At 36.1% G+C, this 61,694-nt stretch overlaps 1 protein-coding gene across 1 annotated transcript; it reads left to right on the top strand.

Annotated features, from left to right (window-relative positions):
- Positions 1 to 5,450: 5,450 nt before the first annotated feature.
- Positions 5,451 to 58,032, top strand: ZC3H6 (zinc finger CCCH-type containing 6). The gene is made up of 12 exons (XM_061210753.1): positions 5,451 to 5,888; positions 24,689 to 24,869; positions 32,706 to 32,828; positions 38,525 to 38,801; positions 41,293 to 41,426; positions 46,435 to 46,551; positions 47,208 to 47,319; positions 49,589 to 49,698; positions 50,704 to 50,957; positions 52,591 to 53,102; positions 53,424 to 53,657; positions 56,499 to 58,032. The coding sequence occupies exons 1-12, from the start codon at positions 5,857 to 5,859 to the stop codon at positions 57,968 to 57,970; spliced, it is 3,558 nt and encodes a 1,185-aa protein (XP_061066736.1). The 5' UTR covers positions 5,451 to 5,856; the 3' UTR covers positions 57,971 to 58,032.
- Positions 58,033 to 61,694: the final 3,662 nt, after the last annotated feature.

The raw sequence follows: 61,694 nt of genomic DNA, 5'->3' as shown, positions 1-61,694 counted from the left end.
CCAGGCAACCAAAGGAAATTAAAGTGATACGTTTAAAAAAAAAAAAAAGCACAGCAAAATCAGCAAGCAAGAAAAACTGACCTGCAAAGGCATCAGATACTAGCCTTTTCAGATAAAGACTATAAAAAGCTATACATATGTTTGTGGTAGATTGATTCCCAAATGGCCACTAGCAAAAATGATTGTGGTTATGAATATTTCATCCTCAATTTGATATAAATGTGTATGTGTACACATACATGTGTGTGAAATGTAAATATGTATATTTTATATAATATATGAAATCTTCCCCTCTCCCATTCTCCTACTAACACATGATATATTAATAGCAGTTAACTTTATATCTCATTACTCAAGTTATTTGATATGAAAGGAGTGTGACTGAGCTAAAGGAAAAACTAGAAGAATAAACATCACCCAAAGATGGAAAAGAGACTTTTTATCCTTTTTAGGGGAAAGGGTTAACATGTTTTTGGCTGAACATTGTGTAGCTGCATCATAATAGGCAAAGGCATGACTTTGCTATTGTTTCTATTCTGCATGGAAGTTAAGTATGAGTTAAAGTGGTACATATGGGTGCCTAATTGAAAAGTGTGTACTTGGTGGTTTTCTGGTGTGTCATCTCGGCTGGGCTGCTCTACGTTTTGCAGGATTCCTGTCCTTGCATGTTTCCAGTTAGAATGGGCTAGCAGAGAGATTTTTGCACAAAATTTGGAAGGTGGAAGTGTAACAGCAGTCATATTGTTTTTATACTCAGGAAGTTACTGCAGGGGTGACAGATGCTGGTGTAACACATGCACATTTTCATTTATCTGCTAGTTCACCTTGCTGAAATGGGGCAACAGTCAGACCTTCAGCTGACACACCTTCCCACAGATCTTCCTTCAGCTTCTCCAAATTCTGGGCAAGGTATGTTTAGCTCTATGATGAAAGGCACAAGATTCTGCTTCAAAGCACCCACATCATAAAAGTTGGATGTGGTGAGAAACTAATACAGGTTCTAGTTTGTCCTTAAGGATTCCAGTTCATTTCTACTCTCCTTCTTTACATCCAACTTCCCTTCCTGAACCCTTGCCTTGAAGATCTTAAGTTCTAGACTCAGACAAAAACTTTACAGAGATTATTTTAAACAATTCCCACAATTGCATAAGACCAACTGCCTGTAAATCTATCTATCTCTTAGTGATTCTGCTTCTCTGACTGAACCTTGATTAATAAGACAGTCTTTAAGAGAAAACTAGACAGGGTGGAAGAGGAAATTAGTGAACTGGAAGACAAGTCAGAAGAAACTATCCAGAGAGACCCCCCCCCATGTTTAAAAAAAGAATCTACAAAAGAGGCTATTAGAAATAGCAATAATAAATCAAAATGTCTAAATATAATTAACTTTAATCACAAGAAGATAAAGAGAACAAGGCGGAGGAAATGTTTGAAGAGAAAAGGCTAAGATTTTCCAGAATTGATGAAACATACCAATCCACACATCAAGACACTCAACAAATACCAAGCAAAATAATTAAATGAAATTCACGCCTAGACACATCATAGTGAAACTGCAGAAAAGCAGAGAAAAATTTTAAATCAGCCACAGAAAAAACAAGTGTGTCAAAAAATTAGATGGATTGATGGATGGATAGAGGGAAATATAGATAACCAGTAGTACACTAAAGCAAATAGAGGTGGCTTCCCTGGTGGCACAGTGGTTGAGAATCTGCCTGCCAATGCAGGGGACACGGGTTTGAGCCCTGGTCTGGGAAGATCCCACATGCCGCGGAGCAACTAAGCCTGTGAGCCACAACTACTGAGCCTGCGCGTCTGGAGCTTGAGCTCCGCAACAAGAGAGGCCGCGACAGTGAGAGGCCCGCGCACCGCGATGAAGAGTGGCCCCCGCTCGCAGCAACTAGAGAAAGCCCTCGCACAGAAATGAAGACCCAACACAGCCATAAATAAATAAATAAATAAAATTAAAAAAAAAAAAAGATGACCTAAAGCAAATAGAGTAAAATATTAACAAAGTAACAAGAAACAGAAAATTGTAAGAAACCACTGGGGATCCAAGGGTAATGGTGGAGTTTGCGGGAGGAGGTGCTACTTTTAAATGTTGTCCATGGTGGGTGTCTTGGGCTTGGTCTGGGGGCAGCTTGGGAGGTTCGTGGGAGGAGAAAATAAAAAATAAACTTTTTCAAAACAGAATCACAGACATTTGAGAGAATTTATATTTTCTTAAGCATGCATGGAATATTTATAAAAATTAATCATGTACATAAAGCATCAATACATTTTAAAGAATAGATATTATATAGACCATGCCCTAGAACACATGATAGTTGAGCTAGAAGTTAAGAATGAAAGCTTTGGGCTATGAATTTCAGAGCAAGAAGCCAACAGGAGCCTGTGTTTATAATGACTTCTGTGAGCACTTGCATCAGTCTTGGTCTCCTACCTCCAGATATCCTGTTATTAAAGAAACTTAAAACCTGTTTTTAGTTAAGCCATATAGCTGAGTTTTCATTATATGCAGTCAAGTTCAATTTTAACTGAGTAAGCACCCTTGACCCCAATTAGTATTTTGATAAATGCAAACTTCACAAGTGCAAATTATTAGACTCTAAGCTCCATGAGAACAGACATCCCAAGTAGTTTATCCACAACTCTGTGCTCAGAAAATAGCACAATATGTAAATCATAGTGACATGATCAATAAATCCTTGCTGAATAAACAAATCAGTGAATCAATTCCCCTAAGATTAAAAGGTGGGGGTCAGGGATATATAGAGCTCAGCACATACCTTTCCTACTAATGGAAAAAACAAACAAACAAACAAACCCACATTTCTACTGCAGGTGTACATAAGTGATATCCTAAAATAAAGACTTTTTTTTTGTTTTTTGTTTTTTGCATCAGAAAATGCTTTCACAACTGCTGAGAGCTGCCTCTGAGTTCATTATCTTTGGGGAAGAATAATAAAGAATTTGGAGGAAAGTATTTAAGAAACAGGCTTAAGGAAGTTCTGATTACTTTTTTTTTTTGGCCGCACTGTGAAGCTTGGGGATCTTAGTCCCCCGACCAGGGATCGAACCCTCGCTCTTAGCAGTGAAAGCTGAGAGTCCTAACCACTGGATGGCCAGGGAATTCCCCTGATATGACTTACTGACCTCTGAGTTCTACGTTTGAGACAGACACCTGAAGTGTACTATGGACCAATCCTGACCTTTTCCATCTGAGGCTATCAGAGAGCATGAACTAGAGAAGAGATCACCGCCGTCTTTCCTGGAGATGGAGCCTGCCATCTGTGTCAGTATCTTAATCTCATTTGGAGGCAACATTTTGAAAGCACTTTTGCAAAGCCTGGGCTAATATCCAGGTGCTTGTTTTTCTTTGGAAAATTTCCAAAGAATGTGATTAAAACAGGTATTTATTTGTAAAGCACCTACCCCCCCCCCCAAAGACTGGGAGACAGGGGCTTATCTTCCTGATGATTACATTTCAAAGGAATGGCTTTTAGGTCCTTGAGAAAGACACTCCTGAATTGTAGGAGAAACAAAGGTACAGGGGGGTCAGGGGCCTGTGTCAGGTGTTGGCTAGAACAAACAGTAATGCTCCTGGCAGCACTGAGCTTTCTCAGACGGGCATTTTAATGGGAGGTGGGAGTCCTCCTAAGGGTCTGGTCTTATGCTGCTAGAAGTCATGCTAGAATATAGCTGTCTCTTGGGGCAGAGGTTTCCCTGGAGTTGTTATGTGCAGAGAGTTCTGCAGTTCTTATGGTCCATCTTTCAATGTTAGGTAACATTTACGAGGTTGAAAACTAATGATCTCGTTTAATCTCTGTGATGAATGCATGCCTTCTTAATTTAGGCAGTTAAAGAAAAGGTGAGGAATGCTGAGCTTGGATTAGCCCTCAAGTTAAATATATTTTATCTAACATCTCTGAGCACTTTTAGATTCGAAGCACATAGCTTCAAAGGAACACCACCTCCTGCCCTCCATACCACCCACATTGTCACTCACTTTCAGTTACCCAAGGGAAAAGACCAGGGCCTGACGCCCTATTAAGTGGTGTGCATCAAGGGTTAGGAAGGAGGCTTTTCATCTAGTGAGAACTGTATTCATTGTTCCACACCACGGCAAACCGGAGACCCTAAAGTAAGTTCGAAAGAGATCCTGATGCCCCCAGATATAGGGGAGAGGAAAAACTGAAGTGCAAAGAAGGAACAGCAACTGTTTACCTCAAAAGTCCTCGGAAAACTGGAAAGAAATCTCTCCTAATTAGCTACAGTAAGATCTAAGTAACATAGCTACAATAGAGACAAAGTAGAGATTCTAATGTAACTCCAAACGCTCATATAGCTGCCTTTGAAAGTTTCCTAGAAATGTATTATGTCCAAACGTGGCAAGTGCCTCCAGAATTATCCATCAGTGTACATCTCCTGTCAACGGCTGCATTCAACTTAAAAAAAAAGAAAAATGTGCGATTTTTTTTTCAATACACATATCCACATTTTTTAATTGAAAATTTAATCTAATTGCAATTGCTTCTAAATGCACTGCACTTATGCATCAGCAAAACACATTTACTCAAAGGAAGTCAGATATTTGAGAGGATTAATCAATCCATCATGTTAATAAAAAACAAGGACCTTCCTTCAAAACTAAGTAGCACACTAAACAGGCCAAAAGGTTGTCATTAAAAATTCTTTTTCTAAAGATCACGTTCATAAGTGTAAAGAAATGTAATAGCTAGTTGTTTTTATTTATAAAATATTCGTATGTATTTGGCATATAAAATATCAACGTTTTTATGAAATAATTCAAAACCTATATGATTCTTTTAACGATTTTTCTGTCATTATTAATAACCGGGTAGGTAAATTTATTATTAAATATCAGAAAAAGTTACATGCCAAGTTTTCCTCACAACGTGATTCTGAGTATTAAACATTACAAAAAGAGACATTCGCTACAACCTTGAACGAGAAAGTACATTGCCCCATTATTTAAGCAACCAAGGTTTTTGTTTTTTTTTTAATGACGACTCAAAAAAAAGAATAAATGACGACTCAGCAGTCGCGAGTTATTACCCCACCCGGGCTCACACCCGCTCATGGCTTTCAGGGCCCGTTTGTTAGGGCACGTCTGAAACTCCCCATCACTGGGAGGCGGTGTCTTGCAGGGAAAACCGCGGACCGCCGCGGACCAGCCCTGGAGGCGCGGAAGGACTGCAGGTTCCGCGGTACGCCACCCCCTCCCTGAACTACTCCAGGCTCCGCCCGGCACCGCCATCAGAGACTGCCTCCTCCGCTGCTTCGCAGGGAAAGCGTGAGAGCTCGCCCCCGGAGGTGATTGACGGGGCGTCTCCTCCAATGGGCGGCGCGCTCGGCCCCGGCGGGCTGGGCAAGGGCCGCGGCACGCGGAGGAATCTCTCCTGCCCTTTAGTCCCGGGCTAGGTGTTGCGGCAGGCGCCATTTTACCGAGTCGCCTGTCGCGGGTGCCGCCATGTTGGTGAGGAGAAATCACCGTTACGGCCACTGTCCAAATCCCCGCGTCGCTGCGCGCCGCCCGCCCGCTCCCAAGCCTCAGCCACCGGCGGCGAATAGAGACTAAAGCGGCAGCGCCGGCAGCGCGGGGCCGTGGCCCAGTGTTTGCAGTTAGAGCCCCACCTCTGTGGCGTGGTTGTTAATAGACTGGAAAGTCTGTGTCTGTGTCGCTCACTAGTAACCGTGAGTTTTTACCACTTCGTCACCTCCCGGCGGCGGCCGGGAGCAGGTACCCGCAGGCGGCGCAGGGATCCTCCCCGCGCCCCGCCGCCGCTGGCCTCGCAGACCTGCCCTCCAGCCCCGCCCCGTTCTTGACCAAACATGACAGACTCTGAACATGCAGGGCACGACAGGTCGGGAACCCTTCTTGTCTGTCTTTCTGTCGGCTGAGAGGAGGGGTCTGGGGCGGCGGGAGCGGGCCGGGGCCGCGCGCCTCCTGCATGACTTAGACGTCTCTGTGTGGCTCCATCCGTCCCATGACGTGCGCCCGGATGGAGAGCCCGGGGCCCGCGGCCGCGGGGAGGCCGGCCCGGCCGCGCCCGCCTCCCCGCGCGGGGTCCTTCCCGGCCGGCCCCGCCCCCGGCCGCACGTGCGAGCCCCCCGCCCCCGGGCGGGCTCGGCGGCGCCGGGCGGCTCCCGCGCGCCGGCTCGGGGCTGCGGTCCAGCCCGCGCTCGGAGGAGGCGGTTCCCGGTGCGGGGCCCGGCGTCCCCGTCCGACGAGGACCCGCCAAGAATTGTCAATAACTGGTGATTTATTTGACTACTACCCTAGTACACTCCTAAAAATAAACATGTGTGGTTTTTTGGTCTTTTTCTAGGAAAATTTTAAGCAGCTCCTAAAGGCCGTGTATCTGTACAGGCTTACCCCTCGCAATTTGAAATGGCAAGTTTCAAATGTTAACACAAAATAGTTAGACTTTGCAAACCTGAGTGTAGCACAGATCTCTCCTAGAGTAAAAACTCCATGGATCGTCCAGTCTAGCCCGATTTTCTAAATACTGTGATGTGTCATTTGAACATTTAACTGAGATTCTGATTTTTTATCTTTACTATGGCTTAAGAGGCCCATTCTTCGTTCCGTTTAACGGTTTGTGGGTATTTACTATTTTAAATAGCGCAAGTAGCATCCTTAAGTTAAGGTTAGGTTTTGAATTCGTATTGATATCCATCTTAACCGTTAAAAAAGAAAGGGTGGGCTTTCATTCATTAAAATTGCTGGAACAAAATCCATTGCATCTGATTCTTATTTAGAAAATTTAAAAGATCCAGAACCCGGCAGTTACTCCCTTGTGAATAGCATTAATCAAAAGTATACATTGTACTCTAGGCTGTATACAAATTGCTGAAGTTTTACCTGTGGAGTAATGTGACCTGTTTTGGTAAAGTATACCAAACACTTCTTTTTTTTTTTTTAAATCCAAAAGCAGAAATCACAAACATTACTGAAATTTGAAATATCTGGCAACTTTGAGAGGGATAAAAATGTTATTTTAACAATCTTGGTACCGTAATAATGCAGACGGCCAGAAGGCAAGTTAATTAAACGTGTCGTAATTTTTAGAAAGTCAAAAATGCTCTTAAAAAAAATTATGGGTAGGTAAGCTTGCACTTGACACATTTTTCATGATTATTTTACATTATCCTGTTATTAAAATGAGAAAATTCTTGGAATGGGTTAACTAATAACCTGCGAAGTTTCCCACTCTATCTGTAGACTAACCAATGATGGGGTTTTGCTAATGCAGCCTAAAATTCATTCTTTTGTGTGAAAGGAAATCTGTTCTCCTCTGTTAGTTCACAGAGCAACGTCAATATGTAGAATTATGTATTCTACATAAGGAAGCAACCATGTTGCCAAATTCAGATATCGAATTAATTTTCTAGGAAGGAACTGTGATGCCAAACTTTAAGAAGAATTTGAAATTTTAAAACACTGAATTAGAAATTAAAAATAAAAATTTAAATAATTCTTTGTAAGATATATAACCAGCTTGGTGGTAGGAAGTAGGGATTAAGCAGTAGTGTATTTAGTCTTTTTTTGTTTTATATTAGGATTAAGAAAACAATATTTTCTAGTGATTTCTGAAGCAAAAAGATTAGCTCTGTTTTAATTTATCCATTTGTTAAGTGGCAGTATTATTCTGAGGCAAGAAGGTTTATCTTTTTCACACCTTTTTTAGTCAACCTACATGAAAAACAAAACAACTATATCTAAAAACAAAGTGAACTAGGATTCAGGAGAAGTGGTTCTAGCTCCAACTTTGCTACCACTTAGCTTTGTGAACTTGAGCAGGCTTAGTTTCTTAATTGTTAAGAGGGTTGTATAAGAATTTTTCGAGTTCTACAGGATCAGTGGTTCTCAACCTTCTCTGGGGAGCTTTTTAAAAAATGTTGAAATTGTTTCCATTGGTCTGAGCTTTAAGATTTTTTAAAACTCCTCAGGTAATTCTAACATGTATCAAATTGAGAACCACTATACTAGACCAATATTAGCTAATCATCAGAATCACTTAGAGGAATAAAGATTTTTGTCCTGTCCAGAGCAACTGAATCAAAATCTCTAGGGGGGGGAAAAAAAAAAACTCTAGGGGAGGATTGTGGTAATCTGTATTTTTAATGGGCTCCCTGGGTAATTCTTAAGAAATTTGGGGAAAAATGGACTAATCTGTGGAATCCCAAAATATTCTGTGCTTTCATATTATAGTTATTTTATACTGTAATAAAAGTTTCCGTGAATTAGATGGAGAAGATATATGAATTCTGGTATTTGGAGCTTGGCATTGTCTCAAGGATATTCTTTTTTCGTCATTTTTGAAAATTAAGATATTGCGTGAGTGCAGGAAAAAAGTTAAATCTATGATTTTTATTTACAACTGGTATAATTATACAAATTAAAATATTACTATGATGGTTTACATGAGAATTAGATTCTACATGTAAATGGAAATTCACAGAATGCACAATTTTTTCTTTTAAAAAATTGTTTTCTTGTACATGTTTTATATGGTGAACATTTTGCATAAGATTTGTTTGCCAAATGAGTTAACTTTAAAAAAAAATACCCATTTGTACTTTCCTTTAAATATTTTCATGCCTGGAGTGAAAACATTGTATTTTTATAAAGTGTTATTAATATAAAAATACCTATAAATGAACTTGTGACTATGTAGACTGTTAGAAGAGGACTTCTGCATAGATCTTTAGAATTAATTAATAGAGGTGGAGAAGGAGTTGGAGCAAGTCAAAGGGAGATAAAGTTCTTGTCTCTCTTTGCATTCAGTTCTTCCCTTTCATCCAGTTCTCTTAGGCACAGCTCCAGCCACCTAGCTTTATATTTCAGCTGGATGTTGACCTAATTAAAACAACTCACAGATAACTCTTAAAGGCTAAATACTATGAGGCCCTGTTCTGGACACATCTACAGTTGAGAAGGAAAGATAAATATATGCCCAAGTAATTGTTACATTTTTTGAAATATGCTAAAGGTAAAAAGTTTCAAGGGCCTACACTGGGGAAAAGGATAATTTTAACATGATCAGTATGAGAGCTTGTGATTCTCAGAGTCTAATTGAGAGGAGGTATGGGTAATACTTTCCTTTGGGAGGAAGTTATTCTTTGCCCATGATGAACAACCTTCCCACCTTCTTTCCCCCCTCTCCCTGCTTTCCTTCCTCATGTAAACCGAGATCACCAAAACTCCAGCTAGTCAGAATTGTAGTAGTTTATATTTCCCCTTCCTTTCCCTCCCCCACATAGCGATTGAAACCTTACACCGGAGAGTATGAAGAGGTGAGGGTGAAGAAGATGATTACACTTTCCATTTGTAACAGGGCTTTCCTTTTGCTCGCACATTAATCCCATGAGGTAATATAGTGTTGCAATGTTCAGTAATTTCTCTGAGATCCCACAGATAGAGCCTAGGTAAGAATCCAGAATGCAAACTCCTACCTGCAGTGTTATTTTTAACTCTTCATTAAGTTTGCATGGGGAAGTAATCCAGTAAGTTCTAGCCTTTACTTCTTGAATTGTTTGGGATTGAAATGTGGTATATTTAAGAGAGCTCTGTTTTCTGAATGAAACCTTGGTTCTGATCCTAGTTTTTCCTCTAGCTTGGTTAATGCTCTCTTCTTTTTCATGATTATTTTTCTTATTTGTGAAATAAGGTAGTTGAACTAGATCATCTCCCTTCCTACTTTAAGAAGTCAATAATTTTCATTTGAAAAGTTGCAGATGCCTTTTCTTACATCAGAGTTCACTTTGATGTTCTACACAATGTCTGGTTTTACAAACAACCAGTCAAATCATTATGCTGTACACCTTAAACTTACACAGTGCTGTATGTCAATTATATCTCAATGAAACTGGAAGAATGAATAAATTAACTAATTGCCTAGTGAGGGAAGGCATTGACTCCAGTAAACAAGAGATTGGTAAATTTCTCAAATTCACAGAGTAAATCAGTGGGAACTCAAATAATATGACTCCAGAGCCCACACTTTTATGGTAGAATAGACATCTTCATCACATGAGAATGTATATATATATATATATCAGAATGCCAATTTAGTCATTAAAATGAGTTTTTAAGGTGTCCTAAGTTAATTATCATTAAAATTATAAAACCACATAAAAATAACAATCTGTTTATAAAAGTGGTACAAAAATAAAGAACCTAGATTTAGAACTCATGATATTCAATAATATACATATGTTGCTGTTTATAATTAATGTACTTCAATTCATTTGGTCCATATAGAAAGAACAGATATTAATGTCTTCATTTTATGTTGCCTCCATTTTGTCATAAAGATAGGAAATCTGATATCAGATGCTAGGTTGGATTTGGGACACTTGAAAGTTTTTTTTTTGGTTTTGTTTTTTTTTTTTGAGGTATTACTTGATCACAGGGAATTTCATCCTTGTTCATTATAAATTCATCTTATATGACAAAGGGTTTTTCTAAATCTTAAAACATTAAAAATTGAATTTATAAAGAATATTTTTTCACATTATTTTAAAAGGGATTATGAAATCAATTAAATTAACTAACTTAAATCTACAAATTTTTAACTATAGAAAACACAAGTTTCAAACTATTAAGGGAATTCATTGAAAATTCGTAAGAGGTCAGAAGAACCGATACCTCTTTTTTTTTTTTTTTGGCTGTGTTGGGTCTTCGTTTCTGTGCGAGGGCTTTCTCTAGTTGCGGCGAGTGGGGTCCACTCTTCATCGCGGTGCGCGGGCCTTTCATTGTCGCGGCCTCTCCTGTTGCGGGGCACAGGCTCCAGACGTGCAGGCTCAGTAGTTGTGGCTCACGGGCCTAATTGCTCCGCAGCATGTGGGATCTTCCCAGACCAAGGCTCGAACCCGTGTCCCCTGCATTGGCAGGCAGATTCTCAACCACTGTGCCACCAGGGAAGCCTCAGAACCGTTACCTCTTTGCTTGGATTTTCCTTGAATACTTGCAGCTGACAATAAAATGTTAGATCACTAGTACTTGTGTGTGGGGTTAAGTTCTTTATAACCTCTACTCTTTGGCCTATAAAGGAGGTTGTGGGTTGATTTCTTTTCTACACCCTTGGAGTACATAAGAGTCTGTTTTAAAATTATGTTTTGTGCAAGCAAATGAAAATGAAATAGAATAACGCATCTAAGTTAGAAATACCTACATATTTGACTTTATATATATTACATATATATATATATATATTTTTTTTTTTTTTTTTTTTTTTTTTTCTGAATGCCAAATATCCAAGTGTGAAAACCAATATTTGACCAAAGCTAGGGCTGAAACCATAGATTAAACTTTTGGAATATATGAATAAATCTGAAATATTGTCCCTCAAATTATTACAATTTATTATTAGAAATTTTAGTGATCTAATTTTTAAAATAGGACATTACAGTACAGTAACAATAATTTTCAGCACTGCCTCTTGTTAGGTACTCCTGTGATTACTGTAATGCACATGATAGTGAATGGAGGGTCATTTTCAACTGATATTAGTGGAATTCTAGATAGTTGAGGGAACTTTTTTTTCCTCTAACATTTTCTCTTTTATATATTTTTTAACTCTCTGGGGCAAACATGATTGATTATGTAGCACATAACTGAACTTTTTTCTCCTCATGAAGTTTTGAGGTAGCAAAGTTAACATTCTGTTTTTCATTTATCCACAAAAGATGTGAATTCCGAAATGGGATTTTTTTTCTTGAAAGATTTATGGAATTAAATAATTAAAAACTAAACATAGTCTTTAGAAGTTATTTTGTTGAATGTTATGAATATTAGTATGCCAAATAATTGAACAAAGTTAGAATTATGACATATAATTTCTATTATTCTACTTTGCATTTTTTACTTAAATTTTTATAATTATTTGTCAGTTCAAAAAGGATATAATATTCTTTCTAAAGTCATCAGCTAACTCACTCTTGCAGTATTATTACTCTATTTTTCTATTTGACTATTTGAAAATTAATTTCTTTTGTACGTAAAATAGCTTTCATAATCATCAATTGTGACATTTTTCTCTTGCATTAATGTACATTTATACTTCATCTAATTCATAAAATGTCAATATATAAAGCACACAAGGAGATTCTAGTTCTAAGTTGTACCTAAAATACCTTCTTAACTTGGAAAATGAATATTCAGATACTAACAGTAAATTCACTTGACATGGCCTTTTAATATATGACCTTGTTACACTAAACTAATGATCACACAATCCCTGATCATGTCACATTCAGGGATACCAGAGCTGACTTGAAGGAGGCCAAGACAGAACGAAGAAAGGTACTTTAGTTGGATACTTCAGGCAAAGCCTATTTTGGATTTAAAAAATATATATACTCCCACCACACTCCCCAAATCCTGGAGCCCCAGTTCCTCCTATTACAGTAATCTGGTTATCAGTTAATTTGGGGTATTGGACACTTATATACCAAGTATCCTTTTTGGATATTATTGGGTCACAGGCAGTTTTACCCAGCTCATTATAGATTCATTCAACAAGACTTCTTCAACTTCTGTTTTGATATGATGCCTAGAAGATTGTTTTCTGGCTTTCAAATTCTAAAGGTATTTTATTTGCTGAGATTCATTTCTGTTGGATTTCTAGCTTCTCTGGTCAATATCAGAGGACCTAAATCAAAAGGATAAATTGAAAGGGAATGAAAGTAAATGAATTTTAGCTTAGTGAGATAGCAAAGTTAGTGAATGAAATATAAAAAAGAATTTTAGGGAGTGGCCTAGTGGTTAGGATTCCGGGCTTTCACTGCCGTGGTCTGGGTTCAGTCCCTTGTCGGGGAACCAAGATCGTGCAAGCCACGTGGCAGGGCCAAAAAAAGGAATTTTTTAAATGTAGTCTCAAAACTATGGCAAGCTAATTCAGTTTTAATTATGTTATAGTCTCTGCTCATGGCATAAAGGATGTTTGAGGAATGATATGGTTTTCCTTCATGATGTTAAACATACAAGTTTAAAGATGTGTTAAAAAAATTTAATTTCATAAATTAATACACAACAGTACCTATTCTGGCTGGCATTGGATGGGGGCTGGGAATTAAGCATTAACAAAGATTTTATCAGAAACCAAATTTGTGAATTTTTTTGAAGGAACTCTTAAAAAACATGGCATGCCTTCCTGTCTTACTAAATAGACAGTTACTGATTTAGCTTTTTCTTAGTTACTTAGGATCATCATGAATATGTATTGTCATTATAGTCGCTCTGAATACTAGGTATTATACTCCATCTTGTGTCTTGCTGCATTCCGGAGACTTTGGAAATATGGAAGCTTTCACACAGACTGTCGTTGCTAGGTGTTGCTTAATGATAGGATAAGTAGAAATACCCTCAGGAACAGACTCCAAACTTAGTCTACCCCAGATTCCTTTCTGCTTCTACTTGTTTCAGATAGTTTTTCATTGTTATTCTCTGAAGGAAAATAAGAGAAATTTCCCATTAGAATCCATGCTCCTTGGATTTATAACCTTTCCCAATTTCTGTGGAAGTACCTGTAGTCTAGCATACCCATTTTATTCAAATGCATGTATTTCAAGTAGATCACAAGAAGAAAGGAAACTTGTTGAGGGCTGTCTACTAGGTACAGTGCGAAGTAATTACCTAACTTTATCTCACTTAGTCCTTAACTCTGTGCTGGTAAATTGATTCATTACATTTTGTAGATGAGGAAACTGAATATTAGAGATTGAGATCATTTGTTCAAGCTCATATACCTAGAAGCAGAATTTGAACCCACATCCTTCTGGCTCTAGAACCTTTCTTCTTCTGCCCTACTATGATTTTTTTTAAGTATTCAGTTTTAACATATCACAAGTTTAAAGCATTAAATAGTCATTTTAAGAAATCTGTTGTTGGTTACTTTTCTTGTTTAACACTCCTACTTTAATTTCCAGGTTCAGGTGACCTCACTTTGCCAGAGCCCTGGGTCCTCATTAAATAAGAGAGGTTTTTTGTCTGTTTGATTTTGGTTTGGGTCAAAGCCAACTACCTTATTAAGTATTACACATTCTTTTCTGGATGTTGGTGCTTAGCCCCGTCTTGTTTTAATTGAATGGCAAGCCTTAGTAATAACATAGCAATTTTCGTTTCTTCCAACATTCCTCTCTTTTCTTCCCCTCTCTGACTTTGATGTAGAGAATTTCATTTGGTAGGCGGTTACCTGAACTGCACCCCTTTTTATCAGCCTGTTTGGAACCCTGAAATGAAATAGGGAGACCCATTTTCCAGCTCTCATGATTTGATCAAGTCTTTTTACCTCTTTTTTTTAATCTGTTCAATAAAAATATTTTCCTTTGAGCACTTAAAAACATACTATTCAATAAAAAAAACCTATAGCATCAGTCCAACTGGTCTAGCCTGGTGGCTCTGTTTCCTGACAAATATTAAAATAACTCCTGTGGAATTGAAGTAACTCACATTTACTCTTTTTTTAATTAATTTTTATTGGAGTATAGCACATTTACTTTACATGTCAGAAATGCAACTTCCAGACCGCAACAGTTTCTCTGTATCATCTCTTAAAATACCACCCAAATCATGTGTTGATGAAGTTTCTTTTTCCCCAAATTTTGTTACTTTAAACATAGAAAAATGTTGAAAAAATTTTTACAGTAAACACCCTCATGTGCTATCCACCATTTGGTACGGTTCTTAATCTCTATATCAGCTACTATTAAGGGGTTTAGCTATTTGCAGTTTCTTCCTAAGACCAAACACATGTTGTGACTATTATAGCAACAGGGTTAAGAAAGATGGGCCTGGGAATCAGACGGCCTAGGCTGGGTTCTAGCTGTGTCATCTACTAGCAGAGTTAGTTAAGCTTTTTGTCTCCTTTCTTCACCAGTTTAATGGGGATAATAATAGTTACACTTGACCCTTGAACAACACTGGTTTGAACTGTGCGGGTCCACTTCCACTTGGATTTTTTTTTCCAATGGGAAAGACTACGTACTACACGAACCTGGGTTGGTTGAATCTGCAGATACGGAACCATGGTTTTGAGGAACTCTGATATAGAGGGCAGACTGTAAATTACGTGTGGAGGGTCGGCACCCCTAACCCACATGTTGTTCAAGGGTCAACTGTATTTCATAGAGTTAACATGAGGGTAAAATGAACTGACCCAACATGCCTGGCACCCTAGTAAGTGCTCAGTAATTGTTAACAATCGTATTATATGATGATGTAAAAATAATTTTATTTTTTCACTACAAATTTGGATTGAGATGTTATTTTACTTCAGAATTAATATTAGTTTATCATGAATACATTAGCTGGAATTGAAGATAGACAAATAGTGAAATAATTAGATGACAAAAAGTATAGATGAAAAATTGCTGAGGAATATTTTTAAATCATTTGTTGAAGTCATATATCCATAATCCTCTGATGGCCCCAAGTTTTTTTTTTTTTTTCTTTTTTTTCTTTTTTTTCTTTTTATTTTTTCACACACACACACACACACACACACTGTATTTTATTTTTACAAGAGATAAATAGACTGACACCAAGCATTGTACATGGATGACCACAACAAAAGCAACAATGATTGCAATTACCAAACATGAAAAACACTCAAGGCCCCAAGCTTTTGAAAGATTCTGTTCCAGGCAATATTTTGGCCTTTATGGGGAAACAAAGTTAACTTATTACAGCTAAAATGGAATCATTTACACTTTCTGTTTGTTCATATCTAGATTTGAATGCTTGCAGGACTAAGACAACCTGGTACTGTAGTGAATGGGGACTTGTAATGCTTCTTTAAAAGATAACCTTTAGTTTTATTTGTATTCTCTATTGTTTTTCTCTATTTTGTTGATTTATGTCCTCACATGTATTATTTTCACTCTTCTTTTCAGTTTACCCATTTCCAAGTGCTTTAGTTGAATGTATAGATCATTTGTTTTTAATCTTTGTTATTTCCTGAAAATGTGTTTAAATAAAAGCATAAATCTCCCTCTAAGGACTCCTTTTCTTTGTTCAAAAGGTTTTTAATTTAATAACTTCATGGTGTACTCTGCACCAAATTTATACTGGGAAGTTCACCAGGAAGTTACATTGCTTGAATTTAGATGTTTCTTTATTATGCTACTGATACATTCATTACTGCATCAGATAATTATAATAATGCCTTTGAATTTTGAATAGTTTGAGGCTTAAATGATTGGGATTACGTGCTGCTATGATAGAGAAGATTAACATATTATTCATTCCTATCCTTACTATTTTTAAGGGAAATCTTGACCCTATTCAAAGGAATGGTCTCAGCAATAATGAGGTGACATTTTAAAGGTATAAATCATGGGAATGTTTGTAATATTCACAGAGGACTGCCTGAAGGATAATAGTCTATTCATTTCTCGATATTAGTAACTTTCAGCTAATTTTTTTTTTTTTTTTTTTTGCCTCAAGACTGTTGGAGAAAAAACATTCCTATCAGTAACAGGGTGACTGTATTCGAGTGGAGTGCATCTAGTATCAGCATCTCCATATCTGTTCCATTCTTCTTTTGGACTCACGTTGGATTGTTGCAGTGGCATCCTGCTTTTCCTGTATCTGTTTTGTCTCTCCTCTAGATCTGTTTTTCACTCTCAATTAAATTTGTATTTCAAAATGGAGATCTAATTACAATGCCTCCTTTCCTGGAAACACTTCCAGTGTTTTTTCATTTCTCTAGGATAAACTCCAAACATGCCCAAAGCCCTGCATGATCTAGTGCTACCCATCACTCCAGTATAATTACAAACCAGCTTCTCCCCTTTCCTGTATGATCCGTGACACTGGCCTTGTCTCCGTTCCTGTCTCACTTCTCATGCAAAGAAATTTTGCTCATCCTATTTTCTCTGTCTGCCAGAGGCCCTTCCCTACCCCTGTTCTCCTAGGCTAACTCATCATCTCAGTTCATTCATGGCTTCCTCAGGGAAAGCCTTCCAGACTTCCCTGACAGATGATTTTTCCCTATTGTGTACACTCATAGCACTTTTACCTCCTTCATATATGGTTGTTATTTTATATTTATTTGTGTGATTCTTTGATGTCTGTCTCCGCCATCACTAGATTGAAAACTTCATGAGAGAAGAAAGCCGTTATCTTTTTTGTTTACCATCGTATCCCCAATTAGACAGTAGTGAATAAATATGTTAAATGAATGAATGGCACTTTTTTTTTTTTTTTTTTTTTTTTTGCTGGGAGGGCAGAAGATTCTTACAAACATATAGTTTTTGAGAAATGCTGCTCTAGATGTTGTGGTTTTCATCCCTGGATTAAATCAGAACACCAGACAGTTGTGTACTTGGACAATATTACTTTGTTTTCCTCATATAATTGCTTCTTCTCAATTGAACTTTGGCATCATGCCCTTGGTTCAAATTGGGGTATGCTGTAAGTGATAAACTGTTGTATGGACACTATTGAAGATAGTGTCCATTGTATCAAGTACTGCCCATTGTATCTGATAATATTGTCTTTATAAGGACTCAGAGGAGAAATTTCTCTCCCTTCTCACTCCCAGAAACAAAATTGTGCTTCTCTTGAGCAACTGATCTGTTCTTGTCCTAAAAGCACTGTTGTCTTATACCTTATCCTGTTTCCTAAAGCTCAGGGTCAAATTTGCAGCTTACATCTAGAAATTAGTTAGGGATTTCTGGCATGCCACTATGTAAACTAATCTTAGTCTTAGCACTGTTTTAAGCTTTAGAATTTTAACTGTGATTTATTTACATATTTTATAGTTTGTTCAATAAAAGTCTCTATAAATAGCTTCCAAGGAATAATAGAACTCTATCAGAACCTTAAAAAAAAAGGCAAAATTAATCTGTTAATCTGCTTGCTGACTAAGAAACAAGTTCAGTGTGTCTCTCCATGCTGAAAGTGGAAGGGATAAAGAGGAATATAAAATGTTTATTACATATTGGGAGGAATTCTAGGTATTAAGTTCTGATTGGTTCATTTGGGAAATAGAAATTCTTCCTTTTGATTTTTTTCTGCTTCTGTCACAAAAGCACAGGCATTGCTTTATGACGATGTCTGAGAAGGGATATGAAAGTGTCTGTTAGGCTCAAGGACAGACAGTCAGCACTTTTTTTGTATGCGCATGTTGGGAACTTTGCAGAGTTTTAACAGTCTCCCCTTGTCCTACTCACATAAACAGCAAGTTAACATGTATGCTACAATCTTGTAGGAACCTGATTAAAGGCCTTGGCTTAACTGAGTCCCTTTGTTTTCCTTCTGTTATAAAAATAAATTTTTGTACCATCTCATGAAATAACAGCTGTGCAGTAGCATATCTGACTCTGGAGACCAGGCATTGAAAGAAAAGTAAGAGTAGCCATGACTGTTAAAAGGAGAAACTGGAAGGCACTTGAGAATGATGACCAAAGATTCCTCACTTGACCAGGAGGTCAGATGTTAAGGCTCCTGCTGAGTCCACATTTGATAGCCAAGTTGTCTTTTAGTTTGAGTATAGATTGGTCAACTTTCCTTATGGAATTATTCCATAAGAAGCAGGAAGTATCAGCCATAGTGTATATTTTTCTTGGCTTGCCAGGAAGAAGTCCAGGGCTATGCTGTTACCTACAACCACTTGGATCAATGAATTTAGTTTGTTGTACTTTTAAGGCTTTACAGTATTATTTATTCTTTCAGTCAATGTTAATAACACATTTTTGATATATTTTTCAAGTTATATGACCCCCTTAGTTGAAGATAGAGCCCTAAGAATTCTAGCTTTAAGGGAGTAACAGTTTTTTTGTTTGTTTTTTTTTTTCTCTAAGGAGATCAGTGTCCCTTCAGACACTCCCAGAGAAGCATGGTCTCCTGAAGGAGATAGGATGGAAATATGTAAAGATGTCTAATTATTACATTGTTATAAATACTTTATATATGCAGGTTAGGTTTTGATGAAGTAAATATGAGAAAGCATGTTGATTCAGGAAATAAAGATTAGAAGGGCCACATATAGTTTAAAAAACAAAAGAGCAATTACTTGTAACAAAAGTAACAAAGGAATTCTCAGTTTTCTCTGGGGTACAGATAACATACATAGAATTAAACAAAATTTGCAAAGGTTGTCATAGGACTATGAAGGCTATTAGGCTAATTAAAATATATAATTTTGCCCATATATTTGTACAAAATCCCATTCCTGAAGGAATTTGTATTTGGGTTGAGACTTTTGACTAAGTTCTAAGACTGGCTTGGGGAGTAAAACAAACCAAGTGAAAATTGCCATGGCTGTAGATAGTCATTTTAAAGGGATAAGCTGAGTTTCTGCAAACTAATACATTCCAGAGGGTGTAAGAATGTATTGGGTAAAGGATAAGGATAAAAGTGATTTGAAGGCTGGTAGGTATCCAGATTTTACCACTGGTAATTTGTAAAGACAAACTTTTTCTGAAACAAATGGTGATAAACCATCTAGGATGTAAATGTTCAAGGTCCAGTTTGGGATAAACATAAAAGCACAAAAACTCAAGTTAGGTAGCTCTTCCATGACCCCAATATGGCCAGCCAGTGTTTTCCTTGAGGGGAAATACCTAGTTTTGGAGGTATAAGGTAGGGAGTTAGGTTAAGGCTTAATCAAGAGGATCATACATAAGCTATACAGATTGAGGGAAACAATCAGAGTAGGCATGGGCAAATCCTAGACCCAAGCAAGTTTTTTGTGACACCTGCTTACAGGTTCAGCGTGTAAAATTCAGAGAGTTTATTTCATACATAGACGACAAATTCAAGATCAGCATGGGGTCAGCTTCTCGTGTCTCTTGTCCTACAGGATAACACTGAAATCAAAGAGGCCAGAGGATCATAGGTAATATGAGTGGTAGGGCACTCTTGTTGCTGAGGAACAGTTTCCATACTGCAGCTACGCAGTTTTTTTAGCCTGCAACTGTACACTTAGGAGTGGGCAAGGTGGAAAATCTAAGTCCTCACCGGAAGCAGGGAAGGTGGATGAGAAATTGCCTTATAGCAGCCTCCCACGAAATAAGGAGGTGGGTGAGAAATAGCCTTGCAGCAACACCTATCTTTCCATACTTTGGGGGGACCACAGGGCGTCTGCTAAGGTTTAGGTCAGCCTGTGGTTGAGCCTTGCCTGTGTGGCCTATGTGGAGACATGTAGGGTTGCCAGGGCGCTGGTATAGAGCAGTTCCCCTACATTATCATCCATGGTAAGGGAGAAATGACAGGATGAATTAGAACAAAGCATGAAAAGTGCTACAAGCAATAATTTTCAAGCATCTAGAAAATTTGTGTTCTCTTGGTTTTAGGATAAGCAGTCTACTTCTATAAACTTGTCTACTCTGAAAAATGCCTTTTTTGTAGTGATCATGTCAGCTTATCCCAGGAAGCTTGTGTTCATGAGTAATATCTTTGTAATATCATCCATCAGGAGCACTTGTATAGTCTTTTATTGAGGCTTTTGTGTTTCTTCCAGAAGACTCAGTTTCTGATCTGTAGCTTGTAATAGGAGCCTTTAGGCAAGCATAAAGAAAAAGCAGACACTACCTGTGGAGGTAAGACTGAATGGTTCAGGTTAATTTATTTTAATAGCCAACAATATCAAAATGGAGAAAAGTAGAATTCTCTATTGAGGCATATCAATTTGTAAGGGTTTAGTGACTAGTTACCTCAGAATAAGAACAGTGAGGGCATTGACCAGTTTCAGAGTCTTTAATTTATACTACAGTGTATAATGATTTTCTCTAGTTGTCTCCAGTGTAGATATTTAAATCTAGAGATAAAATCTTTTAAAATTTTATTTTATTATTTTTTAAAATGACAGCTTTATTGAGATAGAATTCGTCTTTTAAAGTATACAATTCACTGATTTTTAGGATGTTCCAGAGTTATGCAACTGCTACCACTATCTAATTTTAGAACACTTTCATCACTCCTAAAAAAAACTCTGTACCTATTGACAATCATTCCCCATTCTTCCCTCTAGTCTAACTGTCTTTATGGATTTGCCTGAGAGAAATTCTTTTAAAGATAATTTTGTTTATTAACTGGATGGTTATGTACATGTCTGTGACATGAATATGACTCCTTCTAAAAAGGACATAATCATTCTATTATTTTTACATTAATAAAAAGTCACCCATATATGGTTGACTTAGGAACTTTTTTTTTTAATTTATTAAATTTAAAAAAATTATCTTGGGTTTAGTAATGACAACAACTTTCATAATAGTGTTAATTCAAAATCTAGAGAATGCCAAGCACTCTTAATTACTTCTATTCTCTCTTCTATTTTTGATTTTTCACAGAGCTGGATTAGTATCTGATACATTGGTAGGTGCTCAATCAAGAAAGCTTTATTTTATTTTGGTGACAGAGCTAGAATTAGAATCCAGGTTTCCTCCTACTAAGTCTCTTCTTTCCATTATGCCACACATGCTTTCCATATGTGCCCAAAGGTGATTTTTTAAAGCGTTGGAAGCAGCTCATAGAAGTGTGGATCATTGTTCTTCATTTCCTTTTACTCTCCTTTTTTTTTTTTTTTTTTAATTTATTTATTTATTTTTGGCTGTGTTGGGTCTTCGTTTCTGTGCAAGGGCTTTCTCCAGTTGCGGCGAGCGGGGGCCACTCTTCATCGCGGTGCGCGGGCCTCTCACTTTTCGCAGCCTCTCCCGTTGCGGAGCACAGGCTCCAGACGTGCAGGCTCAGTAGTTGTGGCTCACGGGCCTAGTCGCTCCGCGGCATGTGGGATCTTCCCAGACCAGGGCTCGAACCCGTGTCCCCTGCATTGGCAGGCGGATTCCTAACCACTGCGCCACCAGGGAAGCCCCTACTCTCCTTTTTTTTGTAACCAAACATAAATTTACAAATTTAAATGTGTTATTGTATGAATGTTGAAATGATAAAGAGGCTAAAGGAAAAGAAAGAAAAATTATAAAACTGCCAGTGTTTTATGTTTAATAACAAATATAAATTCCCATATGTCACAGGCAAAGAATTTAAGTAAAGTAGAACACAATTACGTGCAGCATTTTCAGTTTGAGTACTTTATTTAAATAGCTCTAGTCAAAAATGCTAATTATGAATTAGTGGTTTTAAGGTATGCTTTAAGGAGCTCAAGCTGGAGGAGAATGCTGGTAAAAGAAAGGATGAACACCTGTAGATTTTGTTGTTTGCATTTAGATTTTACATATAGACAGTAAAATGCACAATTCTTAAATGAATTTTTAAGAATTGATGAATTTTTACACACGTGTATATGTAGTAATCACCATACCCATCTATAGAGAATATTTTAACATCCTAGGAGGCTTCTTAGTACTCCTTTTTTGTCAACTATAAGCTTCCAAGAGGTAATCGCTGTTCTAACTCACATCACCATAGATTAGTTTTGCCTGTTCTTGAAGTGCATATAAATGGAGTCAGACAATAGTCCCTTGTGTCTGGTTTCTTTTGCTTATGTCTATAACATTCATCGTATTGTGTGTAGCAGTACAGTAGTTAATTTTTTTTTTGGCTTTATAGTATTCCATTATATAAATAAAACACTATTTATCCATTCACCTGTTCATGGAGATTTGGGTTGTTTACAGTTTTTTACCATCATGACTAAAGCTGTTAAAAAACTTTCTTATACTTGTCCTTGGGTGAATATATGCACTCATTTTTCTTGGGCCATAGGTATTATAGTGTTATGAAAGCTCAAAACTTTTTAAATTAAAACAGCCAGTATGCTGAACCTGCCTCACATGAAATTTTCAAGTCCACCTAAATAGACATATACCTCTGATTTTATGATGGAAACTGGAGAAAAACAACATTGACTTCACAGTCAATACAGGGTGATATTATGTGCCTGTTCTATAATGGCAAGGGTTATGGATATTTTACATTCAGTCATTCAGTAAAAAGCAGGGCACCGTGCTAGGGGTTAGAGATATAGCTATGAAAGACACAGTCACATACCCCGCTTTCACCAACCAATAAGCAAGTCATTCAAACATAACATGTAGAGTGCAGAGATAAAGAAATGAGAATTATTAGGGGAGTGCTTAGGATGGAGCAGCTCACCTAATCCTGAGTAGTCAGTGGAGGCATCTTGCAGGAAGGGACATCTCAACCGGGTCCTAAAGATTGAATTGGACTTAGCCAGGTGAAGGAGGTGAGAGGGTGGATGTTGAGAGGAGCAGGGCAATGAGAGTTTTTAAGGCAATGTTTAAGGCTTGGGGACTTGAGGAATTGAAATTAGCTGGTTAATCAGGGACTCAATTATAAAGGGCCTTTTGGAGTCAAGGAGTTTTGACATCATCCTCAGGTCAGGAGGGAATCACTGATACTGTCTTTTTTATTATGGAAAACTTCAAACACATGTTGATAGATTGGTAGAATGAATCCTCATATACACATCCCACAGTTTCAGCAATTACCAACTCATGGCCAGTCTTGTTGAGACCACTTCCTTCATCCCCAGTGGATTGTTTGAAGCAAATTTGAGACATCACATCATTATTGAAGATTTTTAGCAGGAGAGTGCTACATGATCAGTTTTGCATTTTAGAAATCACACATTTCTAGTAATTTAAAAGTATCTTTAAAATGCACACACATAGTTTGTGTGCTTCTCATTTGCTTCCAGTCACAAAAGACATTTAACTTTCTGTATCACCATGTAATTAATATTTGTAGTTGTTTGCATTTTTTCAAACTGTATGGAAACAGGATAAAATGTTAAAATTATTTTATGTATTTATCTTCCCATGTAGATCAGTTGGTTAATTTGCATTTTAAAATACTGTTAGTGAACATTTGGGCTTCTATAACTATAAAAATGTCATAATTAATATAAAGATTTGTAGATTTTTGGTTTTACTATGAATATTTTTTACAGATTCAAGTTGAGAAATTTATTATTCTGCTTTTGTGGTTCAGGTTTCAGTAGGTAGATTACTTATCTACCTATTGAAATTTGTCTTCTTATTGAAGTTTACTCTTATGGTGAGAATTAATATATTACATTGCTTTTATTTTAAAGCTATTTATAGCTGTCTACAGGCCACTAAGTTAAATTCCTTCCTGTAGTTAGAATGTTTGCTTCCTAAAGTGTTTTAATTTCTTTCTTCCTCCCTTTCTTCCTCCCTCCCTCCCTCTCTCCCTCTTTTTCTTTCTTTCTCCCTTCCTTCCTTCCTTCCTTTCTTCCTTTCTTTCTTTCTTTCTTTCTTTCTTTCTTTCTTTCTTTCTTTCTTTCTTTCTTTCTTTCTTTCTTTCTTTCTTTCTTTCCTTCTTTCTTTCTTTCTTATGGTAGCTTAGTATTATAGATGGTAACTAATACTTGGGATAGTATTGCATTCATGCATTCATTCGTTTATTGAGTGAGAGTCAATGCTCTTACTCTAAATCAGAGGTTGGCAAACTATGGCTGCTGAAATTGCTTCTTACATTCTTGAAGGGTGTTTTAAAAAAAGAGAGATTTTGCAACAGAAACCATATGTGGCCTGCAAATTTAAAATGTTTACTATCTAGCCCTTTATAGAAAATTGGCCAACCCCTGATCTAAATGAGTATAACTTAAATTCTTGGCTCGTGCTTTTTTTTTCTTTTGGAACTGTTTCTGTAAGATTCTCTTTAGAATTGACATTTGAAAATTAAAATTTTCATTGTCTTTTACAGAGAAGATGGTGAATTAGAAGATGGTGAAATAGATGATGCAGGATTTGAAGAAGCACAAGAACAGGAAGCAAAAGAGGATGAAAAGCAGAAAAATGAGAAAGCCTACAGAAAATCAAGGAAAAAACACAAGAAAGAAAAAGAGAAGAAAAAGTCCAAAAGGAGAAAACGTGAGAAACATAAGGTTAGTTAGAATCTATTTTTTATTCTTTTTTTTTTTTTTTTAATTTTATTTATTTATTTTATTTTTGGCTGTGTTGCGTCTTCGTTTCTGTGCGAGGGCTTTCTCTAGTTGTGGCAAGCGGGGGCCACTCTTCATCGCGGTGCGCGGGCCTTTCACTATCGCGGCCTCTCTTGTTGCGGAGCACAGGCTCCAGACCCGCAGGCTCAGTAGTTGTGGCTCACAGGCTCCAGACGCGCAGGCTCAGTAATTGTGGCTCATGGGCCCAGTTGCTCCGTGGCATGTGGGATCCTCCCAGACCAGGGCTCGAACCCGTGTCCCCTGCACTGGCAGGCAGATTCTCAACCACGGCGCCACCAGGGAAGCCCTATTTTTTATTCTTTTGGTAAATTTTTATGAAATATAAAACACTGAAAATTGTAAGATATAAATCATTGCCTATTTTCTTATAAAATATATGGATTAGATCTTTTTATGTGCTTAAGAAATTTTCTGAACATAAAGATTATATGAAATATTTTAAAGATTTAAAAAATATTCATGAGAACCTTACTGTATAGCACAGGGAACTCTACTCGGTTCTCTGTGGTGACCTAAATGGGAAGGAAATCCCAAAAAGAGGGGACATATGTATACGTATGGCTGATTCACTTTGCTGTATAGCAGAAACTAACACAACAGTGTATAGCAACTCTACTCCAATAAAAAAATTAAATAATCAAAGTAACTTTTAATGCAAATTAGAATAAATCTTTTAAATTGATGGAAGATTGTATGCAAGAATACTGAAAGCTTAAGGAAAGAAAGTTTCATTCTCTACAGATGTAGATTAACAGCACTGGCATTGTCCATCCATTCATTTATTTATTCATTTGTAAGTATTATTGCGTGCTTGCTGTGGAAATCTCTGTGCTATATGCCGGGGGTTATAGCAATGAATGAAATGGTCTCTGCTGTTATAGAGATTACATTGAAAAGGGAAGGAGAGAGGCAGTAAACAATTGAAAAACAAATGCTATCAAGAGAACAGTTGGGTGCTGGATACAGAATAATGTGGATTGCGGTTGAGAAGAAGGGAAACCTATACTGACAGAGAACTCAGAGAAAAGTTGGCAGCAGTGGTGGGGTAGTTTTTGAAACTCCCTGAATTTCCCCCATAAAAACAGAGCAATTAGGATAGCAAAACCAAAAATTCATTAGCAACATCTACCAAAAAAATGAAGTAACAAGTTACCTTCACAAACCTCAAAAATAAAAATGGATAAGGCCAAACCACAGACAGCAACAAGACCGGAGCAGGATCAGCAATTGTGTGAAATGAAGCAGAGGAAAGGTAAAAAGAACTTCCAGAAAACAAATTACCAACAGGTATTCATCTCAATGAAGGCGTCCCCAGTGAACATGGAAAGCCTGTCAGCCAAACTGAGAAACAGCAATGGAAAGTGAGAGGGGGCTTTACTAGTTCCCAATTCCCACATGAGTATAAGTTGACCACGTAAAATTGGATGGTGCTAGAATGGTCTGTGCCTGATGAATACTAATCAACTAAATCTCTTCTAGGACAGAGTTCCACCCTGAGGAGATAACTGCTAGGAGTACAATCTAAGTTGAGAGGACAAGAATACTAGGGCCAAGGAAAGAAATTGGGGGAAGGGAGCAGAGGTGGCATGTCTCAGAAGATACACAGCCATGTTTTTTAATACTTCATGTGCTAACAACAGAAGAAATAACCCTAGAGAGTGAAACTAGGAAAGTTTTCCTGGCTCATCCCTCCTTTGACACATGAGCAACAAGATTGGACCATGATCACATTCCATATAAGTTATTATTATTAAAAAAAAGAGGAAAATGGGGAAAGGAAAGAAAGGAAAGAAAGGAAAGAAATTCTTTCCTTTCCTTTCCAGAAAGGAAAGAATGCCCACAAAACATGAAAAACTTAACCTAACATTTCAAAATGATTTTTAAAAATTAAGAAAATAATACAGACTATGATCAAACAGCATTAGCAGAACTGGGGGAAAAGGGAATCCTTTGGTCATTTAGGCAAAAAGACCAAGTCACTTATTAAGAAAGGAAAGTCAGATTTATAGAAAAATTTTTGATATCAACATTTTATGCCAGAAGATAATGGAGTAACATATTTGAATAAAATGCAAGCCAAGCATTTTATATCCAGCTAAATACCGAACTTCAAATATAAAGTCCTCAGAAAAACTGTATATAATAGAAGTCAGGAAATATTATCATAAGACTTCTCATAGAATCTCCTAGAGCACACGTTCAGATAACCAAAATGACTGGGTGAAAAAGTGAGAGTGATCTATATATACTACGTATTAGTCTGTAAAGCTAAGACTAAATGATGGACATGGGGGGCAGTATATTATGGATCGAAACATTACAGCTGTAAAAAATGTCCGGGAAAGCAGAAGAATATATGGTAAGCAGGATAACCTTATTGGTAGTTTTTTAGTTATTAACTGAGAATTTTTAAATATACTTCAAATTATTATCCTGGGAATGAAAGAGAGAAAGTAGAAGAAGAGGTTACTGCCTAATTTCAATATTGGTCCTACTAGTAAACAAATAGTATGCAAAGAAGGGATAGGGACTAAGGTTATTGGAAAAAGACAACTTGAAAGAAATAACTGAAACAAAAATATAATCTTTCTAATACCAAAAGATATACCTCCCAACAATGCAAAATCCAACTCTAAGTTATGTAAAAGAGAAAGATTTAAAAAGTGGGTAAAACCATTGTAAAGCAATTATACTCCAATAAAGATGTGAAAAAAATAAAAAATAAAAAAATGAAAAGTGGGTAAAGCTATACCAGGCAGATGCAAAGAAAGAGAAGGGAGAAATCACAGTGTTGATATATGAAAAAGTCAAGTTTAGGTCAAAAAGGCATTGAAAGAAACAAAGAAGGGCATTTTGTAATGTTAAGGTTATAATTCACAGTGACGATTTGTTATTAATATTTAATATCCCCTTAAACATCAGTTTTCATAAAGCAGGAACTATAGGAACGATGAGAAGAAATAGACAGAAATACAGTAATAACAGGAGATACACCAGTATATCTCTCTTAACCCAAAGAGATTAATCAAATGGATGAAAAGGTGGTAAGGATATTAAAGAAATATTATAAATATATAGTAAGCTCTGAATCCTGAGAATATATCTTCCTCTCAAGTATACTTGGAATATTCATAAAAACAGGCCATGTCATAGGCAACAAAGAAAACTCCAATTAATTTGATAGAGTAGAAATAGTACAAAGAGCAATCTCAAACCACAATGCAATAAAACTAGACATTAATAACAAAGTCGAAAAACAGAAACACCTTTGAATGCAGACTAAATCTGCCGAATTTCATGAAAATAATAATAGAATTTGACATATGGAAGATAGCTAAAAAATTATCAGAAGAAAAATTATTATAGTATTAAAATCTAGAAAACAGCAAAGTAAGACAGAAACAAAAAGGAAGGGCTTAATAAAGTTATAAGCAGAATTTAACAAATTAGAATGAAAAGTCAGTAGTTTTTTTTTTTTTTTTTGGCCATGCCGCACAGCACGCAGGATCTTAAGTTCTCCCATCAGGGATCGAACCTGTGCCCCCTGCAGCACGGGTTGGCCAAACTGATTAAGAAAAAAGGGAAGTGCAAAAACAAAGTTAGATATTTTGAGGCTAAGAACTTTTAAAACCATCAAGTCCTGGTTCCTTTTTAACAGTTCTTCCTTTAATTCATCTATCTATCTTCCCTCATAGATAGGTACTTTGAACATTTTGCTTGAAAATCTTAACTAGATCACCTAGTTCATTAGACACATTTTCTACTTTCCATATTGCTGAAGGTAACAGTGTTGCTAGATTTCTGCCACTACATAACAAGGATCTCCCTCTTTCCAGTTTTAATAAGATGTCTCTCACTTTCCCTTAAGTCGCCCCAAAGTCCAAAATTTTACTAACAATAATTCAGGGTGATCTAGGCTTTCACTAGCGCCCTCTTAAAATCATTCCAGTTTCTATCCACTGCCTGGTTCCAAAACCAGTTCTACCTTTTAGATATTTGTACTGGCAGCACCGCATTTCCAGATACCAAAATCTGTATTAGTTAACTATTGCTGCGCAAAATATTACCCCAAACTTAGAAGCTTAAAACAACAAAACTTTGTGTCCTAGTTTCTGTGGGTCAGGAACGTGGGCACGGCTTAACTTGGTATTCTGGCTCAGCGCTTCCTGCGAGGTTGCAGTCATCTCCTGACTAAGGCAGGATCCTCTTCGAAGTTCGGTCATGTGGCTCTTGGCAGGCCTCCGTTCCTCACCATGTGGACCCCTTTACACACCACTTCTTCGACCTCATGCTCTGGCTGGCTTCCTCCAAAGCAAGAGAGCAAGAGAGAGCACCCAGGATGAAAGCTACAGTCTTTTTTATAACCTAATCACTTCTGACAAATTCTGTTTGCTAGAAGCAAGCTTCTAAGTCTAGTCCACACTCAGAGGGAGAGGAATTAATCTCCACCTCTTGAGGGTAGGAGTAATAATGAATTTGTGGACAATTATTATTAGAGAAATGCCATTTAATTGATTTTATATTTTGCATTTTCACTTAATAGTACAGATAAACATTTTGTTGTTTCTATAAAATCTTCTAAAATACCATTTTAATTGATTGCTCTGTATTGTATTATACTTTAGTATCATTCTCTTACTATTGGACATGGAGATTTTTTGTGATAAATCTTGAAGGACAGGTAGGAATTAGCTCGTTGACCAAAGAGACACAGAGAATACAAAAGCAAAAAGGTGTGAAAAGGCTGGCATGGTTTGGGGAAGTCACTGAAGTCCCTAAATTCTTTCTGTCACTGTTTGAATATTTAAAGGGGTCACTAAATGGCTATCCTGTTAATTAGTTCTTGACTATGTCTTTTGTCCTATTTACTCACCACGTTGTGGTGTCATGTTTGTTAAGAGTTCTATAGAAAGGATAATCACTGAGACTTGAACTTTTTATTTTTAAAGCCGTGACTTTTTTTTTTTTTTTTTTGGCTGTGTTGGGTCTTCGTTTCTGTGCGAGGGCTTTCTCTAGTTGCGGCAAGCGGGGGCCACTCTTCATCGCGGTGCGCGGGCCTCTCACTATGGCGGCCTCTCTTGTTGCGGAGCACAGGCTCCAGACGCGCAGGCTCAGTAATTGTGGCTCACGGGCCCAGTTGCTCCGCGGCATGAGGGATCTTCCCAGACCAGGGCTCGAACCCGTGTGCCCTGTATTGGCAGGCAGATTCTCAACCACTGCGCCACCAGGGAAGCCCTATTTATTTTTAAAACATTTATTTATTTGGCTGGGCCGGGTCTTAGTTGTGGCATGCAGGATCTTCGTTGCAGCTTGCGGGATCTTTAGTTGGGGCACGCGGACTTCTTAGTTGGGGCATGCGGACTTCTTAGTTGTGGCATGCGGACTCTTAGTTGCGCCATGAGGGATCTAGTTCCCCAACCAGGGATCTAGTTCCCCAACCAGGGATCGAACCAGGGCCCCCTGCATTGGGAGCGTGGAGTCTTACCCACTGGACCACCAGGGAAGTCCCTAGACTTGAACTTTAGTACTTACCAACCGAGTGTATTGAAAGAAATAATCCACCAGTGTATTATAGGTAAAATAACAAAATTAAAGGAACACTTTCAAACACTAAACAGATACCAAACAATAACCAAAAAAAAGAAACTCAAAAATTCTGAAATAAAAAAAGTATACTATCCTTTTCACTTAAAAATTTAAAAATTTAATAATTTTTAATTACTCTCTACTACTTCCAGCTATTTTTAATGTAGTCCAATTACTAATTTTGGGTTAATAATTACTCTACTTCTTATTACTGTAGGTGAGCCACATACATATTTTTTTATAATAGCCTTCCTAATGACTTCTTGTTTTTTTTGGGGGGGGGGAGGTATTTATTTATTTATTTATTTATTTATGGTTGTGTTGGGTCTTCGTTTCTGTGTGAGGGCTTTCTCTAGTTGCGGCGAGCGGGGGCCACTCTTCATCGCGGTGCGCGGGCCTCTCACTATGGCGGCCTCTCTTGTTGCGGAGCACAGGCTCCAGACGTGCAGGCTCAGTAATTGTGGCTCACGGGCCTAGTTGCTCCGCGGCATGTGGGATCTTCCCAGACCATGGCTCGAACCCGTGTCCCCTGCATTGGCAGGCAGATTCTCAACCACTGCGCCACCAGGGAAGCCCCCTAATGACTTCTTAAAGTCTGTGTTCTAGACTCATTTTTTGGGGCTAGCCTGAAGAATCTTCTCCCTTAAACAGAATCTTCTCTTCTCTGATGGCTCTTCCTGAAGCAATGCCTTTGTTTGAACTTCTTCTTAAGCAAGCCTTACCCCTTTAGTGTTCTTCAAGTGAAAGGTTTTCTTTTGAGCCAGAGCTGACTTCTGTTAGTAACAGAGCAAACTTGGCTTTTAAATGGACAATATTTATTTCAAGTCCTAACCAAAAAGATTAGGTAGTTAAGCTTGAAACATTTCATAGCATAATTATAAAAAGATCTTCATATCACCTATCAAATCAACAAAAGCAGAATTAACAGCACCCCAAAACTAAACCCCAGAACATTTAAGAACAAGGTGGAGGAAAACAGTTTGTCTTCTTAAACCAGCATTTAAGAATGGAGTAGAAGAAAACAGATCCTTCTACTGTAAAAGTATCAAGAGGTCAATTTAGTTCAGCACATTTTTACTGAGTTTGTTCTAGTCTTAGATGCTGGGAATGCAAGGATGATAAAATACAGAGCCAGTGTCCTTGTTGATAAGAACTTCAAAAAATTTTTTTAAAGAGGGTGCTCAACCTGGGAAGGTAATTATTTTGGCTAGATGGAGGATATTTGGTGATTTTTTTTTTTTTTTGAAATTGCATTCATACTTGAAAAAGCTTATTCTTGATATTTGTCAATCACTGTCAATTACTTGTGGTTTGCATTTCATCTTTGTTCAATTTTGTGGGTTGGATTTATGTTATATTTATAATTTGGAATGTTTTGGTATCTTTTAGATTTAGGGTACTTATACAATAGATTAAGAACTCTAAAGCTGTTTTAGGTAAAAAATAAATTAATTCATACTCTATTCATGTTCTAGGACTCTTTTTGGTGATGAGGAACCAATTTTATTTCCTTTAAGGTTAACTCAGGGGCTTCCCTGGTGGTGCAGTGGTTAAGAATCCGCCTGCCAATGCAGGGGACAGGGGTTCGAGCCCTGGTCTGGGAAGATCCCACATGCCACGGAGCAACTAAGTCTGTGCGCCACAACTACTGAGCCTGCGCTCTAGAGCCCGCGTGCCACAACTACTGAAGCCCGCGTGCCTAGAGCCCATGCTCCACAACAAGAGAAGCCACCGCAGTGAGAAGCCGTGCACTGCAACGAAGAGTAGCCCCCGCTCGCAGCAACTAAAAGCCCGCGCGCAGCAGCAAAGACCCAACGCAGCCAAAAATTTAAAAAAATTTTAAAAATAAAGATTAACTTAAAGTTAAGATCACTTTAGAGGCTAGAGGTGCAGTATTTTCTATTTGAAGTCCTTGGGCCAAAGGGATGATGGGGAAAATGCTGCCATTAAAATCCCCGAGCAAAGAGGAAAATGTACTATTCCTCAGAAAATTTCAGAGAAGTTGGGGTGGAGGTGGTCTTTGGAGCAAGAATTTTCCAGTTAGTACTTCAGAACCTACTAGGATAATATAATCTATTGGTTGGCACCTCTGGCTGAAACAAGCTTATCTAGTTACTAGTTAAATTTTCTTCCTTTTGTAAATGTAACATTTTTGGTTTTTCCTTCTTTTAGCATAATTCTCCATCCAGTGATGACAGTTCAGACTACAGCCTTGATTCAGAGGTCGAACATACAGAAAGTTCCCACAGAAAAAGAAGTGGTTTCTACAGGGATTATGACATTCCATTTCCTCAGGTATTGCCTTTATTTTTATTGTCATAAAATATACATAACATAAAACTTACCATTTTAACTATTTCTTTCTCTCTCTTTTTTTTTTTTTTTTAATTGGAGTATAATTGACCTACAACACTGTGTTAGTTCCAGGTGCACAACATAGGATTCAATATTTCTATACATAACAAAATGATCACCACAATAAGTTTGGTTACCATCTGTCGCCGTACAAAGATATTACATTATTATTAACTGTTTTCCCTATGCTGTACATTTCATCCCTGTGACTCCTTTATTTTGCAACTGGAAGTTTGTACCTCCTAATCTCCCTCACCTATTTCATCCCCATTCCCCTCTGGTAACCACTTGTTTGTTCTATCTGTGAATCTGTTCCTGTTTTGTTATGTTTGCTCATTTGTTTTGGTTTTTAGATTCCACGTATAAGAGAAATAATAGTGATATTTGTCTTTTTCTATCTGCCTTATTTCACTTAGCATAATGCCCTCTAAGTCCATCCTTATTGTCACAAGTGGCAAGATTTCATTCTTTTTTATGGCTGAATAATATTCCATTGTATATATACTGCATATACTGTGTGTGTGTATATATATATATATGTATATATATATATATATATATATACTGCATCTTCTTTATCCGTTCATCTATTAATGGACACTTAGGTTGCTTCCATATCTTGGCTATTATAAACAATGCAGCAGTGAACATAGGGGTGCATATATCTTTTCGAATTAGTGTTTTTATTTTCTCTGGGAAAATACCCCAAAGTGGAATTGCTGGATATTTGATACTTCTATTTTTAATATTTTGAGAAACCTCCGTACTGTTTTCCACAGTGGCTGCACCAATTTACATTCCCACCAACAGCATACAAGTGTTCCCTTTTCTCCACATTTTCACCAACACTTGTTATTTCTTGTCTTTTTGATGATAGTCATTCTGCCAGGTATGAGGTGATAGATATATCCTTGTTGTTTTTTTTTTAATTAATTAATTAATTAATTACTTTTGGTTGCATTGGGTCTTTGTTGCTGTGCGCCGGCTTTCTCTAGTTGCAGGGAGCGGGGGCTACTCTTTGTTGTGGTGCGCGGTGGCTTCTCTTGTTGTGGAGCATGGGCTCTAGGCACATGGGCTTCAGTAGTTGTGGCATGCGGGCTCAGTAGTTGTGGCTTGTGGACTCTACAGTAGTTGTGGCACACGGGCTTAGTTGCTCTGTGGCATGTGGGATCTTCCTGGTCCAGGGCTCGAACCCATGTCCCCTGCATTGGCAGGCGGGTTCTTAACCACTGCGCCACCAGGGGAGCCCTATCCTTGTGGTTTTGATTTGCATTTCCCTGATGATTAGTGATGTTGAGCATCTTTTCGTGTGTCTGTTGGCCATTTGTATGTCTTTGGAAAAATTCACTATTTTCACCATTTTAAAATATACAGTTCAGTGACATTAAGTTTATTTACGATGTTGTGCAACCATCACTTCTGTCCATTTCCAGAACTTTTTCATCTTCCTAAACAGAAGCCATGTACCTATCAAGCAATAATACCTAATTTCCCCCTCCCTCCGCTCCTGGTAACCACTATTCTACTTTCCATCTCTATGAATTTGCCTGCTCTAGGTACTTCATATAGGTGGAATCATGCCGTATTTGTCCTTTTGTGTCTGGCTTATTTCACTTACCATAATTTTTTCAAGGTTCATCTGTGTTGTAGTACGTATCAGAATTTCCTTCCTTTTCAAAGCTGGATAATACTCAATTATATGTATATACCACATTTTGTCGATAGATACTTGGACTGCTTCCTACCTTTTGCGTATTGTGAATAATGCTGCTATGAACGTGGGTGTATAGGTATCTCTTTGAGACTCTGCTCTCAATTCTTTGGAGTATAGACCTAGGAGTGGAATTGCTTGATGATATGTTATTTCTACATTTAACTTTCTGAGGAACTACCAACTGTTTCCCACAAAGGCTGCACCATTTTACATTTCCACCAACAATGCATGAGATTTTTCTGATTTCTCCACATCCTTGTCAAGCTTGTTATTTTCTGTTTTTGTTTGTTTGTTTTGTTTTGGATAACAGCCTTCCTAATTGGTGTGAAATGATATCTCACTGTGGTTTTGAGTTACTGCTTTTTAAAGAGAAAAATTAAACTTTCAATTTCATTCTTTGCTTTCTGATATTTAAAAAAATATTTTATAAGACATATGCTACAAATTTTAAATCTTTGAAAATAAAGAATACGTCATGTATTTGTTTGCTAGGGCCGCCATAACAACATACCACAGACTGGTGGCTTAAACAACAGAAATTTATTTTCTCACAGTCTGGAGGCTAGATCTGAGTCCAAGATCGAGGTGCTGGCAGGTTTGGTTTCCTCTGAGGGCCACAAGGGAAGGATCTGTTTAGGCCTTTCTCCTTGGCTTGTAGATGGTCACCTTCTTGCTGCTTTGTCCTCACATGGTCATTCCTCTGTGCACATGGACTCTTGGTGTCTCTGTGTGTCCAAATTTCCTCTTATAAGGGCAGCAGTCAAATTGGATCAGGGCCCACCCTAACATCCTCTTTTTAACTTAATCACCTCTTTAAAGGCCCTTTTTCTAAACACTGTCATATTTTGAGGTACTGGGGGTTAGGGCTTCAGTATATGAATTTTGTGCCACCTACCTCTTCAAGTGCAAACATTATTTGATGTGTTTTAAACAGAAAAAAATGTAAAACAACATGATATACTTTATGTCTTCCTTAAATATGTTGCACTGTATGAACAGAATCTTCAATCTGAATATTATTTTGTGCTAGAAAACTCCTGATGCTCTCCGGAACACTGAGGAGCATTCAGGTCAGTGTGCATGTATCTGAAAAACCCCAGACTTTCTGAGTTCTGGTGGGTGGGGGTCGCTAAGGCTTCTGCTTTTTCCAGACTCTGGACTCCTTTTGTTCCCAAAGATGGAAAGGATAGTCAAAAGTGCTGTTGAACCTTTCAGATGATTTTTCATGCTGGGCTGATGCTTTCAGAGCAAAAACAGCTCCAAATACTTCTCACTTCTGGGGATTTTCATCTACTCCATGGGTAACGGTCCAGTAATCCTTCACTAATTTGTTAGCTCTCTGATGTCTACAGTGGTCTGAAAAATTATCTTGTCTATCTTTGCTGCGTTTTTTTAGGAGGAGGACTGATCTGAATTAAATTACCTAGTCTGCCATTAGAAGAGACAGTTCAGGATCATTTCCTTCACATGTGCTTTAGGGTTGACTCACTGAGGTTAGAAAGTATATCCTAAAAATCTCATTTAATTAGATAACAAGTACCTACTGTGTGACACTTCTACAGTTATAGGCCGACAATAGAATATAGTATTAGCATCTAGCTATTAAATTAGAGGACTTAATATATCTCCTTTTTCCTCATCCTTGTTCAGAGTCTCCTGTTCTCTTATTTCATGCTTAGAGTGACAGCCTGTGTAACAGAAACCAAATCTGCCCCCACAGACATTCTAGCAGGTAGATAGCCCAATAATCAATAAGCAAAGTGATTGGAGAAACTATATCCTTCAGTAAAATTTATAGTCTTTTTCATTTCTTTTATCTTTAGGAGGGCTTTTAAAAATAGTTGCTAGATCCTTGCTGGTGAGTACATTTTGTTCATTCCAAATGGTGAACATGTGAAGCACGAGGAGATATTCTCCTAGAGAACTGGGGCTGCTCTGTAACCCCTCATTCATTCAGCGCTTCCTGGAGAGCTTGCACCGCATGGGTGGTGCCCTGATGCAAACACTAAGCACTGCAGCAAGCCACATTAGAGTCTGTCACTGCAGAAGAAGCCCTGAGGTTTGCATAATTAGAGGGCTATTAGGATTATTTGCAGTTGGGAAAACAAGGGAGGGATGAATTGAAAGTTTAGGGATAATTCTGCTTGAAAAAGTAGGAATTATGGAGATTATTTTTATAAAGGCTGTGAAAAATCAGAGAATTGGATTAATATTAAGACTTGAAAGCTTTTGTGAAAAGCATCTAATCTCTAGAGAAAAATTCATACTCGCCCATTAACAGAGTAATCCTTGCTCATTAGGCGTTGAAATATATCATTGAAGAATTAATGTAATCACATTTTTTATAAAAGGAAATGTAAGTACCATTCAACTAATTAATTAATCTTCAACTTAAAGCAATTATTTTTTGTTTTATTTTCATAGTGGCTTTTTTTAAAATGTAAGAAACTGCCTTTTGGCTATAATTGTAAATCCCCTTCTGAATTTCTGAAGTGCTAGACTGAGAACAGTTTATAAACTTTAAAAATGTTGCTTTAAAAAATTTGGAAATCTAATATAATGTCTTCAAAATTTAAAATTGATGAGCTAATTGATTTTCTTGATTGCTTTAGTTATATACTTTTTCTCTATTTTATAATTGCTAAAAAGGACTTAGTATTTCTCTGAATTTTACTTTTTATTTTTTTTGAATTTTTGAATTTTATTTTATTGTTATTTTTTTATACAGCAGGTTCTCATTAGTTATCTATTTTATACATATTAGTGTATATATGTCAATCCCAATCTCCCAGTTCATCCCACCACCACACCCACGCCTCCCCCCCCCCCCGCCCCGCTTTCCCCCCATGGTGTCCATACGTTTGTTCTCTACATCTGTGTCTCTATTTCTGCCCTGCAAACCGGTTCATCTGTACCATTTTTCTAGGTTCCACATATATGAGTTAATATACGATATTTGTTTTTCTCTTTCTGACTTACTTCACTCTGTATGTTCTCTGCATTTTATTAAAAACACAGTCTCATGTTGGTATTCTGCCAGGGCAGTATTTTTATATCACATTTAAAATGTACTAAACTGAAAATGAGTCATGGTCTGACTTTTTCTAGATCCTCAAGCTGTAATTATGTGCAATTTTTTCTTGCTTTCTTATAAAAAAATTGACAATAGATATGATAGAAGTAATAAAAATATTTCAGTTAATAGAGATATACTTGAATACTATCATTAAATGAACTTCTAGGACTACAATGTATTTTTTGTTTTTACATGCTTTAGTAAAAAGCAATAAAATTAATAATGTGTAAGTGCAATAAATAGTTTCTAATGAGCAGTTTATTCATTAGATGTTTTTTACTATTAGGGAAATCTCTGACCTCAAATATAAATATTTTCTTTTTACAAATTGGACTTTACATATAGTTTTTAAATTAAATATAATATGCTTAAATGTGTCATTTGGGAATTTTTGAATCTTAGGAGACTCTATATATTTTCTACCCTTGCTCCAAGCTATTTTACTATTTTTTTTTTTTCTATTTTCAAAAAGACCTTTTCAGTTTTTTGGAGACGGAATTCCTGTATGGCAGTATGGATTTTAAAGTACTCTTATGTGTATAAATATTGAGGCATGGAGCATGAGAAACATAAGACATGGACATGGAAAACAAGAAGTGCACAAGACACACTCTCCAGCAATGTTCTGTGAACATTATAATGTTTAATAACATCAGAGTAGCATTTAGCTTTTTGAACTTAGTTTTAAATAGTGCCATAGATAAGTTCTAACCAAGAGGCAGAGCTAATAACTGTCTTTTCCCCTTCTTTCTCCCAACTTTCTGGGGGAAAAAAGATGTCCTGTGTTACTATCAATTCCTATATATAACTGAAAAATCTTGATAATGGTTGTGCATTTTCACTTAGCATGGACATATATCAGGAAGCTACATGGCATCAAAGAAGAGTCAACATAACAGAAAATTTAAAAGTAAAGAATATGATGAGTACAGTACCTACAGTGATGATAACTTTGGTAACTACAGTGATGACAACTTTGGTAACTACAGTCAGGAAACAGAGGAAGATTTTGCCAGTCAGCTGAAACAATACAGGCAAGCTAAAGAAACCTCAAATACTGCTTTAGGATCATCATTTTCTAAAGAACCAGGGAAAAAACAAAGATTGAAAGGAATTCAGCAAGGTAAGTTTGAAACTGTCTGTTTTTTAATATGAGAACCTTATTAAAACAGGTAAATATGAAGTAAAATCTTAAATTTCTTTGCCCTTTCTCATGATCAGCTTATTCCTGTGCTTCCTGAATTAGTTTTTATTTATTTTGTAGACCTTGAGGACAAAAATCTACAAATATTTCAATCTGCATGATATCTTAAAATTTGAATTTAAAAGATTTCTTAATATTTTTAAAGTGTATAAAAATGTAAAACAACTTTCCTGTTATGTCTTTCCCCTCCCTTCTGTATGGTATCAGTATACTGAAAAAAATAGCCTACCTTTTTCAGCTGTCTCTGTTACTCTGTATTACTTTATGTTTTAGACCTGTAAGGACAGAATCCTGGGAAGCTATTCTTTTATTAGGCTTTGAAATGTAGTGATCATCTTTGCTATGTAAATGTACTCAGGACTATAGACATTCTTCAGGATCAGAAATAAGAACATAATCTAAAGAAATTTCTGGAGTGATAACCTATTCATCTGCTATATTGAGGTACATCGTTCCTGGAGAGACCAGTACAAGATTGCCATAGAAATTATGGGTCACATCAGGGTCAAATCAACCTTAAGAACTGTCCAGTCAATATGTCTGCTTCAAGAAAACTGTAGCGAGATGAGGCTGAGGTGAAGTAGTGAGCACCTAAGCCCTATGTAACTATCATTTAATTTTCATTGAAAAAAGGAATCAGTTACGAGTAAATTTGGTTATTTTTATGGCTTTATTTTTTCTTGATTTCCAAGCAAAATTCCTTTGAAAAATGTAGATCTAGGCTTTGTTGAACTAAAGAGACAGGAATTTGTCTATGCGTATGCTATTGTAATTAGTAAGTTTGTTCCTGGAGTCCAGACATAGTGGTGTCAGGGATCATTCCACTTGGGGAATAAGGGGAATGTAGAGGCCTTGTTCATCCCTTCCCATCTAGGGTTCTTCCTTTCAAACTCTTTCTGTTTGTTTTGTTAAAGAATTGAGTATTGCATTTTATTTTGACTTTCATTTTTTCCCCCAGAATTATGAAAGTAATATATGGTCAAATGTAGAAAACTTTTTCTATGTGTAGAAAAGATAACCGAGCAAAGATCAAAGTTAAAACAAAAGCAGTTTGAATCCCTACTCCCAGAGACAATTACTATTAATATTTTTGGTATACTTTTTTTTTTTTTTTGACTGTGCCACAGCTTGTGGGATCTTAGTTCCCCAACCAGAGATCAAACCCAGGCCTCCTGCAGTAGAAGCACGGAGTCCTAACCACTGGACTGCCAGGGAATTCCCCGGTATACATTAGTCTAGAATTTTTTGACAATTATTTTTTAACAAAAAACTATACACTGTTATAACTTGGTTTTTTCCCTTAACTATGTATTGTATCTCAGTCATTCTTATGTTAATGAGTAGATTTTAATGTCTGCAGTCTATTCAATTAAATAGATATGCCATAATTTGTCTAATAAACTGTTAGGTTTGTTTGTTAGTAATTATTTGGGATTTAAGTTGCACCCATTTTTTAAAATTCTGTGATTAACCCTGCATATTTATACATATCTTATCTTGGCAAACATTTTTTTTTTTGAGAGTAAATGCTGAAATGTAGAATTGAGTCAAAAGACATAGCTACATTTGAAGATTTTTGATCCATATACCAAGTTGATATCCAAAAAGGTGATGTAGCAATTTATAACACCCCTGCCAGTGTGTGCAAATGCCAATTTCTCCAAATCCCTACCAACGTTATTCTTTGAGGTGAAAATAGTTATGTTATTTTTAAATTTTTAATTTCTTTGATTTCTTTAATGAAGTGAAACATTTTTCTATATATCTATTGGCTATTTTGTAGGTTTAATATCATTAGAAAACTTTTTAGTTCAATATGACTTTGGTATAATGAGAAATCACTTTGTATTGTAACTTACTACCCTGATATATAATTTTAGTCATTTGAGTATCTCTTTAGAGACTTTTAAATATCAAGTTTTTCAAAAGTAAAAGACAAGTATAAATTTTGCTTGGAGATATATGTGATGTCTATTCAATATATGTGATGTCTATTCAACATTATCAATAGAAACTCAATTTGCTACAAATTAATCGCTAATACCTACAATGTCTTCCTTAGAGATGAATGGTAATATTTAATTCTCTTAAAAACAGAAAACCTTGTTAATTGCTTATTCTAAGGAAAATTGAGAAGAATAAAACTAGATTTGACCTCTCCAGCCATGTATATATCCTTGTTTCTTGCCTTCCTTATGTTGTTAACATCCCTTAAGAAACAAAACAATAAGGAGCAGTACCCACAAAGTAAAATGTAAAGACTGAATTAATTTTTTTCACTGAATCTAAAGGGAAAGAAAGAATACACTGTACATTATAGACTATTTAAAATATGCTAGTCCCTGTAAACTAGTAGATTGTCTAGTGTGCTGTTTTTTTAACTATCTGAAGTACATTTTAACTTTTTTAGGTATTGAACAGAGGGTTAAAAGTTTTAATGTTGCTCGTGGACGCGGCTTGCCGAAGAAAATCAAACGCAAAGACCGTGGAGGCAGGGCCAATAAAGGGCCTAATGTGTTTTCAGGAACGGATGACTTTCAAGAGGTACTGAGAATTTATATATAATGAGGAGAGGAGCTTTTCCATTTTGTAACTTATTTGGCTGCAAAAGAAAGCATTGTGATTTTTTTTTTAATTTGTTTATTTTATTTATTTACTTTTGGCTGTACTGGGTCTTCGTTGCTGCGCGCAGGCTTTCTCTAGTTGCGGTGAGCGGGGGCTACTCTTCGTTGCGGTGTGCGGGCTTCTCACTGCGGTGGCTTCTCGTTGCGGAGCACGGGCTCTAGGTGCGCGGGCTCAGTAGTTGTGGCATGTGGGCTCAGTAGTTGTGGTGCATGGGCTTAGTTGCTCCGCGGCATGTGGGATCTTCCCGGACCAGGGCTCAAACCCATGTCCCCTGCATTGGCAGGCGGATTCTTAACCACTGTGCCACCAGGGAAGCCCAGCATTGTGATTTTAATGCTACTTTCCTAGTAATGAAAATTTTCCAGTTCAGATCAAATGAGTATAGATGAATTCCAGAAAAGAAGTATTGTTTTAATTAGTTTTGATAGTAGTACACAGATGCACGTTTTGGTGCCCTCGAAATAAAATCGGTAAGTTGGAAAGCACCTCAAAATAAAATTGATACGTCTGAAAGCAAACATGTTTGTTCTATTAGTTCTCTGTTGTACTTTCCTTTCCTAGGAGTCATGGTCCCTAGATGCAAATGGCAATAAAATTCTAATAGCTCAATACGTAGCAGGACCAAGAAGGGAGATAGCTGTAAATTCACTTACTTATTACAGTTGAAATCATTAAAAGAGAAGAAAGGAGGTATAAATGGTTGGAAAGATGAATTTATGAACTATGTGTATAGTAGATATTGAATAAATATATGTTGAATTGAACTGAACTCTGAACAGTACATTTCAACATTGTAGCGACTTTCTGGATTAGAGTGGTCCAATTCCTGTATTCTGCCACTGTTCCAGTAAGATTTGATTGAATTGTACAGAGCAAGGGTGGGTTATCAGTAGCTGCAACCTTGATTGATAGAAAAGGGATAGTAGGGGCTTCCCTGGTGGTGCAGTGGCTAAGAATCCGCCTGCCAATGCAGGGGACATGGGTTCGAGCCCTGGTCCGGGAAGATCCCACATGTTGCGGAGCAACTAAGCCCGTGTGCCACAACTACTGAGCCCACGTGCCACAACAACTGAAGCCCACGTGCCACAACTACTGAAGCCCACGCGCTTAGAACCCATGCTCCGCAACAAGAGAAGCCACCGCGATGAGAAGCCCGCGCACCGCAACGAAGAGTAGCCCCCGCTTACCACAACTAGAGAAAGCCTGTGCGCAGCAACGAAGACCCAGTGCAGCCAAAATTTTTTTAAAAATTAAAAAAAAAAGAAGAAGGATAGTAACATATTGTAATTGGAAAATGCTCAGTTTTCTCATTTCTGGGTTTAAAGATAATGGGCAAAGATTTCTTAATATGTACTCATTAATGTACTACTTAGGGAGTTGTTAACAGAAAAAAGAAGTTTGGGCCCAAATGAATTTGTGAAACCCAGCAGATGCTACGCTACTCTTGGGGATTCTCAGTCAACATTAATGTATTACACACTCTGAGCAGGTTAGGCATAAAGAAGTCTGTTTTACTATGTTCAACCCATCATTTTCAAAATTTACTTGACCATGAACTCTTTTTTTCCTACATACCTACTAACATTTACTCTTAACTCACCGTTCCATGGAAACAAGCTTAGAATTTCTGGGTGACTATAACCTGCCTGTCCATCTTTCTAGACGCATGTAGATGTCTAGGATGTGCTGCTTTCACTAGACCAAATTAATATGAATGTTTTCTAAGTAAGCCTTCTCCTATATTCAGTATTTATACCCTATATGTGAAAAAAAATTAGCTTCCAAGAAAGTATGGTGTTGATCATGTTACTGCCTATCTCTGAGCTTCAGTTTGCTCAATCTGTAAAATTAGAGTACAGTATTAACTCTAATGGCCTCTTCAAGCACTGACATTTTAGATGTTTGCAGATCTGGGCTGCAACTAAAAGATTTCTTTATCATGTAGTAGAAAATCAGAATAAATTCTTTCTTTTGCATTTATCAGATTTAGAATATTTTTCCTTTCTTTATCAAGATTAAAATATGTTATCAACACTATGTCAGTTTATTGGCTCTCATGAGAGATTTCTTCTTACGGTTCCAGAAACAAGCAGGAGCGTGTCAGAGTCCAAGGAAGCAGCTCATGTTCAGGAGTGCTTTGGCGGAGGCCCATCCAGGGTAGAGTGAACATACTTGGAGTGGCCAACATAGATCCATTTTTACCCTTGCCTTTTCAAGGAGTATAAGATCCTCCAAAGGCCAGATAAATTTAGGAATACCTGCATGTCCACACTAATTTTCTTGAAAACTCAAGTATAGTCACAGAACATGCAAACTTTTGATGGATTTTAAAGCCTTATTCTTTTGGCCATAAAACTCCTAAAATTTTTTAGTCTTTATAATAGCTATTAAATTTTTTTATAAATACATATTCTTTTCCCAGTAGATCCTTAATTTCCTCCTCCTTTTAGTATATTTAAAAAATCTTTTATGCTTTTGTTCCCTATACCAATATAATACATCCTCTAGAGTAAATACATTTTAAAATCACCAAGTGGGTAGTTTGGCTTTTCCCTCCCTTTCTCTGTCTTTTCCTTCTCTCCCTCTTTCTTTCTTTCTTTTTTTTTTTTTTTTTTCTGGCCACACTGCACAGCTTGCAGGATCCTAGTTCCCTGACCAGGGATCAAACCCATGCCCCACTGCGGTAGAAGCCCAGAGTCCTGACCCTAGACCACCAGGGAATTCCTTCTCCCTCTTTCTTGAATTGTGTTTTCTTTGAAACAGTGTGATATAGTGCAAAGAGTTCTATCTTGATTCTACTAACATGAAACGTAACCTTTGGCAAGTCACTAACTTCACTAATCTTCAGTTTTCATATTTGTCCAATGAGGGTGATGAACTAGATTACTTCTGTCGTTCTTCCAGCTCTTATAGTTCATAAAAGATCTTAAGGATAGAGGACAACACAACATTGTGAATCAACTATACTCCTATATAAAATAAAAATTAAATTAAAAATTTTAAAAAAGGATAGAGGACATTTGTGGTTCTTCTGTAGGCTCAAGCTTAAAAGATCAGATCTTCTAGGCACTTTATTTTATCCTGAAATTTTCTTTAAGTTGCTTTAGATTTTCTAGAATACCTTGATTATAGTCAGTTTTCCCATAGTTATGGGTACTGCAATACTTACTACTCGTTTAAACGGAGCTAAACTGGAAAAAAAACAGCCCCCCACGATCCTCCGTTAAGACAACGAGGTGTATCATTAGAAAGTAACATAGACAGAAAGACTGAGTTATTTATGAAACATAGGTACAACTTGGTACATTTTTCAGCGTTTTTTTAGGGGGGAGGGTGATTACCTAATATTTTTACTTTTTAATTTCAGAGTTATATTCCTCAAGTTGGCTCATTGACTTTGCACAATGCACTCTCTTTGGCTGCCTATTTTATTACAGCCACAATTCCGTGTACAGAAGGCATATGTGAACTGGTCATTTATATCTACTTGTTCTAAGTGAGCCTAGAAATAGAAAATGTTTGTAAGTAAAATTTATGTAGATTTAAGACATTTTAAATGATCCTATCAGAGTAGAGTATACGCAGTTTCTTTGTGTTTTCCTTGGGCAATTTGGGTATATATATATATTTTTAAAAGAACCTCAAAGATTATCTATTTTCCTGGTATTCTTATACTTTTTTTCAGAATTCTTCTAGTAAAATATATATTTCATCAGTTGGGAATACTGAGGATCAGATTTAAGTTTAGCCATCTATTTCCTTAAGTGTTTGCTGTGAGGCAGTTTCCTGTTTTTAGTAGATTGTGCTTTGTTCTCCATCTTCTAACAAATTGAGGGAAAAGGGAAAACTGATATCAAATCAGAAGAGCAAATATCAATAGTTATTAAGCTCCTCGATGTTCAAGGCACTATGCATGCTAAGAGCCTGAAAAACAGTGATGTTTTATAGCGCTCATGAGTGGAAGTCCTTAGCTTGGCTAAGCATCATACTCTCTTGCTACTCAACCCTCTTATACTTGTAGCAAAAGTTGAATAGGGGACTGAGGAGAAGAACTAAGAAAAATAAGTAGGGCTGTGAGATTTTCTACCACATACTAGTTTTTCTTAATTTTTTTAATTTAAAAGTTAAAGATAATACATCCTCCATTTTTTTCCTATAGAAAGTACAAAATAGCCTCACACGCAAGCAATCTATAATTTTTTAGAGGTACATCTAGAGACATACACTGTTAAAGGTAGGGGTATATTCTTTTAGTCTTTTTCTTTGTCTTTATTATTATAAACTGGGGTCATATTTTCACTTGGTAAGGTATTGTGAACATTTTCTTATGTCCCCAAATTGTCTTTCCATCCCATGATTTTTTAATGACAGTATAATATTCTACCACCTAAATGTATCATAATGTGTTTGACTTGTCTCCTAGTTTTGGATGGGTACAGTATTTCTAGATTTTGTTTTGTTTGTTTGTTTTACTTGTAAATAATTCTGCAGTAGTTATTTTTGTGAATAAATCTTTGTGTGCCTTCCTGATAATTCCTTCAGAATAATCCTGAAAAGTACAAATTTTGTGTCAAACAGTATGGATATTTTATGTCTTCTATCAACAGCACATGAGAGTAAATATTTTATTGTATCTTTGCCAAAATATTATTGTTAATTTTCAAGATTTTGATAATTTTATTTTGAAAAACGTAGTTGTGTGTCCTCATTGAATTAGAAATAGGGTTCTTTGCAACTACTAGTAGTATAGCAATAAGCACTTTTCTAGAAGCATATCTCTCTCCAAGTAAATGAATAGCATCAGAATGTCCAGTCTTCACTACTTTTAATAATCAATGTATACTGCTTTCTAGATTCATTTGACTATAAATTTTAATACCTTTTTACTACTTCATATGTTTTATTTAAATAATTTTTTTTCTTGCAGTATAGTAAACCAGGGAAAAAATGGAAGGTTATGACTCAGGAATTTATTAATCAGCACACAGTGGAACATAAAGGAAAACAAATCTGTAAATACTTTCTGGAAGGGAGATGTATTAAGGTAAATTTATAGGGGTATCATAAATCATTTTAACTTCTGAAATAATCTTTAAAATTTAAAGTCATTTTAGGGGGTGGTTAGTTTTTTCATTTCTCATATAGTTGTAATAAAACTGGTTCTTCGAAATGTATCTTGCATTGAATACTGTATATCAGAACTCATTTAATTATCTTCTGGGGCAGTAATATAACTTGTTGAAATGAGATCTTACTTAACAAACACATGATGCTGACTGTATGGCAAGTACTGTTCAAAGTAGATTACTAATATTAAATGTTTTAATCTTTACAGTGACACAGTGAACTGTAGTTACTGTTATTATCCTCATTTTTAACATGGCCAAACCAGGAGGTTAAATAAGTCCCCAGAGTAGCTCAGCTAGAAATGGTGAGTGCTGGTGGAGCCAGGCAGTATCCTCTGAGGTCATGCTGCCTGTGCTGGCTCTCTGCACACAGCCACATCCACTGTCTTGGGCAAGAATTCTAAGGACTTTGAATTATTATTTGAATTATTTGAATTATTATTTGAATTATTATTAGCTCATTATTTAAAGACTGGAGATATGACCATAGTTCTACCATGAAACACCACGGAGAAAATTCAATTCAGTGGTTTCTTTTTTTTTCTCTTTCTTTCTTTTCTTTTTTTGTGAACAGGGAGATCAATGTAAATTTGATCATGATGCAGAGTTGGAGAAGAGAAAAGAGATCTGCAAATTTTATTTACAAGGATATTGTACCAAAGGCGAGAACTGCATTTATATGCATAATATCCTTTATTAAAAACATGTTAACCAAAATATTGCAGTTTTCAAGCATCATTGAGGCTTTAAAAATCATAAGTACAACCCGGAAAGCCTAGTTTGGTTTTAAATTTAAGATAGCACGTTATATAAACCAGGTCTAATCAGCCTTTGCACTTCAAAAGGGCAAACTGAGTTTTTTTCTTTAGGGAAATGAAATAACTTCCCTTTGGAAAAAAATCTATGAAATAAATGTACTTTATATTTAATATACTCAGCTTATAAGTATTTCAAGAGACCGTCTTCCTGAAGGAGTAGTTCGCAACATATTTATTCTGTGACTAAATGATTATTTACTTAGGTTCATAAGTAATAAATTGTCATTGTTGGAAATTATAAAATCAAAGTCTTCTCAAATCTTACCACCTAATCATAAGCACTATATATTCTTCCCTACTTCTCCCTTTGGAAATCTATACATTTCAGTTGTATTCCTACCTCTACCCCTATGACATTTCACTATATATGGTCCTTTAGAAAAAAAAATGTATATATATATATATTTTATATATATATATATATATATATATATATATATATATATATATATATATATATATATATATACTGTCCTTCAGTAAGGACCTTATTTTTTTCCAAATGGTTATTAGCTCATTGTCCCCTCTTCACAGATTTAAAAGGTCACCTTAACCATATTCTAAATTTTCCTCTGTGCATAATTCTGCTTCTATACTACTATTACACATTGTGCTCTTTGACCATTCCCCTCTGTAATATTATATTTGATATTTACTAGGGCAAATACTCCTTTTTTCTTTATCAAAATGTTATGATAAATTTGTCTTATTCAAGCAAAGAAAATTTTTTTTCAGATTTGACATATTTCTTTAGAAACCAGATACCTTACTGAACTGTTTCTTAAAGCTTTCCATCTATTCCTATGTTTTTCTCCATAGTCATGCCATCTGTGGCATGACAATTTCAACTGTATTGGCTATACTTCCAGAAAAATGTTAAATAATAGTGATTGTGGCAGCATAATACATGTTTCAGAGATAATGCCCTTTTGCTTTGGCTTGTGGCTATAGTTTTAAGATTGATTTTTTAAAAAAATCAAGTTAAGTATGTATATCCTTATTTTACTAAGAGTTTTTAATATCAAAAAAAGATCTTGAATTTTATCAGTTGCCTTTTGTATCTGCTAAGATGATCACATGATTTTTCTCTCTTGACCTTATCAATGTGATGATTACAGTAATAAATTTCCTAAGACTACCCGGAAATTTCCAGAACATACACTACCTGAAAATGGTATATTTTTCACTATACTTCTAGATTTAATATTTTCTTTAGAAGTTTGTCTCCAAAATTTTAAGTAAGATTAGCCTGTAGTTTTCATTTTTGGGATATTTGACATATCAGACCCCTTTATTTTCTTCATAGATATGCGCTCTTGCTACAAAATTTATTTGTTCTATATTTTATTTTATTGAGTAAAGTAACAGAGTTTACATAATTAAATTACACTATAATATTTGCTATGGCCATTATAAATATTTTTACTTTAAAAAATTGTTTTCTTGAAAAAGAATAGATATATATATGTATAACTGAATCACTTTGCTGTATACCTGAAGCTTACACAACATTGTAAATTAACTATACTTCAATTAAAAAAATGGTTATTGAGAAAAAAGAATATTAATGGAATTAGCTAATTATCCAAGCTTAACATTTATACTTAACATTTCAGTATCATGGTACTCTCAACAAACTATTGAAACTTTAACATGACTCTTTTGATCAGTGGTGAAAGCATCTAGATTTTGCACAGAATTTTTGGCATAATTTATATTATGGTAATTTGGGAGATGATTTGTGAAATCTTGACCCAAAGCTCTTTCTGAGGAAGTCTGTGTTAATTACCTACATTACTAACTCTGCTATGATAGAAGATATAAACATCTATCACTGACAGAAAAAAATAACAGGTAATATAGTTTGTACAGTCAAGTTTTTTTAAAATAAAAAGTTAAGCTCTTAAAAAAATGTTTTCTAGTTTTAATAGAGTAGAGGAGACTTAAAATTTTTTGAATGTTTTGCCATGTATTTAAAATATTTAATCTTAAAATTAAAAATTAAATAAATTGTGTGATTATAGAAAATTTAGTACAATATATAGTAATAAAGTCATTGATTCAGCAGTTATGTTTTTTGGTTTAAAAACATGAGAGTTTGATTTTACGTGGTCTATTCCTTAATATTTTTATTTACATGAATTTCCATGCAAGTTCTATCATAGTGGAGCAAAATGTTACCAAGGAGACAACTGTAAATTTTCACATGATGATCTGACTAAAGAAACAAAGAAACTTTTGGACAAAGTGAGTAATATTTTTGCACCTTGATTACAGATTCATTTGACTTGAATCATGTTTTATAAGTCATAGTTTATAAAACTCTGCTGAGAGATCAAGGACTTGTTAGTTTATGTTTTATTCTGTTAATGTAATGTGCTAGAAAAGCAGGAATATTGGACTAAGAATTAAGAATCTTTTGTTCTTAAAAGATTAAATTATGTGATGTATATGAAACACTTCATACCACTCCTAGTAAATAGTAAATGCTCAATAGTGGCACCTATTATAGTATCCTTTACTTATTAATGATAGTAAGTAATATAATTGCCTTAACCTTAAAAAAAACCAGAATCTTTTGTTCTTATCATTGTTCTGCCATTAAAAAACCTAATTTTTTCAACCAGTCCCTCATAAATTTTATTTCTCTCAGTTGAACTTCTGTTCAAATGCAGTTTATTTATTTTCCAGTTCTAGTGAGATATAATTGGCATGCAGCACTGTATAAATTCAAGGTGTACAACATAATGATCTGACTTACATACATCTTGAAATGATGATCACAGGAAGTTTAGTGAACATCCATCATCTCCTATAGATACAAAATTAAAGAAGTAGAAAAGATATTTTTCCTTGTGATGAAAACTCTTGGGATTTACTCTCTTAACGGCTTTTATATATAATATACAGCACTGTTAATTACATTTACCATGTTGTACTTTACATCCCTAGTACTTACTTATCTTATAGCTCGAAGTTTGTACCTTTTTAGTACCTTCATCCAGTTCTTCCTCCCACTACCTTGGTAACCACAAAATTTGATTTCTACAAAAGCTAATTTACTTTAAGAAATATCCCTTACCTCTTTGAACCTCATATTCTTTATCAAAAATTAGTTAGCTATTTCTGATCTATTTCAACTTTAATATTGTATTTTTCTATTAACAAAACTAGTTTACTCAAGTCTTCACAGTTTTAAATGTGAGGAAGAAAGCTTGTTTTGAAATAGTAATCCTTGCCAATTATTTTTAGGTGTTGAATACTGAAGAAGAAGCTACAAATGAAGACGAAAGAGAGTTAGAAGAACTTAGAAAGCGTGGCATAACTCCTCTTCCCAAACCGCCTCCAGGAGTTGGGCTTCTGCCAACCCCACCAGAGCATTTTCCCTTTTCTGATCCGGAAGATGATTTTCAGACAGATCTCTCTGATGATTTCAAGAAAATTCCATCTCTCTTTGAAATAGTTGTAAAACCTACTGTGGATTTAGCACATAAAATTGGGAAGAAGTAAGTTAAATTTTTCAAAAAATGGCTGCATTTTCCCCCTAAAAATTCTTATTAAGAAACTAACTTGTATTCCATGTCAATCATATAATTAAACTTAGGTAGAGGTAGCAGATATCTGGCATGCACCCCAACTGCTTCTTCCCGCTTCCTTTTTGCGCCACCCTCTGCTGCCTGCCATCAGTGCTTTTCTGTACAGAATCCTTAACACAGCTTCAGAAACCTCTCCACACACTAATCCCGAAGGGCACTTCCAGGTGGATGGAACTGGCATTCCTACCACCTTGTTATGAGGCAGCACTGTCATTGATAACATCTTCAAATAGTGGGTAATATGTCTCCAGCATATTCATTCTTTTAGAGAAGTCGTTCCTTGGGCTATTAGAAGAAAACCTCTGGATAAGGCTGCATCCAGGTTTGCATTTTCCAGTCTTGCTTCCCATCCACCAGGGTCTGTGCACCTGGGCTCTAAGTCCTATTGTTGATTATTCTTTTAATCCTGAAGACTCGGGGAAGCAATGAGATCTCAGCAATTGAGGAATAAGAAATCTGTAGCAAATATCACAGTTAATGTGAGCCATTAAAAGTATTTCTATGAAAGTCAAGAAGAAGACAAGTCTGTCCACTGCTTGGCTAACTATTATAGATTAGATCCTAGTCAATGCAAAAAGAGAAAGATATAATAGATATGATAATAGATATGATTAGAAATGGTGGGGCAGACTCATTATTTGGGCATTTTCCCTTAGTGAACCCAAAGGAATCACTGACAAAACTATTAGAAGTTGTACAATTGTTCCTGGGTGTCTGAGAAGGATTGGTTCCAGGAACTCCATGGATACCAAAATCCACAGATGCTCAAGTCCTTTATATTAAAATGGTGAAGTATTTGCATATAACCTTCATACATACTCCCGTATACTTTAAATAATCTCTGGATCATCTATAATACCTAATACAATGCAAATGTTATGTAAATAGTTGTAAATACAATGTAGATACTATGTAAATAATTGCTGGAGTACAGCAGATCAAGTTTTGCTTTCGGAACTTTTTGCAATTTTTTTCTCCTGAATATTTTCGATCTGCAGTTGGTTGAATCTGTGGATGCAGAACCTGCCGATATGGAGGGCCAACTGTAATTAAATTAGTAAGATGCCCAGAAAGAAGAGCAACATTCAAAAACTAAAATCTTTTTATATGCAAGCAATAACCAATTAGAAATTGTAATACAAGTGGTACGTTTATAGAGTATAATTCTAATTTTGTTATAAAAAGGTCTGTGTGCGCCTAGAAAAAGGATTAGAAGAGAACCAATCAAAAATTTTATCTCTGGGTGATAGGATTAGAGATGAATCTTATTTATCTTTGTATTTTTCTATATTTTTCAAAACATCAATATTAAGTTTTAGAACAGATAATAGTAAGCAGCAATTAAGAAAACTATGGGCTAAAATGAAGGCAAGATACATATGTTGGTATTTCTGCTTATAGATAATATGGAATAAATTGCTTCTTAAAAATATAGTTTTCTCTTCTGATACTGTAAAACATTCAACCAATATCTATTTAGAAATGTAACATTCTTGTTTGCCTCTTTTCTTTGAACTAAGAAATATTATTCTTTTGTCTACAGGCCACCAGCATTTTATAACAGTGCCTCACCACCAGGACTACAATTTCAGGAAAGCAGCCCACATACTCAACATATGTATAGTTCGGGGTCAAGTCCAGGTCCCGGACCTAATATGTCTCAGGGACACAATAGTCCTGTGATGCACCCAGGCTCCCCTGGACATCATCCATGCGCAGGACCTCCTGGTCTACCAATGCCGCAGAGCCCACCTTTGCCGCCTGGTCCACCTGGAATTGTAGGCCCTCACAGTCAAGCGGGAGTACTTGTTCAACCGGATACACCTTTGACGCCACCAAATATGAGTGGCGCTTACCATTGCCCTGGCTTTCCAGAACACATGATGAAAGTACCTAGAGAGAATCACTGTTCTCCAGGTTCATCACACCTGCAAAGTCCTGGTGAAATGCAGCTCAATACTAATTATGAGTCCTTACAAAACCCAGCTGAGTTTTATGATAATTACTATTCACAGCATGCTGTACATAATTTTCAGCCACCCAATAACTCTGGTGGTAAGCTTACCTTTTGAAATAACTCATTTCTAATTTAAAATATCTGGAGTCCTATTTTTCTTTAAAAGCATGAAAAGAATGCATGTTTTAAATAAAGCAATGTAAAATGTGATGAAATTGAAACATTAAAATATGATTTAAATTTAACCAAATATTTGTAGCAATAGACCTTTAGATAACCTTAAAAAGTGCTTACAATCACATAATAATCTGATAATCAAATGTGATATTATTGTAACTCAATTTCTTACAACTCACAGTGGTACTTGTCTAGTGGAGTTTTATGCTAAATCAGTGTCTCTTTCTGTGTTATGTATGTAGATGGGACGTGGCATGGTGAATTTGCCCAGCATCAGCCTCCTATCGTTCAAGACTCACCTACCCGCGGGAGTGGGTCGGACAGCAGCGGTAATGTGACAGGCCACGGCCCCCTGCCTGCACCAGGTCTCCTCCCTGCAGTGCAGAGAGCTCTTTTTGTTAGACTTACTCAGAAATACCAAGAAGATGAAGAGCCAGGCAGCACCCAACCTCAGAGGGCACCAAGCAAGGAAGAAGGTGTGTCAGGTGGTATGATAGCATCTTACCTATTTGGATCACTCAGTTCCTGAAATGGTCTTGAATAAGTTAAAATTTGAAAAATGAGTTCATGGGAACTATCTATTCTATTTCCAATTTATCTCATAGCTCCTATCTTCTTGGGATTGATTGTAGTTTCCAGTGCCATTGATGAATTAGTAGTTAATTGCAAAGGGTTTGATTTGAAGCAATAAAGAGATCTGAAGCTGGAGTGTGAGGCCTGGGCAAGCAGACTTGCTATTAAGCCTTTTTTCTTTTCTTTTTTTTTAAAGAAAAGAAATAGAACAGGAACAAGATACCTTCCAGTTCAGGAATTTTAACTTGTAACTCAAGCTCAAAGTTATTTGATTATTAGATATTCATGGGCAGAGGCTGTATACTTCAGGTTCTGCTATGTTATTAAGGAATATTACCTTTAATGTAAAAGACTACGTAGGGACACTAAGTTTCCCTTAGTATTTTTGATATTGATAAGTGTACAGCAATTAGTTAACTCAGTTAAGGGCAGAGAACTTTAAATCACCCAGTTCTTCTTATGAATTACAAAATTGATGTGTTTGGCCACTCTTAAACATGAAATTTAGGGCTTCCCTGGCAGTCCAGTGGTTAAGACGCCGCACTTCCACTGCAGGGGAGACAGGTTTGATCCCTGGTCTGGGAAGTTTTGCATACCTCGAGGTGCAGCCAAAAAAAAAAACCCATGAAATTTATGAATAACTATGTAAAACTAGATAACACTAGGTAGCTACAAGCTATTATATAAACATTGTTATATTTTCAAAAAAGGTGTTATTAAGTCTTCATTTATTTAGCATGACAGGGAAATGAGGAATTTCTAATAAGTTAATTTCCTATAAAATTTATGTGTACTCTTTTAGGTGCTAATTTTAATACACAACCATTTTAATGGTAATCTTTCTTTAAAGTGTAACAAAGCTTTATGTTTTCATAAATAAGAAAATTAAAACTTTTCTACATGATATAAAATTTTATACTATAATACTATAAAATTGGTAATGTTTTATGAGGCTTGTTTTCTTGGAATACAGAAAACTTCTTAAACGGCTAGGTTTTTTGTGTTTTTGTTCATTGTTAGAAATTTTATTGCCTTTATAAATTTTATTTGTCCTTTGATAAAATGCTGATAGAAACCTCTTAACTATCATTTTCTATCTAATATCTGCTTTCCACTGACCTTTCTCTACTGTTCTACTTTCTTTCTGCTCTATATTCATTCTTATTCCAGAAAGAATTTAAGACTGCTTATAAAATATATTGATATGAAAGTGAAAATAAAATAGCATCTTACCTATTTGGATCAGATTTGGATTGTCTTACCTATCTGGATCAAGTACCAAATTCTATGAGGAGTGAAACTCCTATGCAGAAATATTTAAAATAACTACAACAGCTGAAAGTGAATCACAAGTCTAGCTCTAGACTTCCTGGAAGTCAAAGAAAAAAAAAAAAAAGAGATCGGGTGTCTAGAAGTAGTTTTTTCAGACACTGAGATATGAGTAAAACTTTTTGCCATTGTGATATAATATTGATATATACTATTTTAAGCCACATCCCCACCCTAAATACGAGTGCTTGTTGTTTTTGTTTTTGTTTTGGCTTAAACAACAGATATTTATTGTCTCACAGTTCTGGGGGCCAGAAGTCTGAGATCTAGGTGTCGGCAGGGTGGATTCCTTCTGAGGGCTGTGAGGGAAGGATCTGTTCTATGTATTTTTTTTTTTTAACATCTTTATTGGAGTATAATTGCTTTACTGAGTGCTTGTTTTGTCAGCACTGTTTTGTTCAAACTAAGTGTGTAACACTAAAGTTCGATGCTGTGGAAACACATTAGTGAGCAGTGAGATGAGGTAAAAGTGAGAATATATGTGCTATTCTATTGATCCAAGATATTCTAGGATATGTATGAATATGTGTGTGTACATATGTTCCTGTATGTGTGTGTGTATATATATATATGTATATATACACATATATATATGGCCAATTCAGAGATAACCTATGTGTGTTTTAATGGAGAGGAAGGAGACTCGCCCTCCTGAAGCATCAGTTTTTATGCCCTTCTCTACTAGAGAGAAGACCTCTGATGGTTAAGTGTCTTAACATTGTGCCTAATACACTAGGGTTACATAGGCTTTAAGAGTAAGGCCCAAAGTGTTCTCATAAAGTTAAAGTATATAAATTTTAGGCTGTTAGTTCTCTTTGTTGTTTTTAATTTAATGTTTGAATAATTAATATATTCACACAGGTCAAACATCTAAAAATATAGTATGAGTGAAAAGTCCCCACCTGAGCCCACACTTGCTCAGTTCCCTTTGCTTCCTTAACCATCATTGTTAGTGTTTTGTTTTCTTTCCAGGTATTTTTTCTTATAGCTCTCCCTTGTTATCCTGATAAATCCAGAGCTATGAAGTTTAAGGGATTGCTTGAATTAAAGAGAGCCAAAACATTTTGGTATTCCTTTTCAAGAGTGTTTTCCCTTCTCCCCCAGCTCTGTCTTACCACACATTTCTGAGCTCCCTTTGGCCAGTTGGAATGAAAGGTTCAGACTGTTCTCTGACTAGAAGGACATTACAGATGTTCTAATATCATACTTCTTTCTTTATAAAGTATAGTGACTGAATTGTTAATTGTTATACCACATCTTATCTTGTTCCAGTGTTGAAACTCTGTCATTTCTATGATGCGTTTTCTTGAAGTTAGACTACACTTATTTCAGAAATAGTATATGTGTTTTTTTCATCTTAATTAAGGCCAGATATGAATGCTTCATTCTTTACCATAGTTTTTGTCTGCATTTAGATGATACTGTTAACTGGTATTCCAGTAGTGAAGAGGAAGAAGGAAGCAGTGTCAAGTCAATACTGAAAACATTGCAGAAACAAACAGAAACTTTAAGGAGTCAACAACAACCTTCCACAGAACTCAGCACTCCTACTGATCCAAGACTTGCTAAAGAGAAAAATAAAGGAAGCCAAGTTGTTGACCCTAGACTTAGGACTATCTCAAGGCAAGACGTTAGAAAATCTTCTGAGTCTACCCCACTGGATCTTAGACTTGCATGGGATCCCAGGAAATTAAGAGGGAATGGAAGTGGTCATGTAGGTTCTTCTGTTGGTGGAGCAAAGTTTGATTTACATCATGGAAATGCTGGCCCTAATGTCAAACACAAAAGAGGAGACGATGACGATGAAGATACAGAAAGAGAACTGAGAGAAAAAGCTTTCTTAATACCTTTGGATTCTTCCCCTGGTATAATGCTCCAGGATCCAAGGTCACAACTGAGACAGTTTAGTCACATTAAAATGGATATTACCCTAACCAAACCCAACTTTGCAAAACACATCGTGTGGGCTCCAGAAGACTTACTTCCAGTCCCTTTACCTAAACCTGACCCAGTATCTTCAATCAATTTACCTCTGCCCCCTCTTATAGCTGATCAGAGGCTCAGTAGGTTATGGAATACAAAAAGTGATCTTCGTCAAAGCACAGTGGCCACTGATGCAAAACTAGCAGCCAAAGGCAAAATTAACACAGCAAACAGAGAAGGCTACCTAGAACAATTTGGAGACTTACATAGTTCAGGAAGTAAATTAGGAGATCCTAGGCTGCAAAAAAATTTTGATCCTAGACTTCACAGACTGCATAATACAGAGTCTCATCAAGCAGTTATGAAGGATTCACATACATCAAAGGGTGCCCCTCATTTAGCCAGATCAAACTCTGGTTCATCACAGCCCTTAGGGGCAGTATCTAGCAATTCTGGTCCCGGGGCTTTGCCTCCATATGCCCCTAAACTCTCATCTTCAGCTGGCCTTCCCCTGGGAACTCCAGGTTCAGTTCTTAGTGGTATTAGTTTGTATGACCCTAGGGAGCATAGTTCATCATCTACATCAGAGCTAGCAACAGAAAATGCAGAGAACCAGAAAAAAAGTGGTGGTTTAAAAAGTAGTGATAAAAACGAGCCTCCTCCTGGAGAAGCAGTCCTACCACAGAAAATCACTCCAAACGTGGACGTCACTGTTGATGGGCCAGCTGACCCACAGGCAGATATTCTTGGGAGTTCCGGTACCGTTCAGGTCCCAGCAGTGCACAGTCTTCCGATTCAGGCATTAACAGGCTTAATTAGACCCCAGTACAGCGATCCAAGACAGTCAAAGCAGCCGGGTCAGGTGAGCCCCACCCCAGATGATGATCCTCGTAGAGCAACAGATGACAAATCTCTGAAAGAGGTTTTTAAAACTTTTGATCCAACTGCTTCACCGTTTTGTTAGCTATTGTGTAATTAAGCAGTTCTTTTCACTCTTGTGACTATTGCAGTCCCCTGCTGTTTTGTAACTGGTTTACCTCTATAGTTTATTTATTTTTAAATTATAAACACTTTTCAGCTGCTAGTATCAGAACCACATGAAGTTATATCCTCTAAAGCCTGTGGTATTTTATATAATATTTTTATAATTTTAAGAGACTGTAGTAATTGACATAGAAACCTATATATCATGTTAGCTTCAGTAAAAATACTTTTATTGTAAATAAACCGTCATGAACTCAACGCTCTGCCTGAATATATGCCAGTTGTCTTTCATAATCAGTGTTTAGATAAATGATTACCACTTTTATATGGTTATTAGTTTCAAGCAATATAATGTACATTACTTTTCAGAAACAGTATTTTGACTAGGATCCTATTTGTCAACACAGAACTGATTAATATGTAATGCTAACTGCTAGCTAAAATGCAAAATGAAGTAAAACATTTTTAAAATCATAATTAGCAGAGCAGTTCATGTTTAAGGGCATCACTTTTATTAGTACTGGCAATATTATTTGTGTAAATGAAGCATTTGAATGTTGTACCTTTTAAAAGTATTTTATGGTATACTGTATCATAGAAGTTGGAGATATATAAATAGAATGTTTTGCTAAAGTGAAAAATTTCCGAGTTCTCTAACATAACTTTTTAAATTTAATTTTTCATATTAATAGTTATGAGTTACTGCTGTGTTATACATTATGATGTTTATGCGTTTCGATGTTTTTTGTCTTTAGCAGCATAATTTATATTACTTTTTCAAATGATGTAGCTGCAATAATTGTATTCATCATGACTTTGGCAATTTTTAACAAAATTTTAAAAGATCCAGTGAGTCTGTGGTGATTATTGCATTGATAATGTTTTAAATGTCCAGGTTCTATATTTTTTCTTAAATAGCGAGAAAACACAGAGATGGTATAGTCAACTGTATATGGCTACCAATAAAGAATCTCTTTCAGATCTCACCTGACTGGCATTCTATAACAGAGGAGACTGCCTGGTGTTTTAATGTATTCAATGTCTTCATAGTTTGGAAACCTCCTGAATTGATTAGAGGTTGTATTTTTATGAAAAATAATTTGTACTCATTCTTGTATATTTATTGCAGTATATAAATAATGGCAACCCTACCTGTTTTATACATATATTATTTATAACTAAAACTAAGTAGTACACTTAGTTTCAGGCTAAGTGTATGTATTAATATCTTGAACTAGAGGTATGTGACAGTATTTGCTAGTAACAACTCTAATAAGTAACTTGAAAAGGAGTATTTCATTATAAAAGATAATGGAAGTAGAGGAAATCAGTCCTTGAGAAGTGATTTTTAAAATATACAGCAAAATATTTATGTGGGAACCTAACACTCAGATAGCATATGGTTTAATACTAATGTATATCCTTTCTATTCCCTTCTTCACTTTTTACTTGTTTTGCTCTGATTCCATGCTTAAATGGGGTTGCAGTTAAGTGAACAAGAATTCTGCCTGCCTACCTAAGAAGTTCATTATGTTCTAAGTGGAAGGACAGTTGTTCAAGGGAATGTGAGTTCCTACTATTTATACTTTGGTTACATTGTAGCCTAAAATGGTTCTGGATAATATTTTTGGGTTAAAAAATTCAGTTTAAAGCCATTATAGAAAGAATTTTCTGACTTACTGTCCAAACGAACTTTATTGTTAATTGAAAAGTCAATAAAATGGATAAAACTGACAGAAAAAAATATATAGACACATTTATATTCCTAAGAATAATATTCCTTTATCAGGATAAAATCAGTAAAATTGCTGAATTTTAGTAATTAAATCGAAAATTTTAGCAAATCTTTAATTCATGATTTTATGATTATTTTAAGTGATGCTGTTTACATTTAAAATATCACACAAAAAAAGATAATTTGGCTTGTTAAAGATCAAAAGGGAATCCAAATTTTTTTCCAGATTCTTAACAGAAAATCCTTTTTACTAAGAGAGATATTAAAAGATTAATTTAAAAGTAAGGTTTAAAAACCATTAATACTTACTTACTAAGTAAGTTCATTTACTTAGTATTCTTGAGCCCCTATTACATCGGCTAGTGGCCTAGAGGCTATTTTACAAGAAAGTTTAAACTTACCTTCAAATTTAACAATATATTTGTTATGAAAATGTTTTATTTATGTTTAAAATAATGATTTTTATTTGTAATGCTTTTTAATTGAGATAACTTTAGGGAATATTCTATTATATCCTATCAACCTGGATTATCTTAATATTCTTTTTTCCCATTTTCTTACCAAAATTTAATAAGTAGCCATTCTCTCTAATTAATAAGGTCCTTGTAAGGTGAATTGGTGTTTTTAGAATCCATCTAATTTGATTTACACTATTACACTGAAAAGTACATTGTGTCCCTATTCTTAGAAGCCAAACATTTACAGATAACAGAAATAACTGTGTCTTTAAAGAGTCTGCTAGACTCATTGGTTGAGATGTAACTTAACTATTCATACTGGTTTGTGAGAGTTTTATACCTGTTCCCTTTGATGTTGAATAGAGTGGGATATATCAGGGTGTTGAATTGGGATAACCAGATGATCATAATTTAGATTGAGCAGCTACTTTCCCATGTCTTGTTTAGTTTGCTCCCAACTCCTATCTCTGGAGCTTTCCTAGTTAGGACCTCATTCTGAATCTTGAAAATGAACCAAATGTTGGAGTGATTTCAAACTCTGCCTCAGAGTTAGGTCTGTTGCTGTACAGACCCTCTGTGTTACCCAGCCATATGCACTAAACCCCAGAATTAGGTTGCAACCAAAGTAGCCTAATTATGAAATGATGTTTGCTTAGGTTTGTTTGTCTTTTAACTTGCCGTAGGAGTTTAGTAGTTTTCCTTGCTAGTCGTACTTACTTTAAGAGTAGAAGAATAGTTGATTAGTAAAAAAAAATCCTGTATGAGTGTTCGTATAAGCTACTTGCTGAATTAAATAGAAGAGAGAGAGGGAGGAAAGGAGAACTTATGAGGGCTAGAGGTTTATGACAATGAATTCATATTCTTGTTCTGAATTGATTTATAGGTGTTTTATCTTAATGTCTAGTTCATTTTCTGTGAAATGGGTATAATTTTGACTGTTCACAGATTTGATGTAAGGAGCGAAGTAATTATCATTTTTAAGTATTTGTAAATATAAAATTGCTTTATGACTTTCACAAACATAATCATTACATTCCCACTGGGTTTGCATTAAGTTGTACAGATTTTGGAATAACATGATATGGTTTGTGTGGTTCACCAGTTCTATGAAGTTTCAGATGATACACATTCAAGACACAGTAGAATTGCCTGAGAAATTGTTCCAGAGAATATTAACCCATCAAGTTGGCAATTTCCTTAAACATTTTGTGTATCAGTAAAACACAGGACTTTCCTATTTTAGAACTCTATGGTCTTGTAGTGTCTATTCAAGATCTGACCGCTCTGCCCATTTTATACAAGTTGGATATTGGTGGAGGGTGAAAATCCTCTGATAGTCAGTGTCGTATGACGTATTTGCTTGAATCATAGCATGTGTGTTGTGGGCGAAGTGGCCAACTCAGTCAGTATAAGGGCTGTTGGCTTTTAGAAACACTAGGGATATTTACTCCCACCTCTTAATATATATTTCTGCAAGCATGTGACCTTGAGGTCTTTCTTACTGACCATTT

This window comes from Eubalaena glacialis, chromosome 14 (genome assembly GCF_028564815.1).
Source record: "Eubalaena glacialis isolate mEubGla1 chromosome 14, mEubGla1.1.hap2.+ XY, whole genome shotgun sequence".
Classification (NCBI taxonomy): Eukaryota; Metazoa; Chordata; class Mammalia; order Artiodactyla; family Balaenidae; genus Eubalaena; species Eubalaena glacialis.
This window is presented reverse-complemented; position numbering and strand designations above follow the sequence as displayed.

Coding starts and splice junctions, on each gene's coding strand:
- ZC3H6 (XM_061210753.1), top strand. CDS start 5,857: ATGACAGACTCTGAACATGCAGGGCACGACAG. Junction 47,320..49,588: donor GAACTGCATTTATATGCATA/ATATCCTTTATT, acceptor ATTTTTATTTAC/ATGAATTTCCATGCAAGTTC. Junction 53,103..53,423: donor GCCACCCAATAACTCTGGTG/GTAAGCTTACCT, acceptor TTATGTATGTAG/ATGGGACGTGGCATGGTGAA.